We start from the raw sequence: 71,776 nt of genomic DNA on the forward strand, positions 1-71,776 counted from the left end.
GACATGTGAATCTCTGTTTTTACTTTACTCATGGCTCTTATGTGTCCTGTGGCCCCCGGGGTTACCGGGTTTTGCCCCTGCCATGGGCTGTGTTTGGCGGTTGAGGGGTAGGGTGATGGGTGGCAGGGGGTTGGCTCTGTGAGGACTGCAGGTTTTGTGGGTCACTGCATGGCCCCCCCTTCCTTCCCCCCTTCCCCCCTCCTCCTGTCATTCTAATACTACTGTTGATTATATGGCTCGTGAGCATTTGTCACTATTGTTCCTATTGTTCTGTTTCCTGCGAGGTGGGTGGTACCTGGCGACCCTTCACAAGATTGCTGGAGATGAAATAAACATGAGGGCTGCCTGGTACATGTTTTCTGGTCCTGCCTAGCCCTTCAAGGATTCTGGGAATAAGTAAGGTATATACCCTTCAAATTTACTGGTATTTGCCTTGGAGATGATCCTGCTGTCTTCCTCCTCCATCTTGCCCCATTGCCTATGAAACATTAGAAGAGATCATTGTTGATCCACTTGCTTAATGCTGCAAAGGCTTGCATTCCCTTATTTTGAAAAAATACCTCTGCACCACCGTTTGGTTTTCAAAGATCAACAAAATTAAGACTATGGTGAACCTCCTGGCATTATCTAATCATACAGAGGAGTGCTTCCAAAATACCTGATTTTATTTCGTTAACTGAATATCTTGCTCTCCTGGGGACTTCGTAGACTTCCGAGGACTTTACTGTGGGGAGTAGGGGATGGCGGCAGAGAACCTTGTTTGATTTGGTTTGTAGCATTTATCAATTTTGCGCTGTGCTTTGGGGGCGTGGGGCAATAAGAGATGGTTGAGTGGGTAAAGATGTGAAGGAGGAGAGGGAAAGAGGCATTATTTTGTTTCCGCTCTCTTTATGACTGTATTGTTTTGTTTTTTTGTCTGTTTCTGAAACTGAGTTCCTATATTCTATTATAACACTCTATATCTGTGCATTCTCTGAGAACGCCTACTACATTTTTAGTTGCTATTAATGCACATCTCTGGGACTGTTAGTTGTGAAAGATTCTGCTTTGGTCCCCGCCCAGTCCCTCACGGCCTTAACTAGCTTTCTAATACATGATGCAGAATGCATTTGGTTATTTCTATTTCTTCTGACTGACTGTACTAGAGTGTATACTTCTTAGTACAATGTACAATGTTGACTACGCGGGATATTGTTTCTCTTATGATATTCATACTCGCTTTGTCGCTGTATTTTTCTTGTTTATTTCAAAATTGTAAATAAAGAATTAAAGAAAAATGCTGTAATTTCCCTACATAAAAAAAGTGTCATTTTCTAATTTCTATAAGACCCTTGTAGTGCTTGGTGTTATTTGGACTTTCTTTTTTGTGCTACTGACCTTGTTTCACTAATGTATGTTTCATCCCTGCTTATCTCTATTAAAGGGGACACCTTTTACATTCCAAGATACTTAAAAGCTTTTACTGTAGATACCCTACAAGGCTAATCATGTCAATTATCCATTCATTTCCACAGCAGGAATGTCTTCTCTGTAGATTTAATAATGTTTGTGTTTGCCAATATTTCTCTTTTCTTTTTGAACGATATGATATTTCAAGGAGACATGGCTCGACAAACGTTCAAAGCTGGAATAAAGTGAGACTTTGTGTTTTTCTGACCGTTGAGTATTTTTGCAGCTGGGAGAGCTTCGTTCACAGACAGAGAAAGAGCAAGTTTGTGGTTTCTCCGAGGTATAAAAACATCACAGGTTTTAGCTCCGTCCGCCTTCTCTGCCGCTCCCTCCCCCATACACTTTCCCGGGCTCCAAATAAAAGAGAAGGCCTGTTCCAGGCTTGGTATATCTGGATTTCTGTGGCTTTTTGCAGAGGCTCAAATTAAAGTCTGGAATGTTAAAAATGAGCCATCTGATGCCAGATATAAACAGGGAATAATTTCAGCTCACCCTAAACTGTTCTGAAGTTTGGGCTTCAAGACCTCTTATTTGGAAAACCTATTTACTACTAATTACAGTACTAATTTTCAGAAGTAAAGAAATGGGTTTTTGCCCACTCATATACATATTATAAAGGGTATATGATCACAGCTCAAAACAAAATGTATAGCAAGACATAAACCAACCCTATTTAAGGTTAATGATAATATTTATCTTCCAACTTAAGTGCATTAAGTGGTACAAAAACAGAGGCCTACAGTGACTTCTGGGGGCCACATGGTAACATTCACAAATGATACAACTGGTTCAAGCATCATTTAGTACAGTCACAAAGTGTGGACTGCTTGGTTTGACTGATTGCAAGCTCTGGAGTAGTTAAAGAGATTTCCATGGTTCAAGAAAACCAGTATTTGTTCGTTTTACAGAACAGGAGTAACAGCTGGTGGCGGCATTGGCACACAACTATCAATTCTAAGATGGGCAGACACTATCAAATCTATCTATTTAAGGTAGAACTAAGGGTGCCCATACACACTTATCACACAAAATCAAATTAGGCTGTTCTAGGCTTCTATCTGCTGACAGTCTGGTTGTGTATGGGATACTTCCTGGCTAGTAATTATTCCACCATATATCAGAAAGTCTGCATATTGGAAGCAGTTGTTCTGAGGATGGTCACATATGTCCTTGTATTGGTTGACCTTATGACCTGTATTGTGCCCATACAGTCTCGAGCCTCTGTCTCAGAATCCAGATCTGTCTAATTTTGTCATATGTGTGGATAAACAGAGCTATACAGCTATAAAGCCAGGACCATCTAAGCCTTAGCTGGCTCCAAGCCTGATCTTTATACATCTTTACAGGTATTGCCTTTAGGGAAAATACCTTACTGAAGTACATAATGTACACAATACAACATGCTACATTTCTCGATATAGCAGTTTTTGCTGTTTCTTGTGCTTATTTCATGAACAAAATGACTTCTGCATCTATAAATGTAATGGCTGCACAGGAACAGGGTTTTGATGGCTAAACTTACATACATTTTAGTCATTTACAACTGGAATTTTCAGTTACATTTTCGAACATTTTATTTATAAAGTGCCACATTTGTTGTTTACTTTAATTTGGTCCACATTAGGATGGAAGTTGTGCAGTTTTTAATAAATACGAATGAGGTTTGGATTTGCGCCAACCATGGTTTTGCGTCAAAGCCACGGGATTCAGATTCACATGTGCCGGCATATTTTATGTGCGATTTTGCAGGATCAAACCTGTTAATAAACATTATGCACTACATGGCCATTGACCATAGTCAGCAGGCTTAGAAGGGTCAGTAATGGGGGTTTGTATAGTAATTTGTATAGGTAGAGATTAGGGTTCATACCGCAGTGTTCATACATTTACTCATATAACCCCTTGTTGGAATTACTTGCTGCATCAGCAACAAATGCCATTGCTTGCTACCTGTTGGGTCCCCTTTTGCAGTTTTTTGTAGTATTTATTTTGGTTTCCTTTGTGCTGCGTTTGAAGGAAGCAGTCCTCCCTTAATTGTCAATAGCATTTTCAGTTTTAATTTATCCACAAACCCTCTTGGGCAGGTGTAGCAGATCATTTAATCTTAGGTACATACTCATAAAGCACTGTATGTTCAGTCCCCGAGTTACATATATCTGACTCGCATATAACTCCTACTTACAAACGGAAGCTATTACTGTACTGCAGGGATAGGTGCAGTGCTACAGCGCTCGTGCCGATGAGGAGTGCCCGCCTTTTTGGGTCTGGTTCGTAGTGCTGTATGTACATTACAGGAAGTTGGCTCTTGTTAGACATGCAGATGAGGGGTGCCCACCTCTTCCTCCGGGTCACTGTGTTTTTTTTACTGTTGTCTGTATTCTCATTAGAAAGATTTAATCTCACCTCCTGTCCTTGCGACAACAGGAAGTGAGAGGAAATCTACCCCTAGGAAGGGAAATTCACACCTGTAAGACGTATCATGGGGAAAAGGTGTCTCCACTGAAGCTAAACCCAACATTTTCCAAATCCAATTGTAACAGGGACAGAAAGTGAGGTGAAATCTTCTGAACAGGGGCACACACAGCAAAACAAACTTTACAGGGGGTTACCCCTTCCCTATGCTATCCAAAACAAAACAAAAAAAATTTTTTTTTGGCTGGAGTTACACTTAAAAAATGTACCTGTTCCAACTTGCATACCAATTCATCTTAAGAACAAACCTACAGACCCTATCTTGTTCGTAACCCAGGGACTGCCTGTATTACAAAGTTGATGGGACAGGCAAGAAATACAGTTTTCAAAGTAGCAGTGATTTCAACATTGCTTAACCTCTTGCCGTCCGCCCGTAGTAAAAAAACGGACGGACGGCACTGCAGCATCTGCGGGTTGCCGTCTCCAGACGGCAATTTTTTTCTGCTCGCGCGCGCCCCCTAGCGGGCACGCACGGGCAGAAAAGACCCGTAAACAATAAAAATGAAAAAATTCTTTTAAATATTGTGCCTGGAGGGTCCCCTTAAACTGCCTGTAAAGTGGCGCATCTGTACGATGTATAGAACCTGCTGCTGCAAAAATGACATTTATAAAGAAAAAAAAAGTGTGCCGTTCCCCCTTCCAAACAATACCAGACCCTTTAGGTCTAGTAGGAATGATAGAAAGGACTACGTTTAAAAAAGAAAAAAAAAGCGTGGGGTTCCCCCCAAAAGTCATACCTGACCCTTACGGTCTGGCAGGAATTTAAGGCGGGACACCATTTTTAAAACAAAAGTGTGTGAGGTTCCCCCTCAAGGTTATACCAGACACTTAAGGTCTGGTAGGAATTTTAAGGAGGAACTCCACCCCAAAAATGGAGCGCCCCCCCTCCCTGCCATACCAGGCCACATGCCCTTGGCACTTGGGGGGTGCTTTTCCAGGGTCGACCCTGGAAAAGCATCTTGTCCCCGTGCCGATGGGGAAAAGGGCCTCTTCCCCACAAGCCATGGGGCGTGGGTTGTGGGAGTGTGGGCTGGGGGGCTTATTCACATCAGGGTACCCCATGTCTTTGACAAGTCTCTTATTTTAAAAAAAAATTGATCCACCAACGTAATCTTAAGGTCAATCACGACGTCCAGCATTGTCTACGACGATGAGGATGACTCGACAAAATAAAAAGAAACAACATCACAGCTAGCTCCGCCTAACCGTTTTCATTTGTCTGGCATCTGACATGGCTGTGAGCCATGATTGGGCAAAGTCATTATTACTTTGCCCAATCATGGCTCTTACAGTGCACTGTGCCGTGATTGGGCAAAGTCTTGCACTTGACCTGTGGTCAGGTGCATTGCTTTACCCAATCAGGGCTTCACAAGGCACTGTGCGCAGCACAGTGCCTTGTGGGGAACTCAGCAGGCGAACAGCCCAACAAATGCCCTGATAGTTCGTGTGTTCGCTGAATGTTCGAGTTGAACTGTTGTTGGACTCAAACAGTGAGCCCATCCCTAGTGATCATGCCTGCGTTAAAGGCAGTCAGCAAATTTATGCCATTATCACACACGGCATTGCCTGCCTGCAGGTGACATGGGTTTAGCCACCTCTCAGTCTGAGCTTGGTCTGGTGTAGCTCCTGTTCACCAAGCAGATGAGCTAAAGCACTGCAAGGCAGTATTTCGGTTGGCTCTGGTCATAGGTCTTGGTGTGCTTTAGAGGGCCTAGTAGCACTGGCAGAACTACCAGGGTCGCAGCGGTCGCAATTGCGACCGGGCCCTGGCGTTCCTCCACTTGGGGGGGGGGCCAGCAAGGAAGTAGAGGGCCCCCTCTTCCGTTCCGCTCCTTCCCTGTCGCACAGCCACCCTCAGCATGTACGGGCAGCTGTGCAAAAGGGCTGGAGAGGCTGTCACTGATCTCGGAGAATTTGCTGGCCCTGCCTCTTAGGGGCAGGGCTAAGAGGTCCGTCTCCTCTTAGCTTCGCCCCCTGGCCGCCGAGACGAGGAAGAGGACCATGGGCCTGCAGGAGAGGTAACGTAAGTTTGGAGTGGGAGCGGGTGCTGGGAAGACAGAGAGAGAGAGAGTGTGTGTGTGTGTTGCTGGGACTTGTAGTCCAGCACAGCTGGTGGTATTATGCATTGCTGTATGATGATTATACAGTAATGCAGGACTACAAGTCCCAGCAATGCATTATAGTGGGGGCAGGGGGGGGATGCTGGTGGTATTCTGCATACCTTACTTTTATTATTCTGTCGAGAACGCCGATCTCAGCATCTGCGCTTACACACAGACCAAACGTTTAAATTCCAGCCTTTCTTTCTCTCTTATTTTTTAACTGCTAGGCCACCACAGAGCTGTGGGCCCCAGACTACCACAAAGACCACCCCTACTATGATCAACCATTGAGTCACTGTACCTGTTTATTCCTACAAACCAGAACAGCCGGCCTCAGCAAGTCCCAAAAACTGATTTAAAAATGGCACAGATTTGCATGGGATATTATTATGCCAGCTACTAAAAAAGAAAGAATATATCTGCTACTTTAAGATATTTTTGCTTTTTATTAATATCATATATGGACTCATAACACTGGAGCTGTGGTTTTCTTTCAGTTTCCATTCTGCTGAGGGACATAGCACAAACACTTCTTTCCAAATGTGAGCAGAGGGAAGGTGTGAGAGGAAAAGCATGGTCAGCTCATACACCCCTGTACACATATACTACACAAACCCTGCTGTGTTTTCTCACATGGCATCCCCCCCCCATCTTGAAAATCGCATGAGCTAAAAATAGAAACCGAACACAAAAGGGCTATTTTCTGCTCCGGGCTGCTTCTAAAACAAGGTGTACTGTTTAATAGGGTAGCCAGGCGGGCATCGGAAAAAAAATGTATTCGCTTCCGTATTAAATTTGATACAGTGAAAAAAAAAGTGATAGTTAAAGCCTTGTAGCCAGAAGGCAGAGGGAACAATTCTGAGAAGGATTTAAAAAGTGTTTTCTTTATGGCTGCAGTAATAAAAAATAAATACATTTCATTTTCGCTGTAGGAAGAATTGTAACAATAGCTCTCTCCTTGCCTGCCCAACAGTGACCATTACTGATGTTGTTGGAGGAACACCATTCTTGGAATAACAGCCAGGGGATCACAACTGCAAGGGGATTGAACAAAACATACATTGTATGGGTCAAAAAAATTCTGTGTCCCAAAAAGGGGCAGAAAACATGACCGATATTGTCTTGGAAATGCTGGGTGTCATAAGAGATGCTATGTAGATGACACGCCCATGGCGACCAATTGCATGTTGATTATAGAATGGTTTGTTGCTTTGTACAATCCATGATTTTTTTCATTTTATCATTGAGTCCCATTGATTTCTTTATACCACCAACCAAATTTTTTAGGGATTTTTTTCTGTATGTTACTACTCATATGCATTATTTTCCATGTACTGTATCCATAAAATGTAGTTTTATGGATCTAATAAGCCATTTCAAAGGGAACATGAATTTAGCAGGCTGTCATTGCTGATCTTTCCTTCTGAAAATGCTATTTGTCATATGCCACGCTGATCATCTGGCTTCAGTAGTTTCTGACCCCTTGGCCTAGAACAAGCATGCAGGTCAGGAGTTCTTACTTCACTGGTTTCATGCTAGTTCCATGTCAGTAACTCAGAAGGAATTGAAGCCAGAGACATGTCCACAGATAGCTAAACTGCTAGCTATGGTCAGCAATAGTAGCATCCATATTAACCCCACTACAGGTGCCCTTTAAAAACATTCTTATAACCTGACTGGACTGGTAAATGAAGTGTACCTGCCAGGTAATGTATAATAACCCTAATGTGTATGCCTAAAGTCTAAACTAAGCATCCCAAATTCTGAGACTGCCCTGTGGTGCCTCTGGTACTTTCAACAGTTCAGTCTATCCAAAAACAATATTATCTACAATTGTCAACATCAGCAATTGAAGATACTAATGCAAACACAAATCACTTACATTAGTCCTTGTTTAAAAAAAATTATGCAGCCCACAGCAACTCTATTTCATTGTGTTCTTATCTTATAGTGTGGATGATTCAACGTTTAGTGTGATTTAAACACCAATGATATTTAAAGTATCGTAAAGCTGAACTCCAGGGAGATAGAAAAGAAAGACACAAATAAATGAAGCTCTGTATTTATTAACAACCATTACATGTATTTTTTATATGCGAGCAGTGTAAGTACCTGTATTTGATGAAGTATCAGACTCTTAAAAATAAGATAAAAAAACCTCCCCTTTTCACTTACCATAAGCTGTAGTCACATGATCATCCAGCGCCAGGTCCTTCTCTTCTCTGTAATACTTCCTGCTGGAGTTCATCTTCCAAGTGTCCACATGTCTGTGTGACGTGGACAATTTCCATTGGCTTTCCACTGGAGGTGTCCTTTACGGATCCAGAAGACAAGCGACGTCAGCCTGAGGGGAGTTAAGGCCACCAGCAGAAACATCATCAGTAAGGGACCTGGATGGGGGGACTCAGGTGAGTATATTTGCTTCACCACCAAGTATAAAGAATGAATCACCTGGCAGGGTAGGTTAGAGTGGGTTGGGAGGAAGGGATAGAAGGGTGATTTTGAGTGCAGTTGAGCTTTACTTTTGCATTAACGATCTGCTAATAGTCAGTTTGATAAATAATTACAAAATGATTGGTAGTTGCATGTTGCCCTTTAAAATGTATTTATTGTCGGTACTTTTGTCGGACTTGTTTACAAAGTCAGGCTGAACCTTCTAGCAAGCCATTTATCTGAAACCAGCAGAGTCAAAATATTACTTTGTCTGACAGGCCAAGCTTCATATTCATTACCAGATTTCAGCCTCAAAACTCTATCCAGGGCTATGGCCTCCAGCCAGATGTGGGATTTGATTGAACAGTGTTTTTAACGTTTCCTCTCTGTACAGCCGTCAAGCATGTAAATTTGCACTTTTCTGCTGTGTGTTTTCTTTTATTCATCTAATGTCTCAGTCCAAGCCAAGATTTCGCTTGTTCACAGGAATTGGGGCCAATGAGGCCTTCCTGAATGTCTGAGAGAGGAAATCTTACAAGTAGTGAGCAAGCTGGGGATAAAAATAACTCGGCTATATAAGAGCCGTGGTTTTCCCTCGTACGGCCTCATTTTTACTCTTGCTGCTCTCGCGTACACATCTACAACTGCTCTCTTCAATACTCCTTAAGATCCGTTTATTCCTCAAAATCAAAACCTCACTTCTAAACCACCTACAAAAGAAATGAGCCCCTGTAATTCACGGATAGACAATCAGAGAATTGTCATTATTTAACAGAAAACTTTTTATTCTTTCCTCCAACAAAAGTAATGGTTACATTCTGTTTCTCTGCAATCATTGCGCTATCTAGCTTTTGTAATTGAAATTCTTTAGCACTGGGCTTTGAATATTGAAGGCAATCATTTTTTTGTCACAATCACTTGTGAAATTCTTTACATTGCATTAATAAGAAGTAATAAACTTTTTACTAATACTTTCCCTTTTGCACCATAATCACATTTGCAGAATGTTCTCCATTAGTGTCCATCTTTTGTGTATGTGATTAGTGATCAACGTTTTTGTAACTATAAAGGAAATGCCTAGAATTAAACCTGTAACATAATCAGGCTATTGCATGGCAAAATCAATGTGCAAAGTGCAGGCAACTTTGCACCCTGCCATTGTTCTTTGTACCTTTGTGCCATATAATGCGTTTACAGTGGAACTCCAACCAAACCTTTTTTTTTTTAGTTCTGTGAAGAGCAAGGAAGGATTAGAATTTGTTTTTTGCATGGGCAGGGCAAAACACAAAGCAATACAAAGAAGGACCCCACACACTTTCAAGCTAGCCAACAAAAAGAACTAACTAATTAATTTTAAGGATGAAAACAGAGGTTTTGGTTACATACATTTGCAAATACATATGGAAGCCATACTGCTGCCTCAAGGCACCTCTGATAAGTGTGGCCCCTGACTCTAAACTATTTGAGTTCCTAACTATGGGGACAAGTATTGCAATGCACAGAAAGCAGGCTCACCTTGAGGCAACACTTTCCTCCTTAAAGTGGACCTTTACTCATATCTTTACAATAACAACAAACACACCTTTAGAAATGTTTAGTAATGCCAATCTACAAACACATATTTCTGGATAATTGCAGGCGTTGTATTCTTTGCTTACCTTATTTTTCTTTCCCAGTCTTCTGGCAGTCACCATGTTTATTAAGTGCAGGCTACTAGATTTTACACCTGGCATGTGTAGGTTATTATTATATATCATACATAGAGGGATGTATTAGTAGAATTTGATTTTGTGAGCGTAAAGGTCTGCTTTAAAGTTACAACCACATACACACACCAGAAGCCTGGATATTGCCCTTGGGAGGCAGTGTGTGCCAATCTAGCCAACTGCCTCTCAAAGGCAATGTCAGGGCTTCTGGGGTGCTGCTGTGCCATTAAGGAGGAAAGGATGGCTCCAGGTCTGTCTGCTCCTTGTTTTCCTATTGCTATATATGTTGATAATTCAGATAGTTTACAGCCGGGGCCACACTTATCAGAAGTGTCTTGACATGGCAGTTTGACTTCCACAATGTATGCAGCAAAAACCTCTGCTTTAAAAGTGATATTAAAGTCAAAAGGATTTTAAGCTATTTCAAATGATGAAATCACTTACAATGGATGCTGCTTCTTGATGTTTAAAAGTTTTAGTTCCTGTATAATCAGCTGGTTTCCTGAGCACTGGTCCTGACTTCCTGTTTTAGAGTGACTCCTTTGTCAAGTAGAGTGCTATGCAGTCACCCTTGTGTGTGCTAGTAAGCTATATGGCTATAATGTTGTGCAGCATGCAATGGCAAAATTATTGGGTGTAGCTTTTAGTGGTGTGTTTAGCTGCAGTCTTTGTACCCACAAAATACGTCCTAATTTATTGAAAAAACTCTTCTATTAAATATATTTTTCTGCAGATAGAAAACAAACAGAGAGCTCACACTTTGCCTAAGCCTGAGTTAAAGAGGAACTTCAATAAATCAGTTGACTTATTAACCAGTGACTGTTGAGACACCTTAACATATGGGTATGAAAAGCACAGCACAGATTACAGAGTACAGTGGTCAGGACAGTTGCCAGTTAGTAAAAGGAATGCCCCACAGTTGGTGGTCAGTGAGAGGAAGATTGTCCCACGTTGGTGGTGGTCATTGGGAAAACAAATGCTTCAGCATTCTTGTTTGTAGGAGGTAGAATGGTGTCTGGTGTCAAAGTCTGTGGAAGGAAATTCAATTTACCTGGCCATACTGGCACAGATGCTGTGCCAGCTGCTGGAATGAGCGTTTTAGCACCCAATCTGAGACAATGCTTGGGACCACAGAACTTTAACATTTCCAAAACCGTTATTGGTTATGGCTATAGGGCCTCATTCGCACAACTTAAAAGGTCTGGAAAGCGGATCCCTATGGCAAGTAACACCACCAATGTAGAATGGCTTTTACAATGTCCACCAATGTAGCTGATAGACATATGCAATTTGTTTCGTTCCAAATCGAAATTCGGACGAAATTTAGGAAATTCGGAGATTCGGATGCATCCGAATTCCAAATTACAGATATAACGAAATGCAAACGAATCAGAATTTCCGATTCCGAATTTCCGATTCGTTTTTTGGACGAACTTTTGTTTTTTGGACAAAATTTCGTTGTACCAAAGTGACATTTAAGAACAAAAAAAAATGTTTTCCTCTTAAATGTCACTATACCCTGGTCATCATTTGGCCACCGAGACTTTGGGGCCCACCACAGGTGGGGCAACCCCTATCTGTACTGGGCCCCTAAGACCTTAGAGGTTTCTGCACAGTCTCCACAGCTGATATACAGTATATGCCACTGCTTCAAGCACTGTAAAAGGCAATTACCCAGCGACTGAGCTTCAGATCTCTTGAATCACTTCTGCTTAGACCTCTCAATGATTGCAGTTATAATTTGTGACCCTACTCTTTGGCTGAATAAGCCGCTTTCAGCCACCCCTTAGAGGGAGCTCATGGAAGACAGGATTTGGGTTGCTCTTTTAAGGAAACCTTTACTGAGAGAAATACAATGGCTGCCATTTATACCTGCCTTCTAAGAATACTGGTTTCCTAGTTGTTTCTGGCTTCCATACTTACTTAGTCACCTAAACCTGAGGCAAGCCCGTTTAACTGAAAGTCAGAGATCGTGACCTACATAATTCTTCTGAGTCAGTGCATCAGAAAGTATTGAGACTAGTGGATAACAATGACAGCTAGGAAACTAGCATTTTCCAAAGAGGTCAGCAATGGTAGTGTGCATGATCTTTTGGCACTGCTTTCCTTGCAGCATGAGGTAAGACCCCTCATTCATCTTCCAAGAGCCCCACTAGTAGTGGGTTTGGTTTCTTTATCAGCACATAAACAGACGCTGCAGGCTGTGGAGGGGGGTAAACGGAACTTTTGAAGTGAGGTGCACTGTTCCATTTGGTGCTTGGTACAGCCTGCAATGTCAGCGAAAGCATCTGCAGTATAAGTACGTGTATCATTTATAGAAATAACTGAATGTCTGCAGCAGGACATTTCTTTTTTCCTTAACCCCTTCATGATGAAGGTAAAACAAATCTTAAACTTTGAACCCAGTTTTGCCACTTTGGCATGTGTTAGTAAAAGTGTACATATCTTTGCAACTACTTGTTGTATCCAGGTAAACTATGCCTTGTTTTTCAGGACAAGTTTGGTGGTAAATGTTCATTTTGTTTATTATCAAAGGGAAACTGCCCCAAAAGACTAAAAACATTTTTTTTTTGAATGTACCTCTAACACTCTAACGACACACGGACATTTTTGGGGGGAGAATGAGTTGTGGCTTAGTCGTGTGTAAATAGCTCCGCCCATTCATATGTAAATATCACAGTTTAAACTATTTTCAGTGGGGAGCCAGTAGTCCCTTCTTAATTTTGGTTGCCCCTGTCTGCCTGACATCTTGTGTCCAGGTTTCTGCTGCCATGAAAACCGGACACTGCATTCAAATCCCGGACTGTCCGGGTGACTCCTGGACAGGTGGCAACACTACACTACTATGACCTACTGCCAGAAAAGAAAAACAAATTGTCCTACTCCTGACACATGGGGATGGGGATCCAACCACATATGTGTGTGTTATTTGTTGTTTGTACCTGTAGTAGGGCTCAGAAATCACCTAAACAGTGGTTGTATCTACTCACTGTTTCTTTATTAAAATGACGTTACATTGGTAGCCAGGCAGGGGAGATTCATCCATCCGCGCTATTTAGTGTGGATGGAGGAACCTCTTAGATTTCCTTTGTTCAGCTCTATGGCTGAATGAAATAAATCTTACATGTTTCACCAGCTTAACACTTACACTGGCCCTAACGCTAACACTCACACTAAAGCTGAGTACACACAGAGAGAATTTCAGCAGGAATCGGCCGAAATTCAAGGGGATACGAGTGGCCATATCCCCTTCACAGATGTTGATCATTAGATCGACTTTTGTAGAAGGAAGGAAAATCATCGTCCAAAAAGTATTTGCAGCCAATCAGCTGAAAGCACTGTTTGGGTATTCTGATGCTGCTGTCAGAATTGGAAATTATACTGAGATATTCTCCATTGCACAGCATACTATATCCTGAATGTTAATTCTGACTGGTAAACGTTTTCCACACCTTTAAGTTGTTTATACTATACTTGTACTTCCTCAATGTACTGACACATTTTTACTCGGTCCTATGAATAAGCACTAAAATTGTATCACTACTCTCACAGAGCATGCCTTCTGAACCACTCAACATCTGAACTTCCCACAATGTGACATAATCATTGCTTGCTGGAAGCAGTGCATGATGGGTTGTGTTGCCTTGACAAACCGAGATTGTATCACATCAAGCAGCAGGGAAAGAGATGTTAAGCAAACTGGGAGTAATGGACGCTGATGAAAGTGATGAGCAGCAGTCACTACATAAAGGGATTTTGTTCAAGTGAGCTTTGATTGCATTATGAAAAACATCTCTAGTATGTATTCCTGTTACAATGCTGATGTCATATCAGGAGAGTATATGCTGAGACTTCAGATCTCCTTTAACTTACATGTTAGGCTTATCCCCTTATTGCTTAAGTAGACTAACCCAGAATAAACCATTGGAAGAAAATGTCTTTTTATGTGTTCTTATCATTTCAGTGCATTACATATGATGACAGATATGTGTCTAAGCATGCATATTTCTGCACAAGGTGTGCTGGGACGATCCAAAGCATGTGCCAGTAAAAGTACAGGTTGTCTTTTTGCTAAGAAAAACGTGTGTTCACCCCGCCACTGTCTCATGCCTATTCATAGAACAGCTTACACAGAGCAAAGTAGGGCAAGCTTCTATTGAATCATGGGAGCTTTTTTTCTGTTCAAACTTAAACATCAATGACATGGTTAGGAATTGCTATATAAAGGTTAACATTTTTTTATGCAGGGACACAAAGTGTAGTAGCCATAGCAAATAAATAGCAAATAAATAGTATCCATTGTGTATCTGCAAGGTCTAAGGCCCCTTTCACAGGGGCTAATCAGGAGCCTACTACGGTATGTGCAGTAAACGTATAATTGTAAATAGGAATTTGCTCTTTGGGTGCTGCCCGGTCTGTCCGGAGCAAGCGCAGTGTTTACCTCTTTCTCATTTTATATGCAGTCAATAGGTCCAGACATATTACTTCAAGAGGAAGATGGAGCAAGGTCTTTATTATATTATTGGCAGCCGATCAATTTGCTAGTATGTACAGTATATTCCTGGGGTAGGCAACCTTGGCACCCCAGCTGTTGTGGAACTACAAGTCCCACAATGCACTCCAAGACTCTGACAGCTACAGACATGACTCCCAGAGGCAGAGGGGATTTGTAATTTTACCACAGCTGGATTGCCACAGTTGCCCCCTCGTATATATGCGTAAGATCATGCATCCCCTCAGATGTACAAAATTTATGCTATAGCAGTTAATATTTGTCTGTGTATGATTGCTTACAGGATACGCCAAACATATGCCAATTATATTAACAAGAGTTCTTTGCTTTACAATGTACTCTCTAGGGGCTGAATGTATGCCAGCTAATCCATGCGGTGCCTAAAATAAAAATATGATTTTCTCTATGGTTTTTGGGTCTGTCTAAAGCAGCGGTTCTCAACCTGTGGGTCGCGACTCATCCACTTCTAGGTGAGAGGCTCCTCAGCCTCCTCCTAGTGCAGCAGTGTCAGTCAGTGGGAGGACAGCAGAGGCTGTGAATATAAAAGTGCCGCTATACACACTCCCTGGCCGCTGCAGCGACATCTAGTTGCCGGGGAGTGTGTACAGCAGGGCTTTTCTATTCACAGCCGCTGCTGTCCTCCTGCCTCCCATACAATGTGAGCTCTGCAGGAGGCGGGAGTCTAAGCAGTGCTGGGGCTGAGAAGGCTGCATGGAGACAGAGCAGGCAAGCAGGTATGATCTGATCTGATGAAGGGGGCGTGACCCCGGAAACGCGTCATCACAGCCTACCCTGCTGGTACACGGGCTCAGCTGTGCAGCTGTCACTGGCTTTTACCTTGGTCCATGTATTCAAACACAATGCTTCATACATGTCAACCTTTGTGAGTATGTTTCACATCTATTATTGCTTTTATCTGAAATAAATTTGTCTGCACCAGGAAAGGCCCCCTGTTTGTGTTTTTTCCCCAGATTTTACAGTCCCCCTGGCTGGTTTGGGGCAGCGTCCTGCAGATCTCACACTACATCACTTTTTTTCAATCAGTCACTGCACTCTTTTACAAACATTTGTGTTTTTTAAACCCCTGTTTTCTACTAGTTTTCTTTATGCATTAAGCGGGCCATACACTAGTAGAATTTTGACCAAGTCCTGTTTACTCAGCTGAAATTCAAGCAGTGTGTGGCCCCCATAGGACCACATCTATGCTGTTCACTGTGGAAAGGTAAATCAAGGGTTTTTTTCTAATTCAGATCTCGGGACTATCCGAGTAAAAACAAAGTGTATGGCCAACTTTAGTCTTTCATGCAAGTAATTCCCATATCAAATACACATGCTTTGTTGTTAAAGGAAACCTGTAATGGGAGAAACCTTGACCTATCCTTTTGAGAAAGCATGTTGCCTGGCTGTCATGTTTAACCTCTGGCTTTAATCATTTCTGAAACACTAACCTGGAACAAGTAAACAGAACTTCAGATTTTCTGCAACTGTCCTTATCTGTATACACGTTCAGGATCAGTGAAGCAAAAAGTACTGAAGAGTCAGAAAAATAGCCGGGCAACTAATATTTTTAAAAGGAGGCCAGCAATGGCCAGATATATCTCTCATGACAGGTTTGCTTTAAAGCAGTGGCGGGCAACTGCATCACTCCAGCTGTTTTGGAACTACAAGTCCCATGAGGCATTGCAAGACTCATAGAAACAGCCATGTTGGGATTTTTAGTTAAAGCGCGCATCTGGAGGGCCAGAGTTGCCCACCCCTGCTTTGAAGAAAAGAGAAGGCAAGCAACTACTGTATGTCTCTTTTTCCTTTTATACCTGCTGTACAAATGTCCCTATAACATCAACCACTATATAAGAGATAGTAAAATATCTCACCTGTCAAGTTTGTACTTTGGTTTTATTGGTATTAAGCAATCTATGGTCATGATGGGTGCTGCTGAGCTGTGCACCTTGTTACGTGCAGTATTTCCCATAGGCTATAAATAAGATTGCTTAAGGCAAATTTGTGTTCATGCAATAGATTTTTTGCCATTAAAGGTGTCTGGTCCTGTTCAAACTGCACAATTGCTTCCGCCAATGTGTAACTTGTGCACCTTGAACAGGTGTGTCTGGGCCGTACAAAAACCGCCCTTAGGCTCCTTTTATAAATGTTTTCTCCCAGTACACTGTGCACCTGGATACACTGCTCCTTCTTCTCTGCTTTCTCTAGCCCTGTGCATTGCAGCCTCTTGCATCAGTAAATTCTTAGGATCCACATGATGCTTGCACACAGCTCAAGAATGCAGCCCAACCACAAATTTTGCAGATCATTGAAGGGCTTTCCTCTTTGACTAATGACGCAGGGGTTCCCCATGTTTCTGTGACAACCATATGTTTGTGTATTTCTTTGTTTTCAGATAATCCAGGACTTTTACAATCCCTCTTTTTGTAGTCTATTGCTTTCTAGATACGGGCAATACAGAGTTAGCCTTGTAATTGATGAATCGTTCAGTAAAGAATGTTCACAAACCAAGCTGCAAATAAAGTAAGCCAGTATGCAACGGAAGTTTACATTCTGTAGTCAAGTTGTAAAACAACAATACAAAATTACATTGGAAAGTAAAAATAAAAATTCCATTGTGAATTAGACCTAAATATCTGAACATACAGTATATTGCATTATATATGTTTTGTAATTCACTATTTTGAAGGGCCTGTTCACACTAGCCTTCTACTAAAACGTTCAGTTTTAGCGTGCGGACTAGTGTCTGTTATGTGCTGGCGGTGGGAGGGCAATGTGTTGTTACAACGCAAGTGACCCATATTCATTTCTATGCACTGCAGCATGTTTGCATTTTTCAGCAATGTACTGCAACCCACCTAAAGGCAACATTTCAATATGAACAGGGCACATAGAAAATGTAGGTATGAACAGAGCACATAGAAAATGTCGGTATGAACAGAGCACATAGAAAACAATAGTTGATCAAGTGCAGAAAAACACCAGTCACCACACATAGTACGAACAAGCCCAAGTCTAGCTTTAGAAAGTTATGGACTTCTAATAGAACATGCCTTTGTCAAGAATCTATTTTTGTGCGTTGTGTGAAAATCAGCTAGCCAATATGTACAATGTAGGTTGACCCAGCAATCACCTTTCCTCCCATAATGACAGTGTTGGCATTAAGTTAGATACTTGTAAACTTACTTATAATTTCCAGCATGGCACATTTACACAGTGTGTTTGTATTATATATATAGTCAGGGGGACAGGTTCAACTGGTATTGACAGCATGAGACAGGAACACCCAGTTCAAGTAGGTTTTACCTGCACTTTTATTCAGTAAGGCAGTACAAAAAAAACACTGTACAGTGCAAGAAGACTTTGTATAGCAAGTCCATAGCCTAAAACAAACAAAACATCTGCTCCGAGCCACTAACTAAAATCAGGTCACTTCCCAGCTAAAATGAGTTCCCTAAAACAAACCACACATGTACCTTTTTAGTGTTCTATCAGCACTCACCCTTTTCACCTAGTAGCAGAATCCCACAGCAAAGAGAATAAGAGGCTAGAGGAGAGCACTGAGGATCAGTCAGCTTGCATACATAATGGCCTGCGGACAGCTGAAATTAATAATGACCTCTGACTACCAGGTAAGATCTGGACCTAGAAATGGAGGCTTAACCTAAACTTAACCTTAACTCACCCAAAGCTCTACAAAGCCTCTAGGCTCCAGGACCCAGAAAATCTGGGAAAACAAAAAGTCTGTTTTTCTCCACATCACTCACAAACCCTGGAGCCCCTCACCATATGTATGTGAGAAACCCAGGAGACTACATACACACCTTCAGCAATCACAATCCTGCAAGCCACTGCCACACTACTTCAACAGCTTTTGTCTGTCACATAAAAAATACAAGGTGCATTCAGTACTAAAAGAAGTGATGTTTACTGACACTTTTATTTTTCTAGAGAACTTGAATGAAGACATACTTCCATTCTGAACCCCACTACACCAACACCCTAACCCTAAGGGAACAACAAAAATTACTTGTGAGTCCTAATGGATACAAAATAGCTGTCTGTCTGTGTTGAACAAGATAGACTGCCTAGTAATTTTTAAGAATTCTTTCAAAATTCCTTCATTGTTATTGGCAACAAGTAGCCATGACATCTTCTGTAATCTCTACGTATAAGGGAGTTACCGGCTTTCCCTAATCCTATGTTGATCTTGCAATATTATAAAGGTGAAAGACCATGTTAACTCTTCATCACCCCACTGACACAAACTGGTAAGACCAGCTTCCACTTACATTAAATTAATGTTTAGCAAACTCAGGGGTGGTGTCAGGATTAGCAGAGAGCAACAATGAGGCTACAACAGCATTTATGAAAAAATACTTCAGTAGGTGGCACTTGATCTAAAAGCAAATACTTCTGCTCCATCATCCTTGGTACCCCACTTCCCTTCATAGCAGCTACATAAAATTATAGAATTACAGGGATTCACTTAACCCAAACTTCAGGAGGGAATCCTATCATACCTTACCTAGAGGCCTATGAGGTATACTATATGCTCAAATATAGTATATTCCTATTGACAAAAACAGTCATTCTGTTCCTGGCAATCCAGGCCAGGTGACTAGTAATTTAAAGGAGCAGGGCTTTCTGTAATATACACTAGGGGCCCCCAGTTCAAATGTCAGTCAAGGCACTATCTGCAAAGATTTTGCATGTTCTCCCTGTGTTTGCGTGGGTTTCCTCCCACACTCCAAAGACATGCTGGAAGGGTAATTGGCTCCTGTCTAAATTGGCCCTGTATGTATGCATGTGAGATAGGGACCTTAAATTGTAAGCTCTTTGAGAGCAGAGACCGATGTGAATGTGCAGTATATAAAGTGCTGTGTAAATTGTTGGCAGTATATAAATACCAATAATAAATATACTAATACAAACATTGTACGTGTCATTCCATACTTTCTTAAGCCAAGTCATGATGTTTAAGACAGGATGGATCTTGTGCTTAGTATGTTGCGAATCACTGATCCAGCTCTGCCACACTCATTTAGTTCTAAATGCCAGCAGAATTGTTGTATTTAACTCTATCAAGGTTATTCACAAAAGGGTGAAGAGTTTGGAGAAGGCAGGAGAAGTGAACAATCTAGGATAACATAGCTGAACTGGAAAGTGAGCTGAATTGGAGACTTTTCCAAATCAGCTATTTTGGCCTAGAATTTTCACTTCTCCTGTCTTCTCCAAACTCTTCACCCTTTTGTGGATAACCCTGTATGTATTAAAAGCCTCACATTGAAGAAGTGCCTTTCAGCAAAATAGACACAAATGTTGAATGTCTCTAAAAAACCAAGCCTTCACAAAGTAGCTTTTTACAGGAAACAACATTTCAAAGCTTTCTTAGCTGTAATAACTTATGTGCTGGTCTGGGAAATCATCATGACGGAGGAATGGCTTTGATAGCCCCCATCATTTTACAACCTTATTATATTTCAGTTTAATTTAATGCCGGGACAGTCATTAAAAAACAAAATTCTCTTTAGCAGAGTTCACATTTTCTGCACTTTGGACAGCCTGGTTTATCTTTTCCTCCACTTACTTATTTGCTATGGATTGCCCAATGACTACTGGTTCACAGACTACTTTTTACCTTTTTTTGATGGTCTAATTTTTGCTTTAACCTTTCCCTGCTACTTCTCTTTTCTGCTCTCTCGATAAACACTTCTGCTCTCTTAAGTTTTCCAAAGAATCTCCCTCTGCAGTGACAAGGCAGAAGGTGTTTCTAATTTCCACAGGCATTCTAGGTTCTTCTGCTAACCATATGAAGAGCTATTTCTTATGTTTGCTTAGAATTACCTACCACTCAAGGCAGGGCCGGCCTTAGGGGTGTGCGAGCCGTGCGGCCGCACAGGGCGCCATGGCAACAAGGGCGCAAAGGCACTGACAGAAAGCAGCACCTGATGCATGTACCTTTTACAAGGTCCCATCCTGAGACTAATGCCCAGGAATTGCAATGTACATAAAATACTGCCCAGGAATTGCAATGTACATAAACGGTGGATTATGGCACTTCAGCATTAAATGCAAACTTCTATATTTGATTTCATTAAAAGGTACAACAAGTGGCAAGATTTCTAAGGTGTTTCGCATGAAATAGTGCAAACTCATAGAGTGATTTTTTTTGAAGTTTGAATCTCCATATAACTGCAAGCATTCCTCTTTCCTTCCCGAGAGCAAACAAAAATCCTCTTTCATCCATCAAAAAATCATGATATCACATTTTAAGTTTAACCATACAATAACATTAAACATCGTATGTTAAAAACAAAACCAAATAGATCCTATCACTTTTAATAATATTATCCTATTTACATGTAAAATTACATATACCATAATTAGGAAGAGACATTGTGCATCAAGGATGAAAATGGGGCAAGGTTTAAAAGGACACACAATAGAAACAATGCATATAAAATGTATATCAAAATGGTCAATAAAGGATATATAGTTTTTCCAGACCATAGTGTGAAAAATAAGAAAGGGAACTATCTCAAACTATTATTCACAAATAAGCTCCTCACATTCATCATATGTAAAAAAAATATGTAACTTCCCATTTATAATTTAAACCATGTGGGGGTCCTCAAATGCATAGTAAATATACAATAAACTTCTATTATCCACAAGGTCAAAAAGATATTACCTCCTCTTTTAAATGGTCTAATCCTTTCTACCCTTTGTATTTCAAGTGCTGACGCTCATTCAAGTGCCTAGCAATATTAGTGGGATTATTTTTGCCAAAATTACCTAAATGATCGCTCAATTTTCTTGTGGTCCTGTACACATATTGCACATTACATCTAATGACATGCACGACATAGCGACTATTACAATTTATAAATGATTTAATCAGAAAATACCTACTTAGAATTGCAGACATTACTTGCCCTCTTGTATGAATAGCAGTAACACCCTTACAATGTAACCAATGATGCCTTCTTCCTAATAATTTGGGGACAGATATCCACCTAAAGTGGTTCCTTGTCTCATGACGATTTAAACCCCTTACTTTACAATGTTTGAAAAAATAGTATTATTATACAGTACTGACAAATACTGCTTAACATTCTTCCTCACTTTGTTGTATTCCAGACTATATTCAATAGAGACACAACACTGCCATCAGTTTTATTATATCTCTGTTCATGACTGATGGATTCGTAAATTTCCGTCCCTTCGTTCAAAACCCCAATAAACACTCGGACTGCGCGACATGGATTTTAACGGCCACAGCAGCCCTTTTATTAAACCAAACAACTTTAACAATAACCAAAGTAATAAACCAAATAATATACACAAATAATACTGTAAACGATGGTTGACCTGGGAAGGGGTCTTTGGGTGCCCAACAGCCCAAAAAGGCTTTGCCTACCACTCCACCCATGTCCCCAGCTGCACCACAACCAGCTCGAGGACACTTACACCTTCTGGGTTAACAAGGGGCCAGGCACCGCTCTTTACAAATCCGGACACCAACAGGGGGAAGCAGCCATACCAGCTGAGGGCCCCCCATTTCTTTAATCAACTCCAATTATCTTTTAAAAGTTCCTTCTTGTCTCTCACTTTTGCAATATTGTAAGCTCAATCTAAACAAGACTTGAATAAACTTTCTCCAAAAACTTATTGCACATTACCTTAGCCTCCATTTCATTTTTTTCTTCTCATTAGTACAAATTCTATGCAATCTAAAGATTTGTTATACTGGGACCCCTATAATTGTATAGTTAGGGTGTCCTGAGTCTGCACATTATAAACATTGACTGATATGGGCTTCCTGGATTGTTCTGACTAAGAAAAACCATTGTTTTCACCTGGAACTTAGGCCTGGTTCACACCTAGGTGTTTCTGAGCAGTAGAAAAAGAGCGTAAAAACTCCCAACACACACAATTTCATGTTTTTCAATGGCCCCTGTTCACACCTGAGCAGAAAAATCCCAGCAGCAAAACACCAAACGCAGAAAAAAGTATATGAACTTCTTTTGGCACTTTGCAGCTTGTTTTCCCCTATAGACTTCAATGGAAACTCCAGGAGCTAGCTGATCCCGCGCATACAAAAACAATGATGCCTTGGTGTGAACGGGGCCTAACATCTAAAACTGAAATGACAGACTTTTCAGGTTGCCTAGTATATCTAAGATTTCATTTATTATTGTTCAAATTGTTTCAATATGTTAAAAAAAAAGCTAACAAATCATAAACCTGGATTCATCATTGATAAGTTTTTTTCTTCTGATATATTTGACCTCTGAGTAGATTCCGGGGATGAATCAGTATCAGTCTTTGCTGATGTGGAATTAGTAACATCTGTGTCAGTACCTGAGAAATGAAAATGTTTCTTTCCTTGATAACACCCTCTATATTTCCTAGGTAATCTAAAGAAACTTTGCTCTCTTTCAAACAAACATTATCAGTAATCAAATGTATTGCTTAACATTTTATATTGTTTGCCTGCAATGTGCTTCATCACCAGGACTTCCTAATAGTGCATATAAGCTCAACCTTACCAGAGGTGCTCAGATTTGTAGACGTAGTTGTTACCCAGTCACATCGCAACCACTGTAACAAGTCTGTAAAATAATAGTAAGGAAAGCAGTGGTGTATTTAACTTTGTTGCTGCCCTAGGCAAGGCAGCAACGCCGCCCCCACTCCACACCGGGACTGACCCGAGGTGTAGACAAGAACAGGGTTAGTAGAAACCCTGATTGCAACAGATCTCCGGTACCTAGGGTGATCCAGAGGGCCTACAACGCCATATCCAAACATCGTTGCTATTACAGTGAGCAAATGTGCAAAATAATTTCTCCTGGACCAGAGCGAACATACTGTGCAGGGGGTCAAAAGTATTTGTAAGGGTTAAGTGCAGAGGGAGGGTTAAAGTGACATTAAAGTCAAAAACCTTTTTCCCTCCGCCCAATGTTAATGTCAGCATTTACCTTAAATTATGTTTCTTAAAGGAGAACTATGAGATGAGTGATTTCCACTCACCTCATAGTTCTAGCCGACCTGTGACAATGAGACTGTCACAGGTCGGCTCAGTAGATCGGGAGGTGAGCGAACACATGCCAGGTTCGCTCACCTCTCGATCCTGTCACGGCTCTCTGCCGTGACAGGGGGAGGGCTGGATTCCCCTCTCCCCGCTCCGATCTGCCAGCGCTGACTGGCGGAACTGACGGGGGAGGGGGCGGGTACAGCTGGCTCTGCCTCTATATAGGCAGAGCCAGCTGTCACTCACGCAGCTGGGCGGATCCCGTCATCTAAGTCAGGATCCGCTCCGGCTGCCGGGTCTCGGTATACAGCTCGCGGTATACTGAGCTTAGGGTAGCGGGAGGGCGCTAGTTTGTGTCCTCCCGTTACCCTAAGGAGAACTATGGGGAAAAACACTGACCCCATACTTCTCTTTAATCCGATCTTCTTCTTCTTTCCTGTCCTTTTCAGCCTTCTCTCCAGCTCTGCTGTGGGTTTCCGATTCAGCGCTGACTCCTTGCTGGCACTTCCTGTCCCACGGTGTCTGCATGCGGGTGCACGCCGTCCATAGACTTACCTTGTGTCTCTCCTCGTCTACCGGCTGAAAATCCAAACTGCGCATGTGCCTGTCCCAAGATGCTTTGCGGCCGCCCGAGCATTTTCGGATTTTCGGACGGGAGCGCGCAGCGAAGACACAGATAGGTTTAAACCGCTTTTAAAGTGTTTATTTTTACTTTTAGCACATATCTACTGCTTGCTAACAGGTCTCAGCACAGGTCTGGAACAGTGTTTACAAGACTGATGTTCTAGAACTCTGACTTATATCTTGCGCATAGGGCCATGTGTTTTAAGCTCTTCCACTGAATAGGATCCTACCCAAATTACATGCTACACACATATATATTTAATAAATTACAAACTGCATCATGCTCTCAGGTTTGAAAAACGATTGCCAAAGCAACACTTTTCACCCTTTGACAGTGGAATCCCTAGAATATGCTATGAATAACCTGAGAAATGCTAAGCATCAATGAAATTCAAAGCAAAGGTAAATCCTACAGGGTGTGATCCATCCTCTGTGGTATTACGTACAAGAGAATCTGTTTGCATTTCACAGGGTCACCTATGTACACTAAAACAGCTACGTTATGTTAGTTATTCTGTGACACATTAACTTCTGTTGTCAATGGCTCAGTAACAGCAATCATAAAAACAGCTACTGTTTCTGGTGTACACAAACCTGATATAGCAGCCATATCTCCATATCTCCATATTTCCATGAGCTGTGCTTTCCATTATCTCCAATTTGGCACAACAGAGTTTTGGCCTACATGGCACTTACCGACCCTTTTCCTGCAGATAAAATAACCTTCAAAATGGGATTGCTATTGGTCATATAGAGCCCAGTGATCTTACATTATTTATTTTCTCTATTCTGTGGTCAAATTGCTATTGGCAGAAAAACTTGATTTTGTGATGCTATTATTCAATAAATCACTTTTAAGTTTGAATTATAGATATCAGTTATTGTGTGGTATATAGCACTGTACCAATATGCAGACCATTTTCTCCAATAAAGTGCCACGTGTCATGAACAGGTATTGTCATTCCATACTGTGTTATAATATAATCACTGTCACTTCATGCGGGGTCATTGTACCCAATTACAGTAGAACTATAGACATTATTTATTTAATTTAGATATAGTAGGGAAAATTAGACCATCTGTCAGGTTTTTATGGTTGTGTTTATCGCATTTGAGGAGCATTCTGCTAATGTCCTGTCATTGTGACCACAAAACAAGTGGAATCTCCCTAATTGGGAATCTAGCAACAACAAAAAATATGAGGTTCTAAGCCTTTCCCACTCTACTGAAAAAGTGATTTTAATGCTGCCTGTTCCACATTGGAGAGATTTCCCCTTCCTTCCTATTCCATTTACCATTGACTTCTCACCAATGAGAAAACAACTTGACAGATGAAATGACATTTTTTTTTTTGCTGTGGGAGGGCTTTAGAAAGCCTTATCTGCCCATGCAGTGTCACTTTATACCCACAACACACAATGACCTACACAATGAAAACTGTACATGTGCATATACGCTGTACATTTACACAGGCCCAAATTTTCCAAAGCTCCAAGGCAAGTGGAACTGTGTTCATCATCACAATCACATGTAGATTCACATTGCTGAGCTCCACTTCTACCCATTAAGCCTTGATGTACCTTGGTGCTATGGTTGCTGCAAAACACAGAACTGGCATAGCATACATACAAGTGTAACAACTCTTGTTCTATGCAAGCTAAACTAGCAACTTGTATAGGTATAGGTATGGTTTTATAGCGTAACCTGATAAAGACCCATGTCACCATTACCTGAATCTTACCTATGTCCTTTCTCTACAGGTAAAGTATCCACATTAGCCAACTGCATGTAACATTATGTACAGACCGTAAATAGATATTTTATTAATGGAGTAACCCTTGTGATAGTTGTGTTACTCCTAATGATTCTCCTATTGATATATTGTATAGCTGCAGCCATTCTGTTTCCGAAAATAGTTTTAAATTTTAATCATTTAATTTTAAAAATACTTTTTAAAAAATTAAGTCAGAGACGGTAATGATATATACGTAAGGAATTATTTCACTACATACGTAAGTTATACCATATGATAAAGATGTAATTGCAAGGTAATGTATACGTTACTAGCTATATACATTACTATACTAGCATATACGTAATGAAAAGAAAACTAGATGACTACAGACGCATGTCGGAAATAAGCTGATGTGCTGCTTGAAGAAGTTCAATATTTTAAAAGGATAAGGGAAATAACTGTGTCTTTATATTGCATATGGCCCTCTGCCATTTCTACATGTTTCAGCATTCCCAATGGCCGCCTTCTTTGCTTTGCAGAAACTGAAATTTGCCTAGTCATGGACTGTAAAATAGAATATATGAGTATATGAGCACACAATATGGCCCCTTTCTAGCATCATGGCTTCACTTCAAAATACAACCCTGCTGTGGCTGCCAGTCTATAATCTTCAAATGAAGTCTAAATGAAAGGCAAAATGTGAGTAATGGTATATATTTAATTGAAATCCATACACACATAATACAAACACGTAACACTTTAATTGTCTTGAGGTTTGATTTTAAGTCAGGAGCGACTGTCACAATCTTTCCAATAATTCATACTGCACAATTAAGTAAGGAGATGTGAACTAAGGACAGTACATAATTTGCAATTAATAGTAAATGAATATTCTATTTGGTCTTACAATATGAAACTATAGCTGTCATCTATATTCTTTTCTATCTGTACAACAGTAAAATAGTGATGTGGTTAAGGCACAAAGTTCCTTCGACTTGTCACCCTTGTCACCAGGTGCTTGTGTGATAAGCTTAAGGGAAATGGTGCGGACACAAATACAGGAGCTTCCCTTTCTGATTTTTTTAAAAAGTGCAGGCTTTTGTGCTGCCATCCTGACTTCATAACCTGGTGAGTCACTGACTTGGAACAGGCACTTAGGACAAGATTTCAGACTTTATAGACTTTAATGGTTTTATGCTTGTTCTAGGTCACTGGTGCACTATGAGTGGGAAAGTATGGATCCAGATGACTTCCCTAAAGCCTACACCTTTAGCTGGCAGCTCCCATATTTGCATCCTTACAGTCCCCTTGAGGCCTACAAAATTGTAGCCGACACTAACCTTGTAGCTCGCACTTGTGAATGGAAATATTGAGAAATTTGCTGCAATCTGGGTTTTTTAAGGTGATTATATAAAGTACATCTATTAATTTATACTATCAACAATGTCAAAGTGCGGACACAAAGATTTTTTGATAATCCCCTAATCATTTTCTTTGTACCCAGGGAACAATCTTAAGAACTCACCATACAAAGATCAACATATGCCCATCTTTGTGCTGTAATCCATGTCCTGACATCTGCTATTCAGAAGTCTAACTGTAAGACCACTATTTGCTACTGAGAACCACTATTTGCTACTTTGAGAACTGTAAGAACTACTATTTGCTACTGAGGTTCTCGTATTGAGCTACTAACTAGAGCAGGTTCTATAGAGGGGGGTTATTAAAAGTATTGTTAATATTATTAGTTGTTTCTAGGTCAACTCTATCAAAGAGAGGTAAACTCAACAACCTCAACTCTGTCCTTAGTGGAAATGTCTATGCTCAGACAATGTCAACCTTTTTTTTTTTAAGCATGTCAAATTTTTATTGAAAGACATAGGACTCATTACACAAAGATCCTTTGTCAGTACATATTCATGTGTCATGTTTCAGTTCGCAGACTGAGATCCATACTTGTACCATTAAGTATATTCACACTCTAAAGAAAGACAATAAAACAATGGAAAAAGTGCGATATCAGACCATGACCTTGTGATGGATGTCCCATCGCTTGTGAACTGTATGTCCCTGTAGCCCCTAGGGTCGGTACTGTTGAGAGGAGGCCCGTTTGAGCCAGTGAGGGTAATTGTAGGTGTAATTGTGGGCCTATGGAGGGGCATTATCTTCCTACTACCTGTGGCCACCGTGGTTCAGGGCTGGGGGTCAGGGCTCAGGACGTCTAATGGTCCTAGGGTGCCGGTCAGATGTCAACCTTTTTATGTGACCATAGTGAATCCTGTCCTCCTCTTAACCACAGAGTGCAGTGCGGGGCAAGGCATCCAACCAACCCAGAGATCAGGGGTGCAAGAAGTGGGACAGGTGAGCATTAATTGCGGGTGAGGCCAAGGTTTACCTTTTAAAAACAGTGACAGAGTTACTTTGATGAATAAAGTACCCTCTTTAACAGGAAAGGAAAATCCACAAAATATCTGGCAGAGGTTGGTTGGTACGGGAAGAATAGTATTTCCAGGGACACTGAAGAGCCGAAGTAATATTTCTAGAGACACTCTACTACTGAGAGTGGTGGGGCGGCAGTTATATTTGCAGAAACACTATGGTGAAGAGGTGGAGATGGTAATATACATTGTTATTTGTGGGGCAATGCTAGGTTTAGGATGAGGACACAGAAATTTCCTGGAACAATGTGCTTGCTGAGTCATGAATTCAAGGGAAAATGATTATGATGACACTGAATGTTGTTTTTTTCTTTTATACAACAGCACAACTTCTTTCACAATCCTTAGCTATCTATACTGGGCACACTTTTGCTTGTAGTAAGAAAATGTGAAAAGTAGTGAAGATTAAAGTATACTTGTTGAGAGGATTTCCCATGCTAACATTGCCTTCTGAAAAGCTAGCTGTCTGGCTTTCTATGGTGTCAGTATTTTCCAAGTCATTGACCCTTAATAAGTAGAGAGATAGAAAACAGAGAAAGACAGAGAAATGGCAGAATTCCTTAATGCAAAGCTTGTCTGCATATCTATGTATTGAAATCACTGGGTCAGTATGACAGCCAGACAAGTAAAGTTTTTAGAAAGACAGCTCAGCAATGGCCGACTCCAGTTTTTCACATGGCAGGGTTCTTTTAACAAACACAAGGGTTTATAAAATAAGGCAAAGAGCATCATGCAAATTGTAGTAACCCAAAGGAATCATACAAACGTCATCTTTCACAGATATGACTACAGAAATACACCTGGTTGCTGGGGAAGGGGGGTGCACTGCATTAGTCGCATTGTCTTGCCTACCATGATATTGTGTATAGGTGTTATACTGTATATGTATATATTTTATATTCATTGCTGCTACGATGTATGTACTACTTGTCACCTAGGAAGCTGGCACTGGACGTTTGACTGATTTCCACATGTACTTTAGATTTCACAGTTCAACCTCCCTACTGGTGGCATGAAGTCTTCAAGAAAGCTTTCCAAATTTGGATCTTAGCAGAAACTCAAACATTGCTATCATTCATGGGTGGCCACAATGTTTTGTTTGCATAAAGGGCAGTCACTGTACCTAACCTATACTACGTCCCAGCGCAGATGTAACATAACGGGTGTGTACCACTAATGCTTTTCACATCCATCTCTCAAACCAACAGGTAATTGGCATCTAGAAAAGTAATCAAACACATGCAAGAAGACATGTCACAAGTTCATACAGTAGCTGAAAGAAAATGTTTTGCATTGTCACTAGCAAACTGTTAGAACCCAGTTGACATTTTTCGAGTGGAGGTTGAAGAGTAAAAATAAGTATTTGATTCATGTGATGGCAAACAGGGGGTGTCTTGATATGATATACCTTAGTTATGAAGTAGTTAAATGCCTAAATAGTAAATGTGAAGATAACAGATTGTCTGACCTGCCTGAGATACAGATCTTCAGTCTGATTAGGTGTGGCATTAGGCACTCAGTACTAACACCAAACCTTCACTTTATCTCAGCGGTGTCATTACTTGGTAAATCAATACAAAGCAGCGGAGGACTGGGCAGGGGAGCAGGGAGGGATTTGCCCCCTGAACCAGTACATACAAGGTATTCTGGGCTGTTGGCCTGAGTGGAGCCATTTCACCCTTTAGACATTAATCAAAACTGACCCTTAGTCAGTGCACATGGTGACCACGATTTATCTATACACTCCCCATTCAGCCTACAAGGAAAGTTTTCCAGCAATGACTTAATTTGCTGCTCTGAGATATTATGTGACCGAATGCTGAGAGACACAACAGAAGTTGGTGCTGGAGGATATGAAAAGGTGTGTCACAATAAACCATGTCCTTTAGAAACATCCACCTTTCACCATGCTCACTAATCTACAAAGCACCATGACACATTTTCTTTGGCCCCCCCCCCCCCAAATGTGGCCTTTCCATTAAATTATCAATTGGTTGTGTTTGCCTCTCAGGTCAAATTGTTGCTAAAAACACAACATGTCTACTCCAATATCTAGTCACTTCCTTTCTTCAAAAAGCCTTACAAAGCTAATAGATACCATGGTTCTTTGACAAGTAATGTGACTAACAGGCTATTCTACAGCCAAGTTTCATTTCTGTTTGGGTATTATACCTGCACTTCAGGTGGCTTTATGGCACATATTTGTATATATTAATAATAATACATGAATAGATTCTTTGTGGAGAATTCGATTAACGTTATAATTTCTGGCTGTTAGACTACACTTAGAATTTGCAACAAGTCACGTTACAAGTAAGTCGTAGGTTGTTTGAACTACCAGTGAGTTTTCAGAATCTTGCAGTAATTTTGGCTACACATTGAAGACACCTTCCCGAGGAGTGGTATTTGAGGAATCTGAAACATGAACTAGGTCTGTTTTTCATCATAATATTTACCACAGTGGAAGATTTAGCCAAAGAATGTGTTTCTGGCACTAGCAGTTTTTTACAATGTCCTCTATTATGAGACCACAGGCTCCAATATACCGAGCAATTTCTAACAGAATATGTGTGGAGACTGAATAACAAAGGGGAGATAAAGGTTATTGGTTGCACAGGCTTTAGTTATATAGGAAATTAAAATATGAGGAATATGAATCAGGGTTAAGCTTTCCAATTGTTTTCAGTATTGAAGGGAAATGCTGTTCCATTCATCAGATGATTCTACAGACGTGTCTGATAAGCTTTTCCTTCCTAAGACCATGCAGGTGACAGGGTAACAACCTTCATCAAAAGGGTACTTTACTGTAAGGACATTGAAATGCCACTTCCACTGCCAAGCAATATTTTATCAGCCAACATTTAATTCAAGTATGTTTGACAAATTTTACATAAGAAATCAGAATTTGGTTCTTAGAGAGTGATTTGTCAATGAATTTGTCCAGCACATATACATACACATTACAACTTGTGTTACACTAACATTATACCAGCTAAAGTGCCTACAGTATATAAGAGACCCTAAAGAAGCTAGCTTACACAAGTGCAAGGGCAATGGAGAGTGGAATACATGTATTTATTCACAATTTACTCATGGTATGGGATCATTATTACCATGTTCCTGAATTAGAACTGGAAATTATTGTTCCATATACAGATGGAACATTTGATTTTCTTTCCATTTACTCATCTACAACTGTTTGCACTATGTAATACAAGCTGACAGATTCCTAACTGTAGAAATGATGCAACTGGCCCACTTGAATGTTAGATTTGTTTTCAGAAGGAAGTTTAGCAATTTGTTTCAGTCTGAAGACTGTGATTTCATTAACTGGACAACAGTACATTCACTCTTTTAGGCAATGCACATTTCTTGTGAGACAGCACGGTTTGATGCACTACTGAGAAACGTACCGGCTATAGAAAAACCAGTGCAATTTAAAGTGGAGCTGTCGGCAAAATAAAAATTACATATATATTACATATAGTGTATCAATGGCATTAACGTATGAGTTTTTAGTTTTTCTTCAGCATGGGTGGCAGTTACCGTGGTTGAGACAAACCATATAAAACCGACAGAAGTGCTTACAATGGTCAGCTTTTATTCTCATGGTTTAAACCTCTTTTTCCAAAAGATAACAAAATTATAAAAATGCCTAAAAAAGTGTTAGCTGGAATTAGGCATTATTTGTTTGTCTTGAAAGATTATTTAAAGTTACTTAAAGTTCTAAGTGAAGCTCTAAATCTATCCCACATTTACGAATCAAACTTACTTCTTCTTCAACAGAATTACCCTCCTTTTGTAGACATGGACAGATTGTCAATATCTCCCCCTTCATGTATTGGATGAACATAATACTCCATTAAAATGAATATGTTGCCTAGAATATAATAATAATATAATATAATATCCATAATGAAATACTAAAAGTAATATGGGGAAATAAAAACCCTAATAACCCCTAAATCCATAGGAGGTTTGAGAGCATATCACCAGGCAACTCAAATAGCACAACTAGCTCATACCACAACAAAGGGACTGCACCCTCAGTGGATCCACATGCTCCCTGCTATCAATAGACTTGTTAATGTGGATACCCAACTTATTTAGACCCTTTATAATGTGTCCCACATTATCTTATTTTCTTTCAATATGGGACATGCAAAAGTGCAGACGATCACTAAGCTCCACGCACACTCTTCTAGCACCTATTAGAAGGAACCTGTAATTTAGGCCTGGCTAAGCTCTTCATATTTTCCAATGATGGGCAAATAAAGGATTAATAAGGAAGAACACAGATTATGTTGCAACCAGTTAGCATCATTTATAAAGACCAAACTTAAGCTAGCTACTACAACATTAGTTAAGACAGCTTGCAAGTCTTAAGCCCGAGACACACTACTCGCAAAGCCGTGCAGAGCGAAGCAAAGCTATCCGGCACGGAGCTTTGCGTGCAGTGTGTGAGCAGAGTGCAGTCAGATGATTGACTGCACCTTCAGCCAATCGGTTAGTGCGTTACAACCAGCCAGACGTCGCATTCTGAAATGCAGGTTTATACGCGTGAGCCGATTGGCTGAAGATTACATTTTTCATCTCGGCACACTCAGCTAGCGAGCTCTCGCAAGCTGACGTGCCGAGGAGAAAATTACATGACACACTGCTCGCGAAGACAGCGCACCACCACTCCGTGCTGCTTTGCGTGCAGTGTGGCACAGCCTTAAAGAGTACTCAAGAGGGTGGATCTCTAAAATATACAACCTGCTAACCACACCTACCCAAAAACATCCCTTATTATGCTTAAAGGAGAACTATGAGGTGAGTGATTTTCACTCATCCTCATTGTTCTAGCCGACCTGTGTCAATGAAACTGTCACAGGTCGGCTCAGTAGATCGGGAAGTGAGCGAACACATACCGGCGCTCGCTCACTTCTCGATCCTGTCACTGCAGAAAGCCGTGACAGGGGAGTGACTGGATTCCCCCCTCCCCTGTCCGATCCTCCAGCACTGACTGGCGGAACAGACGGGGGAGGGGGCGGGTACAGCTGGCTCTGCCTCTAAACAGGCAGAGCCAGCTCTCACTCACGCAGCTGGGTGGATCCAGACATAATTGTCGGGATCCGTTTCAGCTGCGGCGTCTCAGTATACCGCAAGCTGTAACTCGTGGTATACTGAGGCTAGGGTGACGGGAGGACGCTAGTTTGTGTCCTCCCGTTACCCTTAGGAGAACTATGGGGAAAAGCCCTAACCACATAGTTCTCCTTTAAATGGGAGCAGGACATCCATAAATCTATGGACAATCAGGACTGGCAAGAGGTCGCAAATAACTTATGCTGGATATTGATTAATTTATCTTAGTATTAATCTAATTACTAAACATTTCTGAGGTGGAAAATAGTCCCCAGTAGAATGTATAAAACCCATCCTAAGGTTTCATCCTATTGCTTTAGGGGATGTGGTCAATTTGGAGCAACCTTGACTATTTATAAATGTATTAACATGTACACTGACACATTCATTCCATATGGATGTAATTTGTTACAAAAAAATTTAATAAACACATTGAAACATAAACTTAGTTAAAGTGTATTTCCACTTTTGCATCCAAATTGGGATAACAACTACTTTATATTTGTTACATGTTCCCATTGACATAACTGTATGTTTGCAATAACTGCAATAATACTCGCCAAATGGCCACCATCACATTTTGCAGTAATAAAAAAAGAAAAGAAATGTGGCCACAATGGCTGATACTTTTCCCAATGAAATTGGTAGATAAACCATCCCACATCCTAGTAAATGTGTTCAAAACATGATGTCCTATTGCTTTTATTGGCCTATATAAGAAAGCACTGCAATAAATCCCACAGTTCAACTACAAGTTAAATACAAGGGTTTTGCCCTGTAGCCTACATTTTAGGTTTCATTCACACATAGCGTTTTAAATGCAGCACTTTTTTTTCGCAGACAAATGGGCAGCCGTACGCGTTTACAAAAACACGCAATTTTGTGTGGCTACAACGACAGTCAGAACACGCGGAAATCAAACAGAAAATTGCGCTTGTACTTTTCGACGTTTTCGGCGTTTTTGTATGTGCGTATGAACATGCAGGTGTGAACAAGCCCCATAAGAAGTATAGATACGCGTGGAAAAACGCTCAGGTGTGAATCAGAGCTTAAGGTTGTTTGAGTTGTATATTTAACCTGCTATTCATACCAAACCATACCCTCTCATCTAGCTACCATAAACATTTTTCAAATTAAGTCCATTTTCTTTATTTTATGCAAAATAGAACAGATTACTGTGTGTTAGCATACTTTTGGAAATACTAAAGTACAATATGGGTGGTATTTATTAGTCAAAGCCATAAAAAAAAAAAGTGTGGTCCTTTTTCAAGAGTAGAATTTTTTAATGATCTTCAGTAGTTAGATGGTTGTTGAACCTTACAGAGGACAAGTAAGAAACTTGCTAACTCTTTCCCTGTCACTTCCAAACTTTCTGCATACTCTCGCCCTTTATAAATAACTGTGCCTAATCCTACATGTGTGTCTAGCAATGTTTCTGTCACCAAACCAAAGGCCCCTTTTACACTATTCGATCAGGGGTGGATCTGTGCTTGGAACTCCTTCTGATCAGAGCAGTACAGATCTTGTGATGGATGAAAAAACTGTACTGACGGGACCCCATGTCTGTCAATGGAAATCGGATGTAAACAGACATGTGTCCGTTTATATCAGATTACCCCCAATCCAGCAGGATCAGGTCCTATGAAACGGAACACTGTTCCGTTTGTTTTTTCTGAACCTGGCCTGGAGCTGGTGATAACCGGGTGTAAACGGATACCCACCTGTTTAGATCTGGCTGCCCATAGTCCTAGATTGGGCATTCGATCAGGTCCGCCTAAAGAACTGGCAGGCGGACCTGATCGGACCGCCGTCTAAAAGGGGCCTTTCAAGGAGGGGGTTGGGAGTTCATTTTTACCATAATTAACCCTGTCTGCACCACACAATGGGAGGTGGATTTATCAAAAATGGATCAAACAGAATCTGGAGCAGTTGCCCATAGTAACCATTCACCTTCATTTTGTTCAGTTAAGATTTGAAAATGAAAGAAGCTGATTGGTTGCCACGGGCAACTGCTCCATATTTTGTCTGCTCAAGGTTTGATCAATTCTCCTATGTATCCTAACAAAGGGTGACAGATTTAGAAGCTTGACGTCTTCATATTATGTTAATTAGAGGAAACACACTCTGTCCCTGGGGACATACTCACTTTGAATATGTTCAGTGTAGCTTGCAGTCTGCCTAAAGGCCTGCTCCAAAGAAAGGTAAGATTTTTGTATTATTTATTTTTAGAATAATCTAAAATTTCCCAGCAAAAGAGGAAAAATACCTTTAAATAGGGTTGGTGTCTGATGGCATAAACCCTACTGATTATTTGTATGACAGGGCAGGAAGGCACAAGATAGTATGAGGGCATGCAAGGCAGCATGGGGGAATCTGCTTAACGTCATCTAAAATTAAGAATGCCTGACATTGTTTGGTGCAAAACATTTGCAAATATTGTCCTCTGGTAAACTCCATGGGGTTGGTTTACTAAAGGATTTTGTTACGTAGCTAAGTGATCCAGTGTTTACTTTAAACATCCATGGACATTTATGAAAAATGTATTAAAAAAATATTTACTAAAAATAGGATTATTTTTAGGACATTTCTAGAAAATTAAAGTAGATACAACTTAACTGAGCTAAGTAAAAAAGTAAATCAACAGCAGTGGATCAAATCCTTATATCTCGTAACTATTATATAATTGAAGATAACACTTGCCTTCCCTCTACAAGGCATATTCTGTGGAGCATTGTAAGCAAAAATGTTTGTTTCCTTTTAGGTAGAGTAGGCAATGGTTGCAATCACTCTCTGTTAATTGAGGGAATCCTCTTCTACTGTAGTTGTCACTGAAGTGGGGAATCTCCCCAACAAAGGCACACACAGATAGAAATATGCCTGACCATGAGTAACCTGACTAGGGTGCTAACCTTGTAAGTGTGTTTGTGCATGCTTTATGATAAGCGTTAATGTGTTATCCCATCACAAAATACAGTATATGTGCACTGTGGCGCATTGCTATTTATTCTGAATTATTTTAAATGAATACATTTTTCATGGTTGTACTGTATCAGAAAATAAAATTTAAGCTGGCCGATACCAGAGATTGCCACTAACCACCACAATATGGGGGGACCCCTGATAATGGATTGAGCCAATGTGCACTGGGTATTTAAAATGCTATGTGGCGTTCCCATAAGGACTTTGACAGTAATGATATTTGCCCTGGAGAATTCTTATTTGTTGCAATTATTCAATGAAATGCACTAAAGTGCAGCTGTCAACCATTGTACTCTAACATGGAGGTCATCTTTAGGTGCTGACCTCTTCTCCAGTTACAGCTTTGTCTGAGTCACAATTGTCCATGGCCAACCTTTTTTAGGAGGTCTAAGAGGTATGAGTAAAGGATGGCATCACTAACACACTTTATTACATTCGAATTTGATCATTTCCTAGAATGAGTATTCAATGAGTCTCAGCAACAAAGGTTGTTACCTATAGTTCCCATAGCAAAGAATTAGTGACTGTACACTTATTCATGTTTAATCATTGTTTAAGTGTCTCTTATGTCAACTTATGAGACACAAGTTTTAGAACCGATACCCCTTCAGGCTGCTCTCAGCAACTTGTCTTATTGTTATCAGCATGTAAAATGCATCTGTTGAAAGGCCAGATGTTCAATAAAATTACACAATATGATTTTAAGTATAATGTCTTGCTCCATACATAGTGTATCCTTATTACATCCTGAACAAAATGACGAAATAAATATGATAATTGAGTTACACATGATGATCTTTGGGTGTTAAAAAGCTAATAATTAAAGCCCAACTCCAGCCAAAAGGTTTTTTCTTCTGGGAAGGGTTCGAACCTTTGTCCCCCACAGTGGCGACTCTAGGAACAATATATAAGGGGGGCACATCAGATACCACAGTCAAAACTGGGGGGCGCTAATAATTTTCACCACTAAATCATACCACTGAAAAAAGCTAAATAAGTATATATAAATAAGTTTATGAGAGTGCGGTATGCAATGATACCTTTTTATTGTACTAACCTAATACTTAAAAGACAAGCTTTCAAGAGTTTTCCTTTCTTCCTCAGGTATTGCTTTAGATTTGAGAAAGAGAGGAAAACTCTCAAAAGCTTTTCTTTATAGTTTAAAGCAATTTCAGCAAACACCAGGGCTGTGTAAATAATCCCATATGTTATACAGCAATGCAGAATACCACCAGCTATAGAGGACTACAAATCCCAGCAATACATTATACAGCAATGCAGAATACAATCAGCTATAGAGGACTACAAATCCCAGCAAAACATAGAGCAATACAGAATAATAGTATATACATTTGCTACATACTCTGTGCTGCCACTCAACTCTGGGGTTCTGGCCTGATGTATTGGGTACAGGGTGTCAGGAGGGTCTTAGTAAGGGGAGATGTGCGGGTGGCAGAAGCACTATAAGCAGGCATCGCGTGGCTCCCCAGAGGGCTGCCGCAAGGTCCCCAGCGGGCGTCGGACCTAAGACACCTGAGTCAATTTGAAAAATGTAAGTGCCGGTATGGGTTTTTAGTTTTGGGACAGAGGTCAGTTGTAACGCAGAGTGCAGAGGTCAGCAGTGTAACGCAGAGTGCATTGGTCAGTTGGTGTTACACAGGGTGCAGAGGTCAATAATGTAACGCAGAGGTCAGTGGTGTAACCCAGAGTGCAGAGGTCAGTGGTGTAATGCAGAGTGCAGAGGTCAGTGGTGTAACCCGGAGTGCAGAGGTCAGTAATGTAACGCAGAGTGCAGAGATCAGTAATGTAACGCAGAATACGGAAGTCAGTAATGTAAGGCAGAGTAAGGAGGTCAGTAATATAAAGCAGAGTACAGAAGTCAGTAATGTAATGCAGAGTACAGAGGTAAGTAATGTAATGCAGAGTACAGAGGTCAGTAATGTAACGCAGAGTACAGAGGTCAGTAATGTAATGCAGAGTATAGAGGTCAGCAATGAAATGCAGAGTACAGAGGTCAGCAATGAAATGCAGAGTACAGAGGTAAATAATGTAATGCAGAGTGCAGAGGTCAGTAATGTAAAGCAGGCTGCAGAGTTCAGTAATGCACACGGGGCAAGGAATAACCTAGAGGGGCAATTTCCCCCCCTTGCCCCCTGTAGTGACGAGGAGATTTCTCTCACATCCTGTTCTGATACTTATCAAAAAGATGGAAAATCAGTGGAAATCTCCTTAGAGGACAGCAATAAAAACCTGACAGAAGCTCGAAACCAGGGTAGCCAAATTTTGGCCCTCCAGCTGTGACACTGCAAGACTCTGACAGCCACATGGATGAACCCCAGAGGCAGATGCATGATGGCATTTGTAGTTCCACCACAGCTGGAGGGTTGAAGTTTACCTACCCCTGCTCGCATTTCCAACTCTACTAGAAAATGTGATTTGTTGCGGTCTTGGTCCCTGTTGGGGAGATTTCCCCTCATGTCCTTTTCTGTCTGACGCCCATCAAAAAGGAAGTGAAATTTCCCAAACCCTTATCCACAACAAAGACAACGTTTGGATGGTGTTGGGTTTTCGATGCAAATGTGTTTTGGTAGCTTTCTTTGAGCCCTCCTCTAGCGCAAAATGTACTTCTATTGCTGGGACTTCAAAAACCTTCTAGCCTTGACATATATTCTGTATTGCAGATATAAAGTACAAATTGTGATGCTGTAATGAGATCTCAGACCAAGGAATTGGAAGAGAGCGCCTTGAGTATCTTAAGAATTTATATAAAACTATGGGCAAAATCAAAACTATGGCAGAAATCAAAAATGACATATATGAGAACATATATGATGCAATCTGTCACTAGCATTAAAGCTGCCCATACACCTTGCGATCAGGGCCGGATTTACTCTCCCTGCCGCCCCAAGGCCATGTTCCGTGATACGCCTAACTTTACTGCTATCACACAGGAGAAAACAATTCCCTGTGTGATAGCCTTTGGAGGTGACAGGTTCTCTTTATTGACCCTGTCACCTCCAATACAGGAGTTCTAGCACAGCACTGTGCTGGAACTCCTGTGACAGGTGAGAGAGGAAGAGCACAGCTCTCCCCTCTCACTGTCTACACGGAGCGGCAGGGTTAGTTTTAACCCTGCCGCTCCCTGCAGTGAGAAGAGACTCGGAGGCGGAGCCCGGAAGCAGAGGAGAGAGGTAAGTGCAGAGGGGAGGGGGGGAGGCTGCAGACTGTTTACATGTGATCTCGGTGACATCGCCGAGTTCACATGTAAGCGAACAATCGGCCGGAACTTCCCCACAAGGACACCGCTGCCGCCCCTCTGCGCCCTGTAGGCTGGGCCTCGGTGGCCTTGTGGGAAATCCGTGCCTGCTTGCGATCATCGGACGAAACTTTTCGTCCGATGATCGAACCGTCGTACGATTTTCGGACGGCGGCCCCATCCTACCCCGATTATCGCAAGGTTGGATCAGCAAAATTAGAAGAAAGCACCTGGACGAATTGCAGTAATCGACAGGCACGTATTTTTGTTTGCGCATGAGCAGTGTAAATCGTATGAATTTTGAGGTACGGATACGCCACCAACCTTGCGAAAATCGTACGATCAACCAAAGTTTTCTAACCTGTTGGTTAGTCAAAAGTCGATCGATTGTACAGTATTTGCGGTTGTACACTGCCCATCGACCTTACAAATATCGGGCGAAAACGCGATTGCATACGGGCGATATTCGTAAGGTGTATGGGGAACTTAACACAGCAGTTTTTTGATAGTTGCCTTTACAGAGTCTGCTCTGCAACCTAAGTTTTAATATCTGTTGATTGTGCCAGTAAGTCTGTTAATTTTCAACTTTCTTTGAGCACTCATATACACCAGCCGCAGGCTAAAACTTTGTAGCGGAGGTGAGGGGCAGTGTTTACCTTTTTAAAAAAAAAAACTTTATTGAAATGTCACAGGTGACTGCCACTGACAATCCCATATTGCTAAGAATCGGGCAGGAAGATGTGTAAGGTCCATACACATTTACCCAATCAGCTGTTAGCAACCTGCAACACTCTGACCAGTGTCCTGCCCAGGTCCTGTCAACCAGTCACATCACTGGTTGCCAGGAGCTGGGCAGTGGACGCCAGCCAGAGCCCACCACCCCCATGCCCCCTATTAGTGTGCAACACCAGCAACCCCCTCAGGCAGTGAAAAAAGGCTAGGGACACCCCGGTTAGCATATGATATTATATGTCAGTTTGTTTGACCAACGAGACACCTGGTTTGATTGACTGGTTACATATTTGGCAGCTGATCACTTGGTTTTGTGTTTTTGTCATGCTGTCCAGCAAAGTGGAAGACAGATGATTGGGAAAAACCATTTAACACTGACAGGGGTTCTTTCAATAGTTAGATTTAATTTGTATATGTAAAACATTTATCCCGGAAAGGAAAGAAAACTGTTTTTGTAACTGCTTAAAAAATGTTATCTGATGTTTGAATTTAATTTGTTTGTCACTCATGTAAAGTCCATCTAAATATACTAGTCCATAACACCCCCTCTTGGCAGGTTGAGACATTGTTGCCCAAGGGTGGCTCCATAAGTACAGTGAAGGAGTGAATGTAGCTACCCTATACTGGCCAGATCACCGGTAAAGCCTAAAAGTTTAGATACACTTTAATGATTTATTGAGCCTTAGAACCTGTGAGCATATTTTCTCTTTCACATAATAATACTTTGTATGTTATAGTTGGTGTTACTTTTTCCTATAGAGAGGCTGTTGAAGGTTTACTTGTCCACTATAAACCACTTGGTGTATATTCCCACCTTTCACATAGCTGTAAGAGCTGGCAGGAAGCCAGGCCTTACTCATGGAACCGGAAGTAAGTGAAGTAATGTAACGTGTGAAGACATAAAAGTCTGTGAACATTATAGAACCTGTTCAGGAAAAAAGAACAGTGTGACAAAAATAAACTAGACATGTATTGTCCAGCTCCTCAACCCAGGAATGAGAAGCAATGACCTTAAAGTGTTTTAAAATAGCAAAATCCCTATAGGGACCGACTAGTAACTTTTGTCTCCCTGTATGCCTTTGTAATTGACTTTTATAGACTAGTACCTGTTCACTGTAAGCTGCATACAATACTATTTGTACACTATTGTACACTCTTAATACAGTTGTAAAGTCCCAGCATATACTCTCCTGGTATAACATCAGCATTGTAATAGGAATACATACTAGAGTTGTTTTTTATAATGCAATCAAATCTTATTTGAAAAAAATCCTTTTTATGTAGTGAGTGCTGCCTTCTGTCTGCCCATCACTTTCATTAACTTCTTTCTTGGATTCCCAGTGTGCTTTGCATCTCTTTCCCTGCTGCTTGATGTGATGCAATTTCTCAAGACTACATATCCCAAAATGCATTGCTTCCAGCAAGCAACAATGATGTTACATTGTGAGAAGTTCAGAAGGTAGGTTCTATGAGAGTGGTGGCATATAAAAGTGTATATTCAGAGTGCTGAGTGAAATTGTGTCAGTACATCCTATGGACATCTATTATTATTATTATTATTATACAGGATTTATATAGCGCCAACAGTTTGCGCAGCACTTTACAATATAGGGCAGACATTACAATCACAATACAATTCAAGACAAGATGGTAAGGAGGGCCCTGCCCCTGAGGGCTTACAATCTAAATGATCTATAATGCGTAAGTTTACAAACTTCTAGATTAGTATGGTTATTAGGGGTGGAATAGAAATGATGGAAACTCAATATAGAAATACATATTTATTTTTCTTTTTTTATACCTTTTAATAATGCACTTTGCACTGCATTGCTGCATTTGTTGCTTATTAGTTAAAATGTATGTGTTTTACAGGATAGCCTGACCTGCTTACCATTATCTGTATACTCCAGTTTCCCATAGTAGCGAACGAAGCCCTAATATCAAGCAATGGATTTGTTTTTGGCTTGCTTTCATTTTTTTGCATTTGTGTGCGCTATTTATTGAAATATTACTTTTTTGCTGAATTCTTTGTTGCATTGGGAGCTCTCTACACTGCCTTGTGTTTGGACTCTGAGGAAATTTTGTTTAAATGGCTGTGTATAGAGTGAGTTTTGCATTAAAGGAGAACTATGGGGTCAGTGTTTTTCCCCATAGTTCTCCTTGGGGTAACGGGAGGACACAAACTAGCGTTCCTCCCGTCACCCTAAGCTCAGTATACCGCGAGCTACAGCTCGCGGTATACTGAGACGCCGCACCTGGAGCGGATCCCGACTTAGATGACGGGATCCGCCCAGCTGCGTGAGTGACAGCTGGCTCTGCCTATCTAGAGGCAGAGCCAGCTGTACCCGCCCCCTCCCCCGTCCGTTCCGCCAGTCAGCGCTGGCAGATCGGAGCGGGGAGAGGGGAATCCAGCCCCTCCCCCTGTCACGGCAGAGAGCCGTGACAGGATCGAGAGGTGAGGGAACCCGGTATGTTTTCCCTCACCTCCCGATCTACTGAGCCGACCTGTGACAGTCTCATTGTCACAGGTCGGCTTAGAACTATGACGTGAGTGGAAATCACTCATGTCATAGTTCTCCTTTAAGTTGAATTTATTTGACGTATTATTTATTACAGTAAAGCAAATATGCAGTGTTTCCTACTTACAGGGAGACTTGCTACATGTCAAAGTGCAACTTTCTTGACAACACATTCCTTTAAGGACACAAATGATATGGTAAGTATATAGCTTGGGGTTAGTTAATAAGTAAGGTATAGTATAGGGCAGGGGTGGACAAACTCCAGCCCTCCAGCTGTTGTAGAAATATGAGGCATTGCTAAACTGACACTTATAGGCATGACTCCCAGAGGCATGTTGGCATTTGTAGTTAAAGCGGACCTTTACTCATATCTTTAAATTAACAACAAACACACCTTTAGAAATGTTTAGTAATGACAATCTACAAACACATACTTCTAGATAATTGCCGGCTTTGTATTATTTGCTTACCTTATTTCTCTTTTCTTCCCCAGTCTTCTGAAAGTGGCCATGTTTACTAAGAGATGATTACTAGCTCTCCTATTACTTCCTGGATTTCTGGCACATGTGACTAGGCATGTGACCATACACATCAGCTCAGGGGAGGAAAATGCTAACCTTCCCAAGATACAATGCTTTGGCACTTTCATCATCTGTGCCATAACTGGACCAGGAAGTAGATGAACTCTATTTGTAAGTAAATGAAAAACAAGTTTGTTTAACCAATGAATGCAAGACGATGTTAAATCAGCATGCAAAGCTGCATGCTGCTGTAATTTTTAGTAAAAGGGTTAAAAGGTCCACTTTAAAGCACAGCTGGAGGGCTGGAGGTGCCCACACCTGGTATAGGATAATGTCAATGGGGTGGAATCAAACAACATATCACAATATGTTTTAATGCTATTTAAGAGTTACGATTTAAAATGTTAATGTAATGTCAAAAGTCATTGTCGATCTTTTTAAATCTGCAGCTTTCATTAAAATAATACCTGGTGATCCTGGCAGGAAAATCCTTGTTCAGGCATTTCCTGTTATAGAGTGACAACACTCCTAGGTGCCCAACTGTGCTCCAGTGTTGTCAACTTGTCCCACAGGCTTCTGATGTAGACTATGCGTGGCCATTTCAATACACATTATGCCGGGGTAATCCTCAGTTACCATCAGAATCCTGCCTTGAGAATCCTCCCTTGGTATAAGCAGACATCGCTGGGGTGCATTTATGTAGACAGTTTAAGATGAAGATGAAAAATGTATTGTATTTAAAAACAAGACAATTTATTATGATACACATTGCTTGAGCAAACCAAATATTATCCATTTAAGGCTAATTTGAACCAGTTTGGGGAAAAGGGCGAGGCTGTGTTGCCTGGATACCCAATCATGTGCCAACATCCACTCATTACAGGACACAGTAGTGACGTAGAGGTATGCTGGAGGAACCAAGGAGCGTAGCAGGGGTCACAACAAATCGGCACTGCCAGAAGTGTCCGTTTCAGTAGACACCACTTCAGTGGAGGGTTTCTTTATAATGGAGCAGTTTTCAGTGCTACAGGCAGCCAGAAAGGTAAGTATTTGCTTTATCTATTTACTGGTACATCTTTGTTCATCGGGTTTGTGTAAGTAACAGAGTTGCATGAGGGCCCGTTCACACCAGAAGCATTGGGACTGCACTGGCCACATTTTCTAGCGCAGCCCCAAGTCACAGACAAACAATTTGTGTTGTTTCAATGGAAACAATTCACACCACCACAACACTCTGTAAAAAAGTATGTCATGTTGTACTTTTTTCAGTGCAACGTGGTGTGATGCGGTACAACCGCATCATGCTGTACCAATTTAACTTCATGGAATGTCACTCATGACATTTCAATAAAGTTTGAACAAAAAAAAAAGGTAATCAGTGTTATGCGCTGAAATTTGCACGTCAGCACTGTGTCTGTCATCGCCTGTCTTTGCAGACCAGTGGCTGGGTGTTCAACGTGGCTTGCTGGTGTGAATGGGCCCTTAAGCATTAAAGCAGAACTCTGATCAAAAATATTCTTATCCCTTGCAGTGGGGCTACCCCCACACTGCAAGGGTTAAGTGCTTATTTTTGTCTAGGTGCTAAAAAAAAGTTATACTCACCCGAAACGCAAAGCCAGCTGACTGCTACACTGGTCCCTAAAGCCTCTCTCCTCCACAGTAATAGTATGTCCCTTGATTTCCGTATGTCCTATACACTGTATAGAACATGATGACTCACAGGATCCTTAGACCGCTGCAGTGGAGGAGGAGAGAGGCTCCAGGGACTGGTCTAAGAACAAGCTGGCTCTGAAAATCAGGTGAGTATAACTTTTTTTTAGCACCTTGACAAAAATAGGCACTTAGCCCTTGGAGTGCGGGGGTAGCCCCACTGCAAGGGTTAAGAACATTTTTGCCCAGAGTTTAATTTATTACGTGTGGATCGAAAAGGCTCTACACTGCAAACACACTGTAAATTCTACTTAAAAGAGAACTATGGGGTGAGTGTTTTTCCCCATAGTTCTCCTCAGGGTCACGGGAGGACATAAACGAACCTCCTCCCGTGACCCAAAGCTCAGTATACCGCGAGCTGCAGCTCGCGGTATACTGAGACCTCTGCAGCCAGGACGGATCCCTAGATTACTGTCGAGATCCACCCAGCTGCGTGAGTGACAGCTGGCTCTGCCTATCTAGAGGCAGAGCCAGCTGTACCCGCCCCCTTTCCCGTCCGCTCCTCCAGTCAGCGCTGGAGGATTGGAGCGGGGAGGGGGGAATCCCTGTAGGGAACCGTGACTGACAGTCACGGCTCTCTGCAGGGACAGGATCTAGAAGTGAACGAGCGACAGTATGTGTTCGCTCACTTCCCAATTTATTGAGCCGACGTGTGGCAGTGTCATTGTCACACGTCGGTTTGAACTATGAGGCTGAGTGATATTCACTCACCTTATAGTTTTCCTTGAATTCAACTCTACTACAATAGACAACATTATAGTGCAGTAATCTATCAATTATTAATTCACGTATTTATTGTTTCTTCACCAACTATTTTTTTAACTCAGTATGATTATTTTATGTAATTTCTTTTTGTACACGTACCCAAAAAACATGTGTGTGTGTGTAGTCAATTCCATTAAAACTGAACAGGCCCAAGCCACCCAATAGAACTGCAACGCAACAAGTGTTGGCGATCCCGGTGTTCTGTGAGTGGGAGCTGCTCTGAGAAATACAATTCCACCGCCGGGAGCAAATGCAGAAGCTCAAGATCTAAGACCTATAGGCATTAAGGGGTTACAGCATTCATCATTTAATGCTATGGTGAACATAAAACAATTTCAGAAGCAATCATTTAGAAACTCGTTGCACGAAAATGCGAACGTGAGAATAGTAAAGAAAGTACGTTTTTTTGTAGGTATAATCGTTTGCCAATGAAAAATCAGTTACATTTACCCAGTATAGTGATGAGAGGTGGTTAACCAAATAATTATCTGTACAGGCAGCTTACTTTCAGTATTAATGGTTTAACTGAACGCAGCAGAAACTTTATTGCGATGTATCTTTCTGTAGTGAAAATATTTGCATAGCTGTTTAAAAACCAGGGCTGCTTGTCAGTTTGAAAGGGATGTACTGCTCTTAAAGTACTTTTTTTTCCTTTTTACTTTGATTTAATGAGATAAATGTTTTGTGGGAGGAATCTGTTACCTCATTAGTGTTTCAGTTTCAACTTCGGTGACAACTGTCATTATCAAAAATTGCCTTGAAATGGCCATACATAGCAGAGGTGTAACACAGTCTCGTTATCCTGTTTCCTTTTGTGAATTGGGGGCTTCTGTATGTTATCACAATGCATGTAGAGGCCACCAACTCAGTACCATGGACACCTGTGTTAATTTTGCCAATGATGCTTTATCTGTGAAAACATTTTGTAATACTGTTCAGCTATTCTGCAGCTTTGCAACTTCATATGTCACTTCAGCTTTTTCATTGGAGAATAAATGAGTAGTACAAGTTGATGGAGTACCCTCCTGTAAGTTGCCTCACTTCTGCTCCCAATGATTGAGACATATTATGATGCAATATAGCCTTTTTATTATTAGAGCAATATTTTTTATTAACCCTTGCACTGGGGCTACCCCCACCCCCTGCAAGTGTTACATGTTCGTTTTGGTCTAGGGAGAAACATTTAAAAGTTACATGCACCCGGTCCTTGGAGCCAGCCAACTGTGACAGTGCTCCCTCCAGCGGAGGCCGGAGGGGGAGAGAGGCTTCCAGTCTAAGAGCCAGCCCAGCGTTCTTCTTGAATGGCTCACAATGTTGACATGACTTCTTTCACCTTGAGTTCTAAAGTAAATAGAATTCAAATAGAAAGTTCTGGGATGTAAAGACTAGGGGTTCATTTACAAATGCTGCTGAAGTAAAAAAAGAAAACTGCACATTAAAGGAGAACTATGAGGTGAGTGTTTTTCACTCATTCTCATAGTTCTAGCCGACCTGTGACAATGAAACTGTCACAGGTCGGCTCGGTAGATCGGGAAGTGAGCGAACACATACCGGCGTTCGCTCACTTCTCGATCCTGTCACGGCAGAGAGCAGTGACAGGGAAGGGACTGGATTCCCCCCTCCCCAATCCGATCCCCCAGTGCTGACTGGCGGAACGGATGAGGGAGGGGGCGGGTACAGCTGGCTCTGTCTCTAGATAGGCAGAGCCAGCTGTCACTCACGCAGCTGGGCAGATCCAGACATAATTGTCGGGATCCGTTTCAGCTGCGGTGTCTCAGTATACTGCGAGCTGTAGCTTGCGGTGTACTGAGCTTAGGGTGACGGGAGGACGCTAGTTTGTGTCCTCCCGTTACCCTTAGGAGAACTATGGGGAAAAGCCCTAACCCTAATAGTTCTCCTTTAATAAAGCAAAGCGATGTGCTCTACAAATGTACTCTGCACAATGCCCAGAGGAGCAGAGGAGAGCCCATCGTGTGCCCTGGTAAAGTCACATGACCGTCTCACCTTCAGTTCAGCAGAGAAAACTCTATAGAGCTTCAGCAGATACACATCAAGGCTCAATTTATTTAAATAGGCAGGTTGCAGTGTGTGTATCCAAGAAATATATATGCCATATAATAATACATAATGTATAACAGAGAGCAAGTGGTAATACCCAGTCTCAGATATAAATGACCCCCTTAGGTTTATCATTAGTTGGGAAATCCAAAATGATGGCTGCTAATACAATGTATTAGAAGTGAGGAAATCAGAGCACCACAAAAATTCTGTATGACCTCATTCACTGATTTTAAAGCCCAATTCCACCTACAAATAAAAATCAATAAACCATTTCCCTCCCGCTCCCTGAACATGGTGCTGACTATGCTTTTTTAAATACATCTTACTTACCTGAGAACTGTGTTCCAAGAGGTGCTCATTTGACCACCGTCCGCCTCCTGATTCTTAATCCAGGAGCAACATGCCCCCCCGCCTGAAGTGACGCACACATTTTACACAACACCAGCAGTTACAATTCCTTTGGCAGATTAAGCAGTAAGCATATACATTTTCAACATAAATCCCTTGGACTTGCATGCATTTGTCCTGCTGATTCTGCGAGGCACAGATTCCATTTAAACAGAAACTTGCTTCCCCAACCAGGTTACCAGCAAACATCCCTGTCTTTAGACTTCCATTGAACTGTTGTTATTATTATTATTGTGGCAGAAAGTTTTTAATATCACATTTATATAGGGGGAAAAATGCTAGTTGTGTGATTACTTGATTCATAAAATATGAGGAAGAAGGCCCAAGTTGCTAGAAGTGATGCTTTGAACTGCTTGTTATGATGTTATACATTATGGAGCAATATCCAGGACATAGGTGCATAAAAAAAATTCATTTTGTATGGAGAACCCTGATAATCATGTTACAGTTTCTAGGCATATCAACTAGATTTAACTTGCAAGATTTTGAGAGATCCTTTATATTTCTCTGATTGACAACATGACTGCAGTAAAGACCCTAAACAGGACATAAAGGACATATTTATCTTTCTATGCAGCAGACAATGCACAATACTCTGGTGGTAGCTTTCGAGCCATAGCTAGGGCTCATACACATAGGCAGGAAAACACATGCTCTAATTCAGAAGTGCATTGAGCAGAAAAGCCCAAAAATACACGCACATTTGGCTGTAAAGATGTAAACAAGTGCATGTTCAGGTCTCCAAACCAAGTAGTGTGATCCTACCTTTTTAGGCATGGTCTATGGCTTTATTATTCTTAATGGCTTAGAAGCATGGGAAATGGGTACGAGGTATCGCACCTATAGGTGTTAAATCTTAAACTGGCCATAAGCCATATGCAGCTGTGAGTGTTGCACAGGCAACTAGAATGGAAGCCCATCATTGGGAAATTGTTGATGAGCTGGTGCCAACCATGCAAAGGACACCAAGAAGATTGTCCACCAAGCAGTAGACTATGTCTGTGCAGGTTGGGGGATCCACATTAAGTTTTGTATTTAAAGCGCAGGTCTACTTTTTTTTCTCAAAAATCCTGTATGGATTCCCCTGGTTCTTTTATAAGAAGTCACACCCATGCACTGGGACACAAGCATGGGAAAAATGTAATGTAAATCCTGCCCGACATCCATAAATCGATATAGATCTGCACACATTACAGCTTTGTGACCAATAATAACAGAGAAGGAGCTCCTAGTGACCACTATGGAGAACCTCAGGAATTTGAAGATAAGTCACCAGCAACCAACAGCACAATATGCACAGAAAGTTAGTTTTATTGCAAAATTATGCCACATAGGTCAACAAGCCAATGTTTTGGGGCCGCGTAGAGTCCCTACCTCAAGGCTGGACAGTGACGCAGTTGGTCACAGTTGATCACTACGTAGCCTGCGCGGCCCCAAAACATTGGCTTATTGACCTATGTGGAGTAATTTTTCAATAAAACTAACTTTATGTGCATATTGAGCTGTTGAGTGATGGTGACTTATCTTCGAATTTTTGGAAAAGAGCCCTTCAATGTAAAGCAGGTCCGCGCTGCATATGAGGTCTGATTTTGGGTATAATAAATTAGGAGGGGTGGGGAAATCCATACAGGGTTTGTTATACAAAGGTATACCTGTACTTTAAAGGACAACTCCAGTTACAAATTTGATTAACCCTTCGCAGTAGTGCTACCCTGCACTGCAAGGGTGAACTGCTCGTTTTTTTTAGGTTAAAAAACAATACTAACCTAAACCTCAGAGCTGGCCGGCTGTGACAGCGCTTCCTCTTGCCTGCCTCCTCCTCTGCTGCAATAATGGTAGGCCCTCAGCGTTATCACATCCCATACACTGTATGAGACGTGATGACTCGAGAATCCGTGGACCGCTGCAACAGAGGCTCCAGGGATCAGTCTAAGAGCTGCCCAGTTGCGAGGTTCGGGTGAGTATAACTTTTTTTTTACCAGAGGCAAAAACAAGCAGCTAAACTTGCAGTCCAGGGTAGCCCCACTGCAAGGGTTAATAACATTTTAAACCAGAGTTCTGCTTTAAGGGCTTTATTTACGAAAGTAAACATATAATGCTTTTATCAGCAGTTTTGCTAGACAGTCAAGCGAGCCGCCTATAGATTTTTTGCTTTAAGCAATGTCGTTTTGCAAGCCTGTATGCATTTTGTCTACTTCCTACACATTCCTTACACTATGTTCTTTTTAATATGTCCTGCAGACTTGCCCATCCTCATTTCTTCTTGTTCTCAGCTTTAGAACAGTCTTACTTAAGTTTGCAAAACAAACCTTGCGTTTCTATGCAATAAAAAAAAAAAAAAAAAGCCCTCTGCCTGATCTCACAAAACTTGTTTCTCTTTGCAAATCCTCAGAAGGGGATAGTTTCTCTATAGACTGTGTTTTTATTGAAGTATAAAGACGCCTAGGTGAACGCACTCTTCTCTGTCATTATTAATCTTAGTTGTGTCACAATGCCAATAAATTGTCAGAACATAGTTTTAAATGAGCACCCAGGTAAAACATATGTTGTAAGACTTTGCTGCATTTAGTTCACATGTATCTTGCACGCTACGAATCTGCAAGCGTTTATGTAGGATGATATGAAATATATCCGTCTCCCTGAGGCTAGGGTTACACACGTGCTTTTCATACCTACACACTTTTTTTTTTTTAACTGAATATGTGCAAATTCTTGACTGAGCTAGTGATTGCTACTTCTTCTCAGAGTGGAAGTCAGGGGGAATGCTCTGATACTGTCAGACGTACTTATTTTGGAAAAACTATCCTTGCATAACTGGACTGCAAGCAGCAAATTGCAAGCATGGTGACCCTATGTGACCATGTGATCCTAACCTATATATTAAAGAAGAACTATGGGGTCAGGGCTTTTCCCCATAGTTCTCCTAAGGGTAACGGGAGGACACAAACTAGCGTCTAGCTGAAACGGATCCCCACAATTATGTCTGGATCCGCCCAGCTGGGTGAGTGACAGCTGGCTCTGCCTATCTAGAGACAGAGCCAGCTGTACCCGCCCCCTCCCTCGTCCGTTCCGCCAGTCAGCACAGAGCTGTAGTTCGCGATATACTGAGACCCCGCAGCCAGGACAGATCCCGACATTACTGTCGAGATCTACCCAGCTGCGTGATTGACAGCTGGCTGAGCCTATCTAGAGGCTGTGCCCTCCCCGTTCGTTCCGCCAGTCAGTGCTGGAGGATCGGAGCGGGGGGGGGGAATCCAGGGAGCAGTGAGCGACAGTCACGGCTCTCTGCAGGGATAGATCGAGATGTGAGCAAGTGACGCTATGTGTTCACTCACTTCCCGATCTATTGAGCCGACCTGTGACAGTTTCATTGTCCCACGTCGGCTAGAACTATGAGGCTGAGTGATTTTCACTCGCCACATAGTTCTCCTTTAATGTTTTCTAATTATCACCATTGAACTCATGCAGGGCAAAGCAACAGGTTTGTTTTAAATAAACTCTGGGGCTAATTAGAACAATGGGGGAAGTGTGGGGGATGCAGAAGACTTTTCCGATAGCCTAGATCTGCAACATAGCGAAGATTGGTAGCGGGGAACAGGTTTAACTCATTTTTTTAAGGGCATGCCCTTTTTACAACTTTTTAAAATAAAGACAGGGTCAATGTAATGCCTAACTCCCTAGAAGTACATATTCACCTTACTTTCTCTCCCCGCAGCTCCAGGAGCACGGAAAAAACTGTACTTTTAAGTATGAAGGAGCATGTGACTCATTCTTTGTGAGAACGCTGGTGCTTAGTGATTGGTTAGCACTGTCACATGGTGCCGGGGTGAGCCTTCAGCTGTGTGTAAGGTCCAACATGAGCAACTTACATAGGCTGCCTTTTTTTGCTGGTGAATTGAGCAGTGGGGAATTGAAGGAAAGGTGAATGTGTGCAGCTGGGAAGAAGCGTTAAAGGAGAACTATGGGGTCAGTGTTTTTCCCCATAGTTCTCCTTGGGGTAACGGGAGGACACAAACTAGCGTCCTCCCGTTACCCTAAGCTCAGTATACAGCGAGCTACAGCTCGCGGTATACTGAGACGCAGCACCTGGAGCGGATCCCGACTTAGATGACGGGATCCGCCCAGCTGCGTGAGTGACAGCTGGCTCTGCCTATCTAGAGGCAGAGCCAGCTGTACCCGCCTCCTCCCCCGTCCGTTCCGCCAGTCAGCGCTGGCAGATGGGAGCGGGGGAGGGGAATCCAGCCCCTCCCCCTGTCACGGCAGAGAGCCGTGACAGGATCGAGAGGTGAGGGAACCCGGTATGTGTTCTCTCACCTCCCGATCTACTGAGCCGACCTGTGACAGTCTCATTGTCACAGGTCGGCTTAGAACTATGAGGTGAGTGGAAATCACTCATGTCATAGTTCTCCTTTAAAGTCAACCTGTTGTTTTGTTTTGTATGTGTAAAGCACGGGATCAATTTTAGGGGCAATGTAGAGTATCATAATGTGGCACGCACTAATAATGAGCCTTTTCCTGTCAACATGTGCCGATACATAACCCACACTGCATGGTGGTGCAATTCATTTTGAATGACCCCCAATGCATTTAGGCAGCAGAGCATAATGCACTGGCGTTGAAACGTTTGTGGGGGGCAAAAAATAGTGCATGTCTTTTGTGCATTGAGGTGCACTGCCAACCTGTTCAAAGTAAATGGGCTGCCTTAAAGTCAACCTTTACCCCTTTCACTAAAAATCACATCAGCATACAGCTCTGCATGCTGATATGACATCATCTTACATTCGTTAGTGAAACAACCATATTTTTCTTTTACGTACAACTACTGTCTTTTCTTGTTCCTGAGGGGCATTAGTGATCTAATTGTGCCCAGGCGTCGCATCCTGGGAAGGTTACATCAGCAGAGCATTGCTGGGAAATCCCATCTCAGGGAAATACATTTTCCTTCCCTGAGTTGATGTACATGGTCACATGTCCTAGTCACATGGTCCAGAATTCCAGGAAGTAAAGGGAGATATATTAATCTGCCCTTAGTAAAAATGGCCACTGTGAGAAGAATGGGGAGGAAAATTAAAAATAAGGTATGTAAAGAATAAAAGCCGGCAATTATCTAGAAGTATGTGGTTGTAGTTTGTCATTACTAAATTTCTAAAGGTGTGTTTGTTGTAATTTCAAACATAAGGGTAAAGGTCCTCTTTAACACAATGACACAATGTGCCTTAAAGCATGATAGCCCATTAGGTCAATGTACGTGTGTTCACACAATGCTGAGTGTAAGTGGAGGAATTTAAAAATGTTTATAGATAAAGGTTTCCTGTGCATTTTTGTCATTAAAGTTTATTGAGAGAAAAATGGAGCTGCCATTGCTTCAGTACTTTGAGTCTTAGGTATCATAGTGCTCTAACAATTGCTTCCCATTGCAACTAGTGATGAACCAGTTCACCTGATATCACCCAAGCCTGCTCAAAACTGTGACTGCCAATCTCCCCTGCTCCCAGACCAGTGGCGGAGGTGGCATTCCCCACCCCTTTGTGACTTAGCTGCGGGATGGGGAATGCACCTCCGCAACTGATTGGGCCGGGAAGGGGGAGTGGTGGTCACAGTTCTGAACGGGCTTGGGTGACCTCAGGTGAACTGGATTTACACCAAGCCCAGGCTCTTCACTGATAGCCACCATAAAATGAACATATATGGATATATACAATATATCTATCGATAGATAGATAGATAGATAGATAGATAGATAGATAGATAGATAGATAGATAGATAGATAGATATACTACAGTTGTGAAAAATTCCCTTAAAGTGTAAGTAAACCCTAATAATGAGTTTGCTCCCTCTTGGTCTGTTAATTATACCAATGAAAGTGTTTGGCTACATTTGTTCCATACGTGCAAAAGAATACCTGTTGATCCTGCCATTGAGCTGATAACTTCCTGTGCTCTCTACCTCTCCTACACTCTGAAACTGTGTCAGTGCATTGAGCAAGTACATACTAGGGCAGGGGTGGGCAACTCTGGCCCGCCAGCTGTGCTTTAGCTACAAATGCCTCTTCCTCTGGGAGACATACATGTGGCTGGCAGAGTCTTGCAATGCCTCATGGGACTTGTAGTTCCACAACAGCTGGAGGGCCAGAGTTGCCTGCCCCTGTCCTAATACAAATCAGTAAACAAAACGTCATATTGTAGTCCATCACGGGAGCGAGCTTGGAGTGGTGTCTACTTTACAACACACACAGGGACCATGGGGAACAAAAGTAGCCACCCTCCAGAAGGAAGGACAGTGTCAGCATGAATTCAGAGATGATTTGAGGATCTACAGCTGACTGATACACAAATAATATACATTTGTGTTACTAGTTAAGGGACTTGAATGTATTTTAAAAATGTAACCCCTGAGTTTAGTGTCACTTTATTGAAAGGTGCAGATTTAAAGCTTAACTCCAGCCACAACAAATACTGTCAAAATACAAATGCCATGTTTATTATTAGTTGAATCTTTGTGTATTTTTTCCACAGATCTGTGCAGCAACATGACTTTGCCTCTGTGCAAGAGCTACCTGTAATAAAGACCAGTCATGGCTATTCTCTTTTCTTGCACAGGGTGACCAGTCTTGGCCAGTATAGGCAGCCTATAGTGGGAGGACATGTTGGGCCCTCACACAGTTCTCCTCTCTGCACAGGTTATGTACAGCACAGTAACAATGTCACTGCTTCTTTTATATGGTAGTAATTGAATTTGTAAAGACATAATACAAAATTGCACACAAAGCGGCTAATTAGTTTTTGAGCCCAGCATTCAGCTTTAAAAATGTTCCTATCAACTTTTCATGTTGGTGTTTGGGTTGACATGTACTTTAAGAACAAAAGTGGAATGCGGTCAAAATCCTTCTCCTGACTCTAGTACAGTTAAAAAAAAACAAAAAAAAAAAAAACAATGTGCAGCTGCTGTCACAGATCAGCTTCTCCTTTCGAATTCACAGTGAAGTAAAAAAAAAAGTTGGAAAAGGCGGGCTCGTGAGCCTGGGGCTCCCTCTACGTCACACGTACGTCAGGAGGCAATGTGTTGGGCTGTGTTTCCTTCGGTTGCCAGGAGACCGTGCTCAGAGGGGCGTGGCTAAGTCGTTAAAGGGCTCCCCGAGTTGTTCCTCCAGCTGCAGTCGGCTCTGAACTGAAGGGTTTATATAGTGCTGCTAAATTTAGGCTCCGCTGAGCGGTCAGCCTCCTTATCCTGAACGTGTTTCCTCCTCTCTTCGCAATTGGTTTGGTGCTTGCCCCCCGTGCCTTTATTTATAATGTAGACCCCCTCTCAGCGGCATGAAAACTTTTTTCCTTATTGCACATAACTCGATGCACACGCAGACCTCTCTCCAGGCGAGTTTATGGAGAGCGACCTTAGCTTAGTTTAATCGCAGCTGCTTCTTATTTCTTTTCTTCGACTCGTTGTCGCTATTGCTGGCAATCCGACCCGGTTTAAGAAAGCACAGACATGGCTCTAGCCGAAACCATCCTGCCTTCTTTTTCGACGTTTTCCAACCAAAGAGAGAAATGCCTCCAAGATGTAAGTATGATCTGCATGGCAGCATTGGGGGGAAATTTGACAGGGTGACACTTTGACAGCAATCAACAGCAGGCATTGCAATGCAAGTGCCTTAAAACATGCAATATATATCTATCTGTATATCTATCTATATATATATATAGATACATACATAGATATATAGATAGATATATAGATAGATGGATTTTATTTTTGTTTATGTATACACATTTTAAAATATAATATATAATTTCTTTATCTATACACTTTTTAAATAAATTTGTGTGTGTGTGTGTGTGTGTGTGTGTGTGTGTGTATATATATATATATAGCATCTATACATTGGGCTCAATTCACAAGGCAAACATGCCAGGATCCTTATTTTTTTTTAAATGCATTTTTTAAAACTTTTTTTTTAGTTTTTCCAAGAGATTTACAAATCAGTCAGGTGGTTTAAAATAAGGCTCCTCATGCATGTGTTAAATCATCATGAATGTAGCTTATTGTTGCACAGTGCACGTGTTGAAAAATAGACCTATGTTTTATGCTATCCCAAAATAAAAAAAATCATTCCAGCAGTTGGCGTACAATTAGCATGATGATCAGATGAAGGCATCTTTTCTGAATGGAGCGGCTTCTCGCTTGTTGTATCAGCTGATCTCTTGGTGCAGTAAACTTTTACAAGTTCAAGCACAAGGTTAACCCTTGAATGCCTTTTCTGAAATCCATTAAGAGAAGTTGGGACTAGACAAAACCATTAATTTTGCAGCATTAGGTGACCATGTCAGCTTACCATCTGCTTTTTGCTGCAGAGGAGTTTGCTGTGGTCCTCGGTAGTGTCATGTGCTCCTGGTGTTCAGATAGGAGCGCAGGTGTGTTCATGGGTAACAGGTGAACATAAAGTATAAGTTTACTGGTAGGAGATCTGGAAAACATGCATTTATGAGGAGGGAAGGAACCCTTGTGTAGATATGGGTATTTGATACAAACATCTGGTAAACCATAAGTGAAGCTACAGGTGCGTGGGTGAACTACCTGATTATAGTGCTGGGTGTGTGTGTGAATACTGTGGTTGATGGTTCCTCTTGCATAGTTATGTTCTTTCTTTCTGACTGTGTATTCTTTTTTTTTTTACTATTTCTTAGAAATGGAAGGCTTCCTATGATTCCAAGACTATGCAAAGCAGTTGCAACGTGTCCCATGGAATGCACAGTACAGACACATTCTGCTCCAAGAAAGAAGATGAAGATTTAAATAATGTCCTGGAATTTGTGCTGTCTATGGGAGCCGACAGAAACGTTCAGACATGTGAAGACTATTCACTGTCATCTCCTGAACACTGCACTTATTACCAAACAAACCCTTCTCCAGGGGGCTACAGCGCAGATCACAGTCCACCACCTTACACTTCAACAAGCCTTATGACTGAGTTGATGAGATCTGACATGGACAGCTTCTGCCATCAAAACAGTTTGATTCAGGGGAGGTTTTTTGTATCTTCAGCTTTTGACTTTCCAGACTCCATCAAAACAGAACCATGTATGGACTCTTATGGACCTGTCATCGGCTTGGTCCCCCAGTCTTGTTCAAAAATTAAGCAGGAAGGTAGCACTGCTTGCATGATGGCATATGATCAACCAAGACTAGCCAATTCTCCACAAATGGGTGGCATTGACACTCCACCTATGAGCCCAGATGAACTAATGCTAAATGAGTGCCAGACTCAGCTTATGTGTCACGCCACCCTGCCATACTCGCATGGATATCAGAATACAGCAGCTTTCCATCATCCATCTCCAATCCAGTATCAAAGTGCATCACAGTACAGTCTGTTTGAGGACAGTTTATCTATGCAGCCTACTGCCACCAGGGGTGTCCTGACTCCTCCATGCTCCCCTCTAGAAATCCTAGATGCCAAACCAAAGAGAGGGCGCCGATCCTGGCCCAGAAAGAGGACGGCGACGCATACATGCTCGTATGCTGGCTGTGGAAAGACTTATACCAAAAGCTCTCATCTCAAAGCGCATCTACGAACACATACTGGTAAGTATTCGTTTGCTTTGAAGGTGCTCATTCTGGGTTTGATGATGACAGGAATGCATGCTTAACAAAATACTTTGCAGATGTCACGTTTGAAGGCACAGTTTAGAAGTTTCTAGTAATGTTTTTTAAGTTTCCTTAATCGTTAAACTTTCATTGTTGAATTGAATGTCAGTCAGGAAAGCATTGTTTTGGTTGCATTTCATTGATGATATTGACTATAAGTTAATTAACCTTTTCTGTGTTCCCTCTCTAGGTGAGAAACCTTATCACTGCAATTGGGAAGGTTGTGGATGGAAATTTGCAAGGTCCGATGAGCTGACGCGCCACTTCCGCAAACACACCGGGCACCGACCCTTTCAGTGTCACCTGTGTGACCGTGCCTTCTCCCGATCAGACCACTTGGCACTGCACATGAAGAGGCATATGTAAAGTCTTGGCGGCTGTGAAGCAGTTTAGGGTGACACAACCACATAAACTTTCCGTGTAACTTTGTCGAGGTCTCACTGTAGCTGGTACTGCATTATGGGGGCGACACGCTTTCCGTAACTCTAGTGGACCTTGCAAGGAATGACTTGATTTAAAGAAACACAGGCTGGACCTAATAACTTGAACTTGTGCATTAACTGGAATGCCTCTTGCATGGGGTTGCTTAAATATGTTGGTAGCTATATATCAGTCCTTAATGATTGTTAACACTTTGCTTGCTTAAGAGCAGCAAAAAGTATTTTAAAGGGCATTGAGAGTTCTACGTGGGATTCAAAACCCCTAGCTATGTTTCATTGTGTGATACAGACCATCTCAATGTATTTTCAGATTTTCTAGACTTGAGCACACTTCCCAGGTCCTATTACTAAAGTGTGCACCTCTATCACACCAGACAGAATGGTTTGTTGATGATGCTACTTAGTCACTTTAGGGTATAAGATCTGGGTACTGTCTTCCAGGAGAATTAAAACTATATCAAGATATTGTGTACTGTATAATGCAAGGGAACGTGCCTTTTTGTTCTTTTACATTCCATTGTCCAGAATGTTGATTGCAACTGCCTTATACGAGACAACGTTTATATGAAACTGCCATATTCTTGACTTTTCTCCTTTTGACAGGATAAACATTTGAATATCCCAAAAACGTTTTTTGTTAAATATATAAACTGCATTAAGAACTTTTTTTGTCGTCTTTTCAGTTGGAATATATTTTTATATAAACAGTGTGTTTGGTCACATTACACTATAAAACTGCAGGGCTAGAGGTCTTGCTAAAATAACCTTTTTTATATTATATATTTATGTGTAATTATACAGTTTTGTAAATAGGTTGTACAATGACCATGTACAGTGTAAATATGTGGACAAATGGCATATTGCTGTGTTTTTTGTTTTTGTTTTTCTAACGCAGGGAACAGAATTAAAATGATCTGCATTTTTTAATAAAACAAATTAATGGACATACGTGTTTTTGTTTTATTTTTGATTGATTATATTCACTGTACATTCACATTTGTGTTACACTGTAAAAAAGAAGTGCAGTAACCCATAGCAACTAACCGCCAACCTTTTTCACTGTACGTTCTATACTTGTTAAAGGTGACATCCGCTTACTGCATTTTGTTTTGGTTTCTCACAAAAGCCTGACACCTGTTTGGAGGTTTAAATTGAATGTTAGCAGGCAAAACACCTGTACGATTAGACTCTGATGGAAGTAGATATTCCAGCGCCTAGGTTAGTGAAGCCAATTCAATCTATAGAGCAATGTAGCCTAGAACTGGCGCCATTGTAAAGGTATGCCTCCATGACAGCCTGATCGAACAAGTGTTTTGCTTTGGCAGATGGCCTTTAAACTACATATACTGTAAAATAGTAAACTATCTAAATAGGGATCTGTCCAATTTTTCCCTGGTGTATTGGCAGTTTTTACTGTGGCATGTGAGATGATGTGCAGTAAAAATGTCAGATGGGCTCTTTTTGCCTCACACGGTATTTCAGCAGTGGCCCTTTAATGTGGTTTCATGATTCCGCCATACAGAGTATGGTGCAAAAATATGTTCCTTGCTTGTGCATCATGCATGTTTTTCACTAGAAGGAAGAAAGCTGTACAGGCTTCATAGCGAAGTCAGGTTTAGAAATATAAATGCATCAATTTGGGGAGGAAAAAAAAACAACCTGGGACCAACCTAAATTTGAATATGTGATTGTTACAATAAGTGTCTTACAGAATGGCGAATTGCCAGGACTTCAAGACTTCACATTTTGCTCTGTTACGTAACAGTAATGATCCTGGCAAACATCTGGCAGGGTGCTTCCAGACAGGTGCTTTCAGCGATGTCTCTGTCCTAATTAGCTATGCAGCAATTACATTGTAACAAATGGTACTGGCATGCAGTCAGAGGAGTCTGCCAGCAGACTGCCTGCTGAGAAAAATCCCCCGTGAGAACTGCTGCACTATGGTAAGCTCTGAGCCACAAGCAGAAAAGGTGCCCTTTCATTTGACATACCAAAGCCAAGAATCTCAAGGTCACAGCATGCTTTTGAAAGTTTAAAACTATGTGTATGAACTTTCAGATGCAGTGCTGACATCACCCTTATTAGACAAGAAGCATATACTGATGTGTAGTAAATGGGTGTATTAACCACACAAATCCCTCTAGGCCTATTGCCTTATATCAGGGATAGGCAACATTGCCACTCCAGCTGTGGTGAAACTACAAGTCCAATCGAGTATTGCAAGACTTGCAGAGGCATGATGGGATTTTTAGTTTCACCACAGCTGGAGTGCCAAGGTTGCCTACCCCTGTCTTTATACCAGTTGTCCAGTTATGGTTAACCTGCTAAGTTTCAGAAGCTATAGATTGTACCCCAGCTAAATTTCCCAATCCCTAGATTCTACCTCTGCTTTCCACCCACCCAAAAATCTGAGAAAGTTCTATTCAATGAGTCATGCGGTATACCAGTTAACTGAAGACTGAATAAATTGTTACACATGGTTTTTATTTACAGCTATCTGCTTATGATTCTAGTTAACACTAGAAAAAAAACAAAAACATTTTAGATGCTGGAAAACCCCGCAAGTTTTTTTTTTTTTTTTCCACACCTTGAGATTGTAGGGTCTGTGTGTTAATTGCACTGTTCTGTTCAATTAACGCAAGGTACCACTCAACGATATTGTGCTCTTGTTTGTGTTTTACAGAAAGAAGCACTTTGCAATAGACCTCAGCATAATGTCTACTATATCCCTCTGAGGTTACAGAAGAAACCTGCTATATTGTTCATTGTTAAGGCAGAAGGCTGCTATATTCTTCAGGTTAAGGTGGAACTAAGCCTACTATATTCCTCAAGTGAAAGTAGAAGCCTGTTATATTCCTTGGGTTAAGGCAGAAGATTGTTATATTTCTCTGAGGTTAAGGCAAAAGCCTGCTATGTTCCTCTGAGGTTAAGGTAGAATCTTGCTATAATCCTCAGGTTGAAGTAGAAGCCTTTTATATTCCTCTGAGATTAAAGGAGAACTATGGGGTCAGTGTTTTTCCCCATAGTTCTCCTTAGGGTAATGGGAGGACACAAACTAGCGTCCTCCCGTCACCCTAAGCTCAGTATACCGCGAGCCGCTGCTAGCGGTATACTGAGACGCCGAAGCTGAAGCGGATCCCGACAATTGTGCCGGGATCTGCCCAGCTGCGTGACTGACAGCTGGCTCTGCCTATCTAGAGGCAGAGCCAGCTGTAGCCGCCCCCTCCCCCGTCCGTTCCGCCAGTAAGCGCTGGCGGATCGGAGCGGGGGGAATCCAACCCCTCCCGTGTCACGGCAGAGAGCTGTGACAGGATCGAGAGGTGAGCGAACGCCGGTATGTGTTCGCTCACCTCCCGATCTACTAAGCCAACCTGTCACAGTCTCATTGTCACAGGTCGGCTAGAAATATGAGGTGAGTGAACAGCACTCGCCTCATAGTTCTCCTTTAAGGCAGAAGCCTGTTATATTCCTCAGGTTAAGGCAAAAGCCTGTTATATTCCTCAGGTTAAGGCAAAAGCCTGCTATATTCCTCTGAGGTTAAGGGAGAATCCTGCTATATGCTTCAGTGAGGTTAAAGCAGAAGCCTGCTTTATTCTTCAATGAGGTTAAGGAAGAACTCTGCAACTTTTGTTTTTTAAACTTGTGAGCCTTATAGTAAGCGCCTGCTGGAAAACAGCCATGAGTAGCTTAAAAGTAGCAATGAACCATTGGTTGAATACCACTGTGTTAAAGTGCAAACCAACTTTGCTATTAGTCCAGTGGCACTTCTGTAGGTGTCTTCAGCAACATGTGTGTTTAAGAACTGTAACTGCATAATTTGACTGTTTGTAAAAATAGCTCCTTTCGAGAGATGCACAGAAGCAGCACCTGCTCACTGAAACGGAAGAAAGAACCTCTCATTTCACTTTTAGGGAGTCACACATGCACAGCAGTGACAAGAAAAAACATTGCTAGATGTACACATCTAATGTTATTTAATTGTTTTATAAAATTCTAGATTAGCTATTGATATGTTCAGTTATTGTATACTTGCCCCCCAGCTCAGGATATAACACATAAAGAACATGCAAGTGTTCACTAAATGACATTTATCTTATAAGCATGATGTCCTGTTGCTTTATGATCTGGTCATAAAGAAGCTCATATATGCTATAAACACTGGAGGCACTACCAGGGTCGCTGCGGTCACATCTGCGACCGGGCCCTGTCGTTCCGCCAGTTGAGGGGGGCCCCAGAGAGGAAGAAGAGAGCCCACAGCTCCCTCACGCTGCCCGCTGTGTTTATGGGACTTGTAGTTCATGGCAGTGTGGAAGATTGTATTGGGGGAGGGGGATGTTGTCAGGCATATAACTTAATTTCTCAGCAGATAAGGCGGTGAGGGAAGGTGCAGGATACCGACTGTAGATCCAGGCAGTGTGGCCATTAGAGAGAGGTGTGGGAGTTTGCATGCTAGAGGGACATAGAACCGGAGGACCAGAGCTGCAGGTACCGATGCTATATGCACAGAGTGTTATGCTTGAGAACGCATACCTAAATGGACATGCGACCGTTTACACCAAGTTACACCCCAACTCAGATCCGCAAAAACAAATGGAACAGTGTTCCGTTTCGCCGGACCTGATCATCCTGGATCGGGGTTAATCTGGTGTAAACGGACACAAGTCTGACCCCCTATAGACCGACATAGGGTCTGGCAGCTTTAGTTCTTTCCTCCATCACAAGATGGAGGAAAAATCTGGACAGATACGTACTGCTGCAGTCAGGAGGGGATCCATGCACGGATTCCCTATTGATCAGCCTGTGTGAAGGGGCCTTAATCAAAGTGATCAGTTACCAGAAGCAAAAGTTCACTGTGCTGATTGCAGGTTTATTAGCATACTGTCAAAGCTTCGGAACTGCCCCTTTGATCACACTGCCCTTTTCACATAGGACCTCTAGTGAATGCTTATTAAAGTAGAACGATGGCCTCCTATTAAAAAATATGTACTGTGTCACTTAAATTGACATTAAAGTCAAAAATGTTTTTCCTTCCCCCCAATGTTAATGTTAGCACTTACCTTAAATGATGTTTCTTAATCCGATCTTTTTCTTTCTTGTACTTTTCATCTGTCCCTCCAGCGCTGCTGCGGGTCTCCGATCCAGCGCTGACTCCTCTGTCCTTGCTGGCACTTTCTGTCCCATGGTGTCTGCATGAGGGTGCACGCCGTCATATACTTACCTTGCTTCTCTCCTCGCGTCCCGGCCAAAAATGTGATCTGCACATGCAGCCGCCCGAGGATCTTCACATTTTCGGACGGGAGCACGCTGGGAAGACACAGGTAAGTATTAACCCTTTTACACTTTTTACACTCAACAATTGTGCACGTTCTCCCACTTAAAAAGATGAGAGAGGCCTGTAATTGGCAGCTTGCTAGCCCCCCCCCCAGCAAACTCCCACCAATACCTGTACCCAATGCAGCTTCCTGGGATGGTGTAGCAACAATTCTGCACTGCTCCTGAATTCAGAGCAAAGTTGCCATTCTCATGTAGGCTGTTCCCGCTTGTACTACAGTGGTATGAAAATATGCTGTAGAGGGTGTAGATATCAACATTATCACTGTAGCCTGTGAATCAGAACCTGGCCACACCTAGTCCTGCCCACTGTTTTTTTGGATGAACGGCACGGCCTCTGTTTCTGAAACTCTCCCACTGTGAGCTTCAGTGCCTGGGAGGGGAGTATGTGAGACACAAATGAAGGATGTGGAAGGTAAAGGAAGTATTTTGTTTACTTTAGGAGTCTTCTGCAAAACATAACTAGATTTTCCTTTTGTTTAGTCTGTCATACAGGAGCCATTGTTGTACTTTAAAGTGTATTTCCACTCTTGCAGTCAGGTATGAGAAAGAGGGTTAATTATGGTAATCATCAATTCTACAGCCCTCCTTGCATGGCAAAGGACAATTCAGTTTTGTAGTTTTCAGAAGTGAAATGTAAGCAGCAATTTCAAATATTTGTTGAAGTTAGGCTATGAGAATAACAACATGTAACAAATATAAAGTACAGGCTATCCCAATTTAGCTGCAAAAGTGGAAATACATTTTAAGGTACTGTATAAAGTTCAGCAGGTGGATTTCGAGTTTGTTGCTTCTGTATCTTCACAATCACAGCACCCTCTTGTGGTCATATTTTACATACAGAAGCTACCGTATATGAAAATGTTTACACTTTTGAAAACTATTTCATATAGCAAAGTCAACAATAAACAAATGCAGCATTTTAAATGCACCTTTGCATGTGAGTAGACACCCACTACTAACCAACCTGGGTGAGGATCAGTCTTCCTGATTGGAATTTGTTGGCTGATCGCTGTTGTTCCCCTAAGATTGGTCTATTAGTGGATAAACATACACACTTGGACAATGGCAGAAAGGGAAGAGCTGTCTTTGATGTAGCTTTTGTGACTGACAGGCTTGGCTTCACTTTATACCTACCTTCCTGGCAGGTGGTGAGCTAAATTTACTTTTACTTACTTGAGCCACAACACTTATCAGGGGCCACGCTGTTTGATACGCCTGTAACTGTCGGATAGCAATAGCACCCAGAGCTCTTTAAGGCTAAGTTCACATAGGTGGCCACGTTTTTACTGCTCCCTGACAGCCCACCTATATCTGTGTTTTTGATCTGTGTTTTTACTGCTCCCTGACACCCCACCTATAATGTGCTATGGTGGCTGCTTATGACAGTACACATTACTGCTGTCATGATATTTTGCTTGGACAATTTCGAGTTTGATAGGTGGCACCGGCCTGTCCTACTCACCAATTGGAGTCAATGGGACCATGCCGCAATGGCGTACACAGTTTCTCAGTGTGACAAAAAAGGCATTCAGGAGGTAGTAGTATTGCCTCCTAAATTCCTGCAAACCACAGCTCAGTTGCCCTCTGAAAAGCAATCTACTGAGGATCCCTTTCTAGAAGGGCCCCGGAGCCTGCTGCTTACGTGAAAGTGACCTAAGAGAGCAAAAATGTAGCACCCCACCCACCGGCAAGATAATCATACAACGTTTTCTCTTACAGGGTCACTTTAAGCAGTGTTTTTCAGTGGTTTCACACTGGTGAGTTATTTATAAGCTGCATTGTTCATATTTGGCAGAAGTTTCTGTAAATATTGGCAAAGGAAAGGGTTGCTTTAAATTTTCATGAATGTGTAGGCAGGAGGCAATGTAATTATCTTGAGCGGATGGTAAGATTGCTCCATACATGAGGATGATTCACTGCAGTGCATGCATGCTGACATTATAAAATATTTGGAGAATGAATGGGAGCTTGATTCATGGTGCTTTCTGCCACAAATGACAGGAACATCCTATTAGATTATTAGATTCATAAAGGAGATATTGGACACATAGTTACTGGATCCTCTTATACACACTTGCATTTATAATACACATACGGTTGATCACATTTCCAAGCAGTCAGTGGGGGGGTCTCAGTATTGTGACTTAGCTTACTGTACAATGTGGGCAGCCCACTCACATTCTAAACTCTGATCAATAATTTGTTTTTTTACAGTATACAAGTGGGTTTGGGGCTATATGATTTCCATGTGTGATATTTTATATTGGAATGTTAGGGTTGGCGTTGTCGGGATTTTCCTGGGACATTGTTTATGCAGCTTATGCTTTCCTCACTTACAGGCAAATGATGATTAAAATAAGACAGAGTATGAATGATGAAACATAAATTTAGGTGGATTTATCATATTTAAATAGATTAATATGTATGTTTTTGTACTATTGTGTAGAATGGTTTAAAGTATGTTCTTATGTACAGTGTTTTTTTTAATTGACTCATGTAGAAATCAATATAAACGTTATAATATATTGGTTTGGTGGCCAGCATATATAGTATACTTTGACTACAAAAGTACTGTAAATGTAAAACTCTTTTGTATACAGCGGTGAAGATTTAGAACTCCTGTCAGGTTTTTATTTCTATTTATATCCATTAGAGAGATTCTCTCTCTCTGATTGTGCTGATGACCATGGTCACAGAAACAGAAAGTGATTTTGCTTTTGTCAGAATAGGAATGAAGAGGAAATCTTCCGGTAGGGACACTTGATGCATTAACAACAAGAGCTGGCCATACATTGCGAATGCAAATTTCAGATGGTTCTTCAGGAATCCATAATGAATATATTATGTTTGACTTTAGATGTACTTTAAGTTCTACACACCCATGACCCATTTCAAACATTCACCTGTTCATGAGCCTGTTTTCCTAACGCAAGCCAGTGATACAATTTAACCAAGCTCTTCTATATTGTTGCCACATTGCCACATGCTTTTTGCAAATGGCATCTTTACCCTATTTCTGGTACCCAAAGGTGCTCCTCTTTTTGGACTTAAAGTAGCACTAAAGTCTGGGTGTTTTTTATCTTAATGAATTCTCTGCATTAAGGTAAAAAACATCCAGTACTTTTCTAAAACCTCTGTTTACCCCACACACACTTACCTGCAGCCGCTTGAATCCTCCGCCTCAACCTGAAAGATACTTGGGGTTCTCCAAACGTCCTGATTGTGGGGGAAGGTACTGAGGGCAGAGGAGCCATATGCTCCTTCTGCCAGGAGTCAAACTGTGACTGCAAGGATGGGGGCATGGCTGGCCGCACACTGTGAGTGTCTATGGATGCAGACAGGTGCAGGCTCGGGCGTAAGTGTACACGCATGGGTGCCTCCAAAGCAGCCGGTTAGCTGACTGAGGCACCCATAGTGGTTTGGATACCAATAGAGAACAAGGGGGGAAAAAAGGAAAGAATAAAAAAAAATTTTTTTCCAAGTTAGACTGGCCCTCATAAACAGAAACAGTTAAAAAAAAACAAACCCTGAAGGTTTCATGTCAATTTAAGCAACTGTGCTGGGTGACAAGAAGCTGGGTGGTACCCTACTGGTGGAACTCATGCCCAGGTATTCAAGTGTATAAGTTATGGTGAACCTTCAGAACTACTTCCTGGTTCAGAATCAGCTTGTCTCTGTAAGCCGTCAGAAAGAAAATAACTTCCAGATAGTGATGGATTTAAATACCCAGCAAATACAACAGGGTAATTATTGCCAGCAGTTCATAAGGTTGTAACTGCTATAGAGGCCAGAATGCTGGTAGGTAAACTGGAAGTAAAGACCTCCAATAAAGAACCCTAAACACTTTTGATGCAAGACAAAACCCAGTATGTGGAGTGAGGCATGTTTAACAGGAATCATCACTTTGGAGTCGGTGACAAGTCATAGACTATAAGGAGGACTGTTTGTTATACTTGAGAAAGGATGGTAATAATATGTGTGACTTCACAAGGATTTATTTAGTTACGACAAATGTAACTAATTACCTTTACTTACACAAGTTTATTCACAGCCTTGGTCAGACTTGTTGGATATACAATAGGGAGTTGAGAAGAGAATATGCTTTGGTTAACAACCAGAATATAGATAGATATACTATTTAGCATGAGGTCAGTGTGTCCTGCTTTATTGAAAAAGCATTTTGGACAAACTTTAATGTACAAATGATGTTACAAGAATATCTTCAAGCAGGCATTTATTTCGATGATTCAATGTCTATGCTCTATGCTGTGTAACACAATAACCGATAATTCAAGTTAGTCAGTGGTTCACTGACTATATGTAGCTGTGGAGGACAACACCCAAAATCATGAGCACTTGAGTATCAGCTCATTGATAACATTTTTGTTTTTTTACAATTAGCCTACATTTCCAAGTGGGCTAGAGTCTCATTTAGTTTAAAATGTTAGACAAGCACACAAATTAAATGCAGTTGAATTCCTAAACAAATACAAGATAACCTTATAAATCACGCAACCATTAATTGTATGCTAGAGAATCCCTTAGGCCATATTTTTCCCTTGGCAGTATGTGATGTTGTGAGTTAGCATGTGTTGCGGTAAGGCAACCATTTTTATGTTAATTAGGCTTCTAACACATCACAAACACACCATACGAGCACTTCTCTCTGAAAGCTTTTATCCAGATCTGGCCTGGATCGGCTATAGAAGCTGTGAGGCCTTATTAAAGGTGCCCATACACTGTACGATTATCGTACGGGAATTGCGGGAAATCCCGCAATCTTACGATAATCGCAAAGTGTATGGAAGGCGTGCGATCGTTTCTACTGTACGGTCGCACGTCTTCCATCGAACCAACAGGCTTGAAAACCCGCCGAGAATCGCCGAAAGGGCCGGTGTGCGCACATGCACACTGCCCGTTTGCAGTCATCGGAAGCCCGCCCCTCATTGCAATCATCGAAATCGCAAGTACGATCGCATCTGCCTTGCGATGATCGCAAGTACGATCTGCCTGTCCAAGATGGGCAGATCGTACGAGCTTTTAATTAGCTTACAACTGTAAAGGTGGCCATACACTAAGGTCTTGCGATAGTTGTAAAGTAATTAAAAAAACATACGATCTGCCCATCTTGGACAGGCAGATCGTACTCTCGATCATCGCAAGACCGCAATGCTGAACGGGCAGTGTGCGCGTGCGCACACCGGCCCGTTTGGGATTTGTCTCCCGAGCACTGTTCAAACCAGCCGAAAATCGTACGATTTTCGGCTGGTTTTCTAGCGTGCTCCCTAGACAAAAGACGTGCGACCGTACAGTAAAAACGGTTGCACGCCTTCCATACACTTTGCGATTATCGTACGATCGCGGGATTTTCCGCGATAATCGGACAGTGTATGGGTACCTTAAGGTGTATGGGCACCTTTAGAGAGGTGTGTGCCTTTCCAAATCATGTCCAATCAATTTAATTGTCCACAGGTGGGCTCTAATCAAGGTCTAGAAACATCTCAGCAACGATCAAGAGACATGGGAGGCATCTGAGCTAAATTTCAAGTGTTGTTGCAAAGGGTCTGAATACTTATGCCAATGTGGTATTTCAGCTTTTTCTTTTTTATACTTTCACAGACATTTCAAAAATTCTGTTTTCACTTTGTCATTATAGGATACTGAGTGTAGATTAATGAGATAAAAAAAATGAAACTGTAGTATCAGGCTGCAACATAACAAAATAAAAGTGAAGGGGGCCTGAATACTTTCTGAATGCACTGTACCTCTATTTTATTGGCAGTCAATGTATATACCTCCGTTACATTGCTGGACAGTGAGAATACCTCAGTTATATTGGTGATCACTGTGAATACCTCTGTTACATTGCTGGTGAGTGCAAATACCTCCATTACATTGGTGGTCAGTGTAAGGCCTCATAACTAAATGTTATTACACAGAATTTTGCCCACCATCAACTCATCAGCAGCCACAACAGAGGTTACAGGACTGTATAGAGATCGCTTGTAAGGGAAAAGCAATCGCCAGCTGCAGCAGCCGTGATCTTGGTAACACTGCTTCAGGATGCTGCAGTTTATCTATGATGGCCAGTCCTGAAGCAGCTAAACATCAGTTTATGGTCACTTGTTATCTGCTGTTAGTTATGCTTTCTGGAGTGATGTTCTATGGGAGGTGTCCTTGTATTGGGGTGCTCCATGGTATGGGACTTGGGGTGTCAATGCCTGTGGCTTTGAATATAGGGCTTCAGTAGCTGATGGTCATTCTTTTCCTAAATGCTGGAGATGTTCAGTGTGAGCTGTAACATGGACAAGATACTTAGGCTTTCTGTAGTGGTGCACTTTGGGGTGTCTTTGTATTGGGGTGTCATTGTTTGTCACTTATATAGGGCACTAGTAGCTGATGGTCTTCCCTTTTTCTAAATGGTTCTAAGATATTTGGTTTGACCTGTAACTTGCATTTCTCAGATTTCCCATTAGATTTGGAGTGCTGCCTTATGAGATGTCTATGGAGGGCAGGAGCTAGCTTAAGGCTGCATAGGCAACCTTCTTGAGGGTGCCGGGGGGAGGGGAGGTGGAAAAATGCACCTTTGCCTGTTTAGGCAAAAATCCTTGCACCGGCCGTGCTTGCAGGGAGGTAAAAGATGACGCACAGAGTCTGAATGAGAGTAGATTCTCATTTGGATTGATACTTTAACCCTTTAGGTTGAGACAGCTCCTGAGCTTCAGTTCACATGAGCTTCAGTTCACTTGCAGACTCGGTAGTTGAACCAATGAATCGATTCATGAATGGGTTCATTTGAATGAACAGTCTGAAATTCACCGATTCATGTAAAAGATCCGAACTTCCCATGACTAATGTGGAACAACACCATGTTTTACACAGAGTTCCAGCAACGCCCAGTCTCAGGGAAGGAGGTGTGACAGAGCAGAGAGCTGCACTGAGAGTGGGCAGGGCCAGACCAGCGGTCTAAGACTTCCCCCTACTCCACCCACTGCAGTGTGTGCTGGCTGCAATAGAACTACAGAGAGGAGGGTATTAGACCACTGGCTAGGCTGATAGACTGCACAGTGACTAGTGGTATATACAGTGGGGCAAAAAAGTATTTAGTCAGCCACCAATTGTGCAAGTTCTCCCACTTAAAAAGATGAGAGAGGCCTGTAATTGGCATCATAGGTAGGCCTCAACTATAAGAGACAAAATGAGAAAACAAATCCAGACAAATCACATTGGCTGATTTGGAACACATTTATTTGCAAATTATGGTGGAAAATAAGTATTTGGTCAATATCAAAAGGTCATCTCAATACTTTGTTATATATCCTTTGTTGGCAATGACAGAGGTCAAACGTTCAAACAGAGGTGCCCTGTACGTCTTCACAAGGTTGGCAAACACTGTTGCTGGTATGTTGGCCCATTCCTCCATGCATATCTCCTCTAGAGCAGTGTTTTTCAACCCTATTTTGTGCAAAGGCACACTTTTTTCATGAAAAAAATCACGAGGCACACCACCATTAGAAAATGTTAAAAAAATTTACTTCTGTGCCTATATTGACTATATATAAAGTAATTCTCTTGAATAGGAATCAAATAAACACAAATACATTATTTTATAATTACTTTATTATGAAATAATAAAGTATTTTATAATTATTCATATTTCTGTTCAATCCATGACTTAACTTCACACTTCACACAAATACGTTTTAAATTCAAACTGTAGCACTGACGTAGCCCTGGTTAAAGTAGGGTTCAGTGGGGTCTCACTAGTCTTG

General features: G+C 41.6%; 1 protein-coding gene and 1 long non-coding RNA gene across 2 annotated transcripts; one reads left to right on the top strand and one right to left on the bottom strand.

The window, feature by feature from the left end:
• Positions 1-37,454: 37,454 nt before the first annotated feature.
• LOC108796590 lies at positions 37,455-59,597 on the bottom strand. Its single transcript, XR_001941813.1, has 3 exons — positions 59,334-59,597; positions 49,640-49,647; positions 37,455-37,466 (listed from the first exon to the last, which is right to left on the bottom strand). It is a non-coding gene; the product is annotated as an uncharacterized LOC108796590 (long non-coding RNA).
• Positions 55,723-58,923, top strand: KLF2 (Kruppel like factor 2). The gene is made up of 3 exons (XM_018568087.1): positions 55,723-56,145; positions 57,270-58,167; positions 58,421-58,923. The coding sequence occupies exons 1-3, from the start codon at positions 56,074-56,076 to the stop codon at positions 58,594-58,596; spliced, it is 1,146 nt and encodes a 381-aa protein (XP_018423589.1). The 5' UTR covers positions 55,723-56,073; the 3' UTR covers positions 58,597-58,923.
• Positions 59,598-71,776: the final 12,179 nt, after the last annotated feature.

The sequence above is a fragment of the Nanorana parkeri genome, unplaced genomic scaffold (genome assembly GCF_000935625.1).
Source record: "Nanorana parkeri isolate BGI_ZX_2015 unplaced genomic scaffold, ASM93562v1 scaffold1135, whole genome shotgun sequence".
NCBI lineage: Eukaryota > Metazoa > Chordata > Amphibia > Anura > Dicroglossidae > Nanorana > Nanorana parkeri.

Coding starts and splice junctions, on each gene's coding strand:
- KLF2 (XM_018568087.1), top strand. CDS start 56,074: ATGGCTCTAGCCGAAACCATCCTGCCTTCTTTTTCGACGTTTTCCAAC. Junction 56,146..57,269: donor GAGAGAAATGCCTCCAAGAT/GTAAGTATGATC, acceptor ACTATTTCTTAG/AAATGGAAGGCTTCCTATGA. Junction 58,168..58,420: donor GCATCTACGAACACATACTG/GTAAGTATTCGT, acceptor TTCCCTCTCTAG/GTGAGAAACCTTATCACTGC.